This window comes from Drosophila virilis, unplaced genomic scaffold, assembly GCF_030788295.1.
Source record: "Drosophila virilis strain 15010-1051.87 unplaced genomic scaffold, Dvir_AGI_RSII-ME tig00001996, whole genome shotgun sequence".
Lineage (NCBI taxonomy): Eukaryota > Metazoa > Arthropoda > Insecta > Diptera > Drosophilidae > Drosophila > Drosophila virilis.
The window spans coordinates 1-54,541 of record NW_027212880.1 but is presented as its reverse complement, the minus strand read 5'-3'; the positions used below and the strand labels follow the sequence as shown (position 1 = coordinate 54,541).

At 45.0% G+C, this 54,541-nt stretch overlaps 3 protein-coding genes across 3 annotated transcripts; all 3 read right to left on the bottom strand.

Annotated features, from left to right (window-relative positions):
- Window positions 1-32,423: 32,423 nt before the first annotated feature.
- Window positions 32,424-37,688, bottom strand: LOC138911686 (adenylate cyclase, terminal-differentiation specific-like). The gene is made up of 3 exons (XM_070211074.1): window positions 37,233-37,688; window positions 34,753-35,869; window positions 32,424-32,575 (listed from the first exon to the last, which is right to left on the bottom strand). Exons 1-3 carry the CDS (start codon window positions 37,686-37,688, stop codon window positions 32,424-32,426), a joined length of 1,725 nt encoding a protein of 574 aa, XP_070067175.1.
- Window positions 37,689-40,557: 2,869 nt separating this feature from the next.
- Window positions 40,558-45,425, bottom strand: LOC116650137 (transcription factor SPT20 homolog). Its single transcript, XM_070211073.1, has 3 exons — window positions 44,753-45,425; window positions 40,880-41,655; window positions 40,558-40,806 (listed from the first exon to the last, which is right to left on the bottom strand). Exons 1-3 carry the CDS (start codon window positions 45,423-45,425, stop codon window positions 40,558-40,560), a joined length of 1,698 nt encoding a protein of 565 aa, XP_070067174.1.
- Window positions 45,426-52,863: 7,438 nt separating this feature from the next.
- LOC138911685 (nuclear transcription factor Y subunit beta-like) lies at window positions 52,864-53,636 on the bottom strand. The gene is made up of 2 exons (XM_070211072.1): window positions 52,964-53,636; window positions 52,864-52,868 (listed from the first exon to the last, which is right to left on the bottom strand). The coding sequence occupies exons 1-2, from the start codon at window positions 53,634-53,636 to the stop codon at window positions 52,864-52,866; spliced, it is 678 nt and encodes a 225-aa protein (XP_070067173.1).
- Between the last annotated feature and the right edge of the window lie 905 nt (window positions 53,637-54,541).

Below are 54,541 nucleotides of genomic sequence, written 5' to 3'. Positions count from 1 at the left end.
GTTGTTGATAGCTTCTTTGCCTACTAAGGCGCTCCAAAATGCTTTGCTGCAGAGCAGTTAGTGGCCGTTCAACAGATCTTCCATGTATAGGTCGGTGTGCCTCAATTTCTGCCATTCGTTGTTGAGCTTCTAGCAGCTGCTGCTCTTGCTGTCGCTGCACATGGGGCATATGTCTTTGTAGCATTCGGCTGTACCTCTCCTAGTTAGCCGCTGCGGTACATATGGGTTGATTGCTAGGTCTTTAGCCAGGCAGTTGCTGTGATTCAAAAGGCTGCACATATTTGCTACATGCCTCATGTAGAGAGACGTCATCTACACTTGCAACTTCCAGATCATTGCTTATGGTGCTATTGCGCACGTACCATGGTGCACCTGCGATCGATCTGAATTTTATTTTGCATAGTCTGTATGCGATCGATTTGTGTTTGACTTGCAAGCGGTCCCCAGACGGGCAATGTATATGCCAAATTGGCGCGATGAGTTTTGTTTATAAATTATAACTTTTGTTTTGAGGGGTAGTTGCTTGTGCTATCATCAGCCATTGCATTTTTTTTAAACCTCGTTCTCAATTTGTTAATTACAGCAGATATGTGTCTATTAAATTGCAGCTGTGTATCCAATTTTACACCGAGGTAAGTGTGCACCGTTTGGTTGGTTGAGTAGCGCTTGCCCGCCTATGTGTGCGTTTGGGCATCTGTCTGCATTTGAAGCCTGCGCAAAGTGTGCATGTGCACGTGCACCGTCTTGGTTGCGTTTATTGTTATACACCCATTTAGTGGCCCAAGCAGACAAGACTTCGAGATACTCGTTCATTCGATTAACTGCATCTGTCTGCGTTCTGCCTACAGTTAGTATGCGGTATCGTCTGCATATGTTGCAAGCAATGTTTCTTTGCGGTACATATGCCTCACATATCCGTTGTTGGACCTTATTGGTCCTGGGATGGGCATGTCAGCTTTATATAGCGTATAAAAGCACAGGGACCAAGTACACTTCCTTGCGGCACTCCAGCCGCAATTCGCTTAGTGCTAGATCGGATCCCCGGCTGCATTCTACCATGAATGTTCTCTCGGCGAGGGTAGTGGCTAACTACATTGTATGTAGCATACGGCAGAATCATCCGTAGCTTATATCGTAGCCCATCATGCCATACCTTACTCGATCAAGGCCTCTTGGATATCCATATATGTAGCAGCACAGTACTGGTTCCTTTCATATGCTTTCGAGTATAAATTGCGTGACTCGGCCAATCTGCTGGTCTGCTCCGTGTTCGCTGCGAAGCCAAATTGAGTCTTTGGATAGCATGTATAAACCATCTGATTCGTACATTCGTCTAAGCCAGCAGTGCTCGAATATTTTTGAAAGACCTGATAGCAGGACTTATTGGTCTGTATGAATTTATAGTTGCTCTTGCGGCTTGCCAGGCTTTAGGAATCATAATGACCACAGCACACTTCCATTTGCTAGGAAAGTAGCCCAAGCGCAGTATTCTATTATAAATGAGGCTAAGGTACTGGAGAGCAACTAACGGCAAGGCCTTTATAGTCCGGTTGGTCCAATTGTATCAAGCCCAGGAGACTTTTTTACGTTTAGAGCGCCTTGATTTCTGCTATTACCGTCAGCATCTGTTATTGGCCGAAAATGCATCTCTGCGTGCGTTGGAGGTAGCTGTAGTTGACTCGAGATGTGCTCTCTGTCAGCTGTTGAGGGCAGTAGAATAATAGGCTTGAAATCTCTCTTCTAAATTTTTGAGCAAACGCTTCCGCTTTTCTTGCGTAGTTTTTACACCACGCGTTGCTGTCCTTCTGCTGCTGCTGCCAGGTTGAAATGAACTTTTTAACTGGCACATTTGGCGCAGGCTGCCGTTTAATGCCGTTTGTTAGTCGCCACAGCTTTTGAAAGTTGTAGCGGTCACTAGGATCTATAGATTCAAGCAAGCTATTCAGACGTCTCTCCTTGGCTTCTTTAAAGTTCTTCTGACCTGGTTGCGAGACTGTCATGAATTCTTTTGGCTAATGGGTGTCGGTTCACAAGAAAATGACGTTTGAGCAGTCTTTTGGCCTTGATCATTAATTCCAGAGACCTGCTGAGTGGGCACTGGTTTTGCGCTCGTTGGTGTATTGAATTGCGTGAGAGTTTGTTTGCATATTGTGCTGCTGCTCGAATATTACGCTCAAAGAATATCTGTGGCATCCTCAATATCTGCAGCTGAGGTGATTTCTGTATCCAGCAGTACATGCTGTTTAGCCAGGCTTGAAAGCGAGCAACACTCGCGTTTAAGTGGTAGTAGATAGCACCTTGACTTGTTTTAAATGCCGGGGTTTCAAGAAGTTCGATTAATAGAGGGAGATGATCAGAGCCAAGGTCGTGTGTAGCGCTTATCTGTAGGAGTTCTCTCTGCAGTCCCTTATAGACAGCAAAGTCTATTGCTGACGGCGATTGTCTAGCATTGTACGGGAAGTGTTGTTGAGGACCCAGTTGCAAGAATCTCACAATTATTTTGCTGTACATATCTGAGAAGATTACCACTCGTCTGCAGGATCTAGCATTGCCCCACCAATGACTTTTCGCATTCCAATCTCCTGCAAATGATAACTTGTTTGCCGAGCTCAACGAAGAGCAGCAAACAGCTCATCTTCGAGTTCAATCAGGGGCGGGCAATATACTGCTGCGATTGTTAATAGCAGACCCATTAAGCAGAGTGATTTTTGTTGCCGCGCACTGCATTGATATAGCGCTAGTGAGCGGAAGAGCGATATGCTGTAGACTGTGCTTGACCAGTATAGCGCGCCTCCTCGTCGCGTATTAGATGTGTGATGTGCTTGATAGCTAGTAGCCGTCGATCTGATTTCGTCTGTGCCGCGCCGCAGGTGAGTTTCAACATGATCATGATGTCAATATGGTTCTGATAGATGAATGCCTCCATTTCTAACATTTTGTTTTCGCAACCCACATGCATTCCATGAGGCGATTTTGAGCCAGTTTGATCTGCGATTACTGCTATCTTGACGGACTGTGCTAGGTATATGGGTTTGTTAAACATTTGTTTTGCTAGTAACTTGCTCCTTTGCCATTAGGCAAGATGTCAAGTTGGTAAGTAAGTTCAGAAGTTTATCTAGCTTGTTTTCAGCACGTTGGGAGTTGGCTCTCAAACGATCTTCAGTCATTAAAGTGATAAGAGTGTCCAGTTTTTGACCAATGTCGCAGTTTGTGTTTAAGTTAGTAGCGCTCCGTCGCGTACTGCAGCTGCGGCTTCTATTTTTGCTGGCGTGCAGCGGTTGTTGACCATCCATTTGCCTGCGAGTCGGGAGTTGTTGTTGCTTAGGGCGTGATTGGCGAGCTGCTGTTGGCTGTCTGCCGCTTTAGCTTCTGTTGTTGCTGCTTTTGCGAATGCATATCCGGCAAGCCAGAACGCAAGGCCGACGCATAAGAATTTTGCAGCAAAGTTCCACAGTTTGTTGTTGTTGTTGTTGTTGCTGCTGATCAATATGTACCCGTTGGCGCGTCTTTGAGCGTTGGACGTTGATCTCTTGCTGCTTGTACCGATTTCGGCGGCTTGCTGCTGGTCGCTGTTGTGACCGTTTTCTTGGCGACTACGCATAAACTGGCAATGTTGGCTGTCCTAGCTGAGCAAGTTAGGGACATTGGCTTTGGACCACGCTCTCAGACCTTTTTGCGTCAGGCATCCTTGAAGGACTGACACCCTTTGTAGCTAGCCGCATGTGGGCCTTCACAATTAGCGCATTTTGGCCGATCGTTAGCCGTTATGCTGCACTCAGTAGAAGGATGTTTCCCGCTACATTTGACGCATACCGAATGCACGCCTGCAATAATTCTTCGTATGCCCAATTGTTGGCAGCGATGACATTGCACTATATCGGTAGTTCGTAGTGGTAGCTCAACTTTGACCTTTTGGCCGCCGAGCATGTTGAGCCTTAAATTTCGCTGTTATTTGCCTTGGGCTCCAATTCTATCTCAAACATGTCCATTGGCTCCCTAGTGAATCGTTTTTTAATAACACTAACGAATCGGGCTTTGTGCCCCAGGTCAGACAATTTAGTGCGAATCCAATCCGCCGGAGTAGAGCGATGTAAATGGCGCATGATAATTTTGAAGCCACGTTCGTGCTTCAGTTGGTATGTATGTGAAGCAATGGAGTTATCTTGGAAGTACTGTACTAGCTTTCGGTAAGAATCTACATCGTTGCAAAGCACTTGCAGGCCCTGACCAGCAGAAGGCTTAGTTGCATAGGTGCCCTCACCAATGACATCATTAATGCCTTCAATTAATGGCATTATTTCCGGAACAAAAGGTATGAAAAGTGGCGCTGGTTTGATTTTTTTGTACCTTTGGGTACTGGGGCCCTTACGTCAACACCAGCAGAATTTGCATGATTTACCGTAGTGTTGTTGTTTACATTTACATTAGTAATGTTTGGGCAGGCGCATCGGTTACTGGATCAACAGCGTCAATCTGCATGTCTTCATCAGGATGGTCTGTAACCCAGAGTTCATGCTGTTGGCCGTTCCCAAGGAGATTTTCTAATTCTTCACTCAGGGCGGCATCATTAGCAGCAGCCTTGCTTATATCGGCTTCTAGCATCTTGATTCGCTTGGCGCTGTTATCTGGAATTGCATGGCGTTTTAGAAACCTTACCCTTGAGTTTTTTATCACTAGCAATTTTGGTCAGCAAGTCAGCAAGAGTTGACTTCTTAGTAGTTGCGGCTGCGTCGGGGGGCAACTTTATTAGCAGCAGCTAAGCCTGCGGCACGCGAGGTGCTGGGCGCATGATTTAGCTGCTCATTGTTATTTTGATTGGCATCAATTTGCATTGCAGGGATTTTCAACGCATTATTAGCTGAGAATGGACCGCGGCCAGCTTTGATTAGCTGAATTTCAATGTCCGAGTCTTCCTCATCAATCGGTGTCGTGATTTGTTTATTGTTATGTTGACGCTGTGCCATGTAAACAGTTTGAGAGGCATACGAGAAAGTAAGAAGTCTGGTCTCACTATTATTTAATAGATCATGTGATATCGATTCTTTCTGTTATTACATGTGTTTTATATCGTCCTATCGATAAGTTTTTATTTACAGCACTAGCACAAATACGGCTGGGCCTAGTGCCCTTTTGCCCTTTGCTGCACCGAAAAATGTGCAATTTTCTATTTGATAGTTTTTCAGACAAAATGTATGTGGTTTCACAATTTTGATTTTTCACGTGCGCCGCGCACTCTCGCGGACACATTGCCACCACTTTAGTAATTTTCAATTTTTGATTTTTTTTTGACTTTTTTTTGACTTTCCGTATGCTCTTTGATTTGACTTTCCGTATGCTCGTTGACACACGCACTAGACCAACATTCAAATTGCACCAATCCGCACCTGCATAGCAGGAGGGGGGTGCAGCTAGTGTTGGTATTCTTTATTCAACATTAATATTTGACATATTTTAATTGAATTTTTTAGCGCCTACATTTTAACATTTCTGTTAACTTACAATTTAACATTATGTTATTTACAGGCACATATTAGCAAGTCCCATCACTAGGACAATTTAACATTAAAAAGGTAAACAAGTTTTCCGCTGTTAACAGGCACAGCTTTTAGCTATTGTGTCTTTCAAAGGTAAGTTAAATTTGAATTTAATTTTAATAATCTTATATTTATGCTGCATGGTCTTCTTTTCAGGTTTCCTTCGTGCTGCATTTGTTGGAGAAGGTGGACGATGTGCATATTTGCACTCTTCAGAAGGCGCTAAACGATATAGCCAATTTGATCATAACGACTGCTTCGAAGTGTGAGTAGTTGATCTTTGTTTGAATTAGTGGATTATAAACATGCAATCCTTGCATCTCAGCCGTTGTTACCGGTCAGATAAGTAGCGGCTGCTACCACCATGTCGTCTGTTGGTCAACCAGCGGAATATATTTTGCAGCCTGATTAACTGGAGTCGCCATGTTGACCAGCGCTGATCTAGGTACCACAAATTCGAGTCCAAAGTTCGCAGGAGCAGCCGTCGCCAGATTGATCGCCACTGTGCTGGATATTGGAGTCTGAATTGCTGCAAACGTGCTAGCCGCTGTCGTCTGGTAGTATGCATCAGATAATAGCTTCTTGCAGCATATCTTCTGATTCTCAATCTTTGTTGCAGTTGCCGTTCGATCAGACGCCATTGACGTGGAAGCTGCTCTGGTCGAGTTGTCTGATTTGAGCGCTGAATGCACCTAAACGTAACCATGATAACGAGATCAGTAAATCCTTCGCCATTTTGCACATCTGGTATGCCGTCAATTGTGTGCCTCACAGACAAGCTGATAGCCGACGCCGTATTGGTTGCCTGTGCTGTTGTTGTGTTTGTGTGGGTGCTCGTCGTTGGAGAAATGCCCATTGCGCTGCGGTTGGCTGCTGCAGAGTTCGCTGGAAATATAAAAATACTCGTTATCGGCACGGCTTCTTGTTGGGCCGGTGGCATAGCGAAGTACGCTTGCCTTGCCAGACGTCTTGCTTGTAGTCGCTCTTCTAGCCGCTGTAGTGCCTGCTCTCTTTGCGCATATATTTGAGCATATATTTGTATCGACTCTTGATGTTCTCGAAGCATTTCCTGTCTATGTTGCTCTTCTCTTTGTTGCCTCTCTATTCTCCGCTGTGCGCGTTCTGCTTCTCGTTGTTCGGCGCGCTGTTGTTGATAGCTTCTTTGCCTACTAAGGCGCTCCAAAATGCTTTGCTGCAGAGCAGTTAGTGGCCGTTCAACAGATCTTCCATGTATAGGTCGGTGTGCCTCAATTTCTGCCATTCGTTGTTGAGCTTCTAGCAGCTGCTGCTCTTGCTGTCGCTGCACATGGGGCATATGTCTTTGTAGCATTCGGCTGTACCTCTCCCTAGTTAGCCGCTGCGGTACATATGGGTTGATTGCTAGGTCTTTAGCCAGGCAGTTGCTGTGATTCAAAAGGCGCTGCACATATTTGCTACATGCCTCATTGTAGACGTCATCTACACTTGCAACTTCCAGATCATTGCTTATGGTGCTATTGCGCACGTACCATGGTGCACCTGCGATCGATCTGAGAATTTTATTTTGCATAGTCTGTATGCGATCGATTTGTGTTTGACTTGCAAGCGGTCCCCAGACGGGCAATGTATATTGCCAAATTGGCGCGATGAGTTGTTTATAAATTATAACTTTTGTTTTGAGGGGTAGTTTGCTTGTGCTATCAATCAGCCATTGCATTTTTTAAACCTCGTTCTCAATTTGTTAATTACAGCAGATATGTGTCTATTAAATTGCAGCTGTGTATCCAATTTTACACCGAGGTAAGTGTGCACCGTTTGGTTGAGTAGCGCTTGCCCGCCTATGTGTGCAGTTTGGGCATCTGTCTGCATTTGAAGCCTGCGCAAAGTGTGCATGACGTGCACCGTCTTGGTTGCGTTTATTGTTATACACCATTTAGTGGCCCAAGCAGACAAGACTTCGAGATACTCGTTCATTCGATTAACTGCATCTGTCTGCGTTCTGCCTACAGTTAGTATGACGGTATCGTCTGCATATGTTGCAAGCAATGTTTCTTTGCGGTACATATGCCTCACATATCCAGTTGTTGGACTTATTGGTCCTGGGATGGGCATGTCAGCTGTATATAGCGTATAAAGCACAGGACCAAGTACACTTCCTTGCGGCACTCCAGCCGCAATTCGCTTAGTGCTAGATCGGATTCCCCCGCTGCATTCTACCATGAATGTTCTCTCGGCGAGGTAGTGGCTAACTACATTGTATGTAGCATACGGCAGAATCATCCGTAGCTTATATCGTAGCCCATCATGCCATACTCGATCAAAGGCCTCTTGGATATCCATATATGTAGCAGCACAGTACTGGTTCCTTTCATATGCTTCGAGTATAAATTGCGTGACTCGGCCAATCTGCTGGTCTGCTCCGTGTTCGCTGCGAAAGCCAAATTGATGCTTTGGAATAGCATGTATAAAACCATCTGATTCGTACATTCGTCTAAGCAGCAAGTGCTCGAATATTTTTGAAAGACCTGATAGCAGACTTATTGGTCTGTATGAATTTAGTTGCTCTTGCGGCTTGCCAGGCTTAGGAATCATAATGACCACAGCACACTTCCATTTGCTAGGAAAGTAGCCCAAGCGCAGTATGCTATTATAAATGAGGCTAAGGTACTGGAGAGCAACTAACGGCAAGGCCTTTATAGTCCGGTTGTCAATTGTATCAAGCCCAGGAGACTTTTTACGTTTAAGCGCCTTGATTTCTGCTATTACCTCAGCATCTGTTATTGGCCGAAAATGCATCTCTGCGTGCGTTGGAGGTAGCTGTAGTTGACTCGAGATGTGCTCTCTGTCAGCTGTTGAGGCAGTAATAATAGGCTTGAATCTCTCTTCTAAATTTTGAGCAAACGCTTCCGCTTTTTCTTGCGTAGTTTTACACCACGCGTTGCTGTCTTCTGCGCTGCTGCCAGGTTGAATGAACTTTTTAACTGGCACATTTGGCGCAGGCTGCCGTTTAATGCCGTTTGTTAGTCGCCACAGCTTTTGAAAGTTGTAGCGGTCACTAGGATCTATAGATTCAAGCAAGCTATTCAGACGTCTCTCCTTGGCTTCTTTTAAAGTTCTTCTGACCTGGTTTGCGAGACTGTCATGAATTCTTTTGGCTAATGGGTGTCGGTTCACAAGAAAATGACGTTTGAGCAGTCTTTTGGCCTTGATCATTAATTCCAGAGACCTGCTGAGTGGGCACTGGTTTTGCGCTCGTTGGTGGTATTGAATTGCGTGAGAGTTTGTTGCATATTGTGCTGCTGCTCGAATATTACGCTCAAGAATATCTGTGGCATCCTCAATATCTGCAGCTGAGTGGATTTCTGTATCCAGCAGTACATGCTGGTTTAGCCAGGCTTGAAAGCGAGCAACACTCGCGTTAAGTGGTAGTAGATAGCACCTTGACTTGTTAAATGCCGGGGTTTCAAGAAGTTCGATTAATAGAGGGAGATGATCAGAGCCAAGGTCGTGTGTAGCGCTTATCTGTAGGAGTTCTCTCTGCAGTCCCTTATAGACAGCAAAGTCTATTGCTGACGGCGATTGTCTAGCATTGTACGGGAAGTGTGTTGAGGACCCAGTTGCAAGAATCTCACAATTATTTTGCTGTACATATCTGAGAAGATTACCACCTCGTCTGCAGGATCTAGCATTGCCCCACCAATGACTTTTCGCATTCCAATCTCCTGCAATGATGAACTTGTTGCCGAGCTCACGAAGAGCAGCAAACAGCTCATCTTCGAGTTCAATCAGGGGCGGGCAATATACTGCTGCGATGTTAATAGCAGACCCATTAAGCAGAGTGATTTTTGTTGCCGCGCACTGCATTGATATAGCGCTAGTGAGAGGAAGAGCGATATGCTGTAGACTGTGCTTGACCAGTATAGCTGCGCCTCCTCGTCGCGTATTAGATGGGTGATGTGCTTGATATGCATAGTAGCCGTCGATCTTGATTTCGTCTGTGCCGCGCAGGTGAGTTTCAACTATGATCATGATGTCAATATTGTTCTGATAGATGAATGCCTCCATTTCTAACATTTTGTTTCGCAACCCACATGCATTCCATGAGGCGATTTTGAGCCCGTTTGATCTGCGATTACTGCTATCTTGACGGACTGTGCTAGGTATATGGTTGTTAAACATTTTGTTTGCTAGTAACTTGCTCCTTTGCCATTAGGCAAGATGTCAAGTTGGTAAGTAAGTTCAGAAGTTTATCTAGCTTGTTTTCAACGTTGGAGTTGGCTCTCAAACGATCTTCAGTCATTAAAGTGATAAGAGTGTCCAGTTTTTGACCAATGTCGCAGTTTGTGTTTAAGTTAGTAGCGCTCCGTCGCGTACTGCAGCTGCGGCTTCTATTTTGCTGGCGTGCCAGCGTTTGTTGACCATCCATTTGCCTGCGAGTCGGGAGTTGTTGTTGCTTAGGGCGTGATTGGCGATGCTGCTGTTGGGCTGTCTGCCGCTTTAGCTTCTGTTGTTGCTGCTTTTGCGAATGCATATCCGGCAAGCCAGAACGCAAGGCCGACGCATAAGAATTTGCAGCAAAGTTCACAGTTTGTTGTTGTTGTTGTTGTTGCTGCTGATCAATATGTACCCGTTGGCGCGTCTTTGAGCGTTGACGTTGATCTTGCTGCTGTACCGATTTCGGCGGCTGCTGCTGTCGCTGTTGTGACCGTTTTCTTTGGCGACTACGCATAACTGGCAATGTTGGCTGTCCTAGCTGAGCAAGTAGGACATTGGCTTTGACCACGCTCTCAGACTCTTTTTGCTTGCAGGCATCCTTGAAGGACTGACACCCTTTGTAGCTAGCCGCATGTGGGCCTTCACAATTAGCGCATTTTGGCCGATCGTTAGCCGTTATGCTGCACTCAGTAGAAGGATGTTTCCCGCTACATTTGACGCATACGAATGCACGCCTGCAATAATTCTTCGTATGCCCAAATTGTTGGCAGCGATGACATTGCACTATATCGGTAGTTCGTAGTGGTAGCTCAACTTTGACCTTTTGGCCGCCGAGCATGTTGAGCCTTAAAATTTCGCTGTTATTTGCCTTGGGCTCCAATTCTATCTCAAACATGTCCATTGGCTCCCTAGTGAATCGTTTTTTAATAACACTAACGAATCGGGCTTTGTGCCCCAGGTCAGACAATTTAGTGCGAATCCAATCCGCCGGAGTAGAGCGATGTAAATGGCGCATGATAATTTTGAAGCCACGTTCGTGCTTCAGTTGGTATGTATGTGAAGCAATGGAGTTATCTTGGAAGTACTGTACTAGCTTTCGGTAAGAATCTACATCGTTGCAAAGCACTTGCAGGCCCTGACCAGCAGAAGGCTTAGTTGCATAGGTGCCCTCACCAATGACATCATTAATGCCTTCAATTAATGGCATTATTTCCGGAACAAAAGGTATGAAAAGTGGCGCTGGTTTGATTTTTTGTACCTTGGGTACTGGGGCCCTTACGTCAACACCAGCAGAATTTGCATGATTTACCGTAGTGTTGTTGTTTACATTTACATTAGTAATGTTTGGGGCAGGCGCATCGGTTACTGGATCAACAGCGTCAATCTGCATGTCTTCATCAGGATGGTCTGTAACCCAGAGTTCATGCTGTTGGCCGTTCCCAAGGAGATTTTCTAATTCTTCACTCAGGGCGGCATCATTAGCAGCAGCCTTGCTTATATCGGCTTCTAGCATCTTGATTCGCTTGGCGCTGTTATCTGGAATTGCATGGCGTTTAGAAACCTTACCCTTGAGTTTTTTATCACTAGCAATTTTGGTCAGCAAGTCAGCAAGAGTTGACTTCTTAGTAGTTGCGGCTGCGTCGGGGGCAACTTTATTAGCAGCAGCTAAGCCTGCGGCACGCGAGGTGCTGGGCGCATGATTTAGCTGCTCATTGTTATTTTGATTGGCATCAATTTGCATTGCAGGGATTTTCAACGCATTATTAGCTGAGAATGGACCGCGGCCAGCTTTGATTAGCTGAATTTCAATGTCCGAGTCTTCCTCATCAATCGGTGTCGTGATTTGTTTATTGTTATGTTGACGCTGTGCCATGTAAACAGTTTGAGAGGCATACGAGAAAGTAAGAAGTCTGGTCTCACTATTATTTAATAGATCATGTGATATCGATTCTTTCTGTTATTACATGTGTTTTATATCGTCCTATCGATAAGTTTTTATTTACAGCACTAGCACAAATACGGCTGGGCCTAGTGCCCTTTGCCCTTTGCTGCACCGAAAAATGTGCAATTTTCTATTTGATAGTTTTCAGACAAAATGTATGTGGTTTCACAATTTTTGATTTTTCACGTGCGCCGCGCACTCTCGCGGACACATTGCCACCACTTTAGTAATTTTCAATTTTTGATTTTTTTTTGACTTTTTTTTGACTTTCCGTTTTTGACTTTCCGTATGCTCGTTTTTTGACTTTCCGTATGCTCGTTGACACACGCACTAGACCAACATTCAAATTGCACCAATCCGCACCTGCATAGCAGGAGGGGGGGTGCAGCTAGTGTTGGTATTCTTTATTCAACATTAATATTTGACATATTTTAATTGAATTTTTTAGCGCCTACATTTTAACATTTCTGTTAACTTACAATTTAACATTATGTTATTTACAGGCACATATTAGCAAGTCCCATCACTAGGACAATTTAACATTAAAAAGGTAAACAAGTTTTCCGCTGTTAACAGGCACAGCTTTTAGCTATTGTGTCTTTCAAAGGTAAGTTAAATTTGAATTTAATTTTAATAATCTTATATTTATGCTGCATGGTCTTCTTTTCAGGTTTCCTTCGTGCTGCATTTGTTGGAGAAGGTGGACGATGTGCATATTTGCACTCTTCAGAAGGCGCTAAACGATATAGCCAATTTGATCATAACGACTGCTTCGAAGTGTGAGTAGTTGATCTTTGTTTGAATTAGTGGATTATAAACATGCAATCCTTGCATCTCAGCCGTTGTTACCGGTCAGATAAGTAGCGGCTGCTACCACCATGTCGTCTGTTGGTCAACCAGCGGAATATATTTTGCAGCCTGATTAACTGGAGTCGCCATGTTGACCAGCGCTGATCTAGGTACCACAAATTCGAGTCCAAAGTTCGCAGGAGCAGCCGTCGCCAGATTGATCGCCACTGTGCTGGATATTGGAGTCTGAATTGCTGCAAACGTGCTAGCCGCTGTCGTCTGGTAGTATGCATCAGATAATAGCTTCTTGCAGCATATCTTCTGATTCTCAATCTTTGTTGCAGTTGCCGTTCGATCAGACGCCATTGACGTGGAAGCTGCTCTGGTCGAGTTGTCTGATTTGAGCGCTGAATGCACCTAAACGTAACCATGATAACGAGATCAGTAAATCCTTCGCCATTTTGCACATCTGGTATGCCGTCAATTGTGTGCCTCACAGACAAGCTGATAGCCGACGCCGTATTGGTTGCCTGTGCTGTTGTTGTGTTTGTGTGGGTGCTCGTCGTTGGAGAAATGCCCATTGCGCTGCGGTTGGCTGCTGCAGAGTTCGCTGGAAATATAAAAATACTCGTTATCGGCACGGCTTCTTGTTGGGCCGGTGGCATAGCGAAGTACGCTTGCCTTGCCAGACGTCTTGCTTGTAGTCGCTCTTCTAGCCGCTGTAGTGCCTGCTCTCTTTGCGCATATATTTGAGCATATATTTGTATCGACTCTTGATGTTCTCGAAGCATTTCCTGTCTATGTTGCTCTTCTCTTTGTTGCCTCTCTATTCTCCGCTGTGCGCGTTCTGCTTCTCGTTGTTCGGCGCGCTGTTGTTGATAGCTTCTTTGCCTACTAAGGCGCTCCAAAATGCTTTGCTGCAGAGCAGTTAGTGGCCGTTCAACAGATCTTCCATGTATAGGTCGGTGTGCCTCAATTTCTGCCATTCGTTGTTGAGCTTCTAGCAGCTGCTGCTCTTGCTGTCGCTGCACATGGGGCATATGTCTTTGTAGCATTCGGCTGTACCTCTCCCTAGTTAGCCGCTGCGGTACATATGGGTTGATTGCTAGGTCTTTAGCCAGGCAGTTGCTGTGATTCAAAAGGCGCTGCACATATTTGCTACATGCCTCATTGTAGACGTCATCTACACTTGCAACTTCCAGATCATTGCTTATGGTGCTATTGCGCACGTACCATGGTGCACCTGCGATCGATCTGAGAATTTTATTTTGCATAGTCTGTATGCGATCGATTTGTGTTTGACTTGCAAGCGGTCCCCAGACGGGCAATGTATATTGCCAAATTGGCGCGATGAGTTGTTTATAAATTATAACTTTTGTTTTGAGGGGTAGTTTGCTTGTGCTATCAATCAGCCATTGCATTTTTTTAAACCTCGTTCTCAATTTGTTAATTACAGCAGATATGTGTCTATTAAATTGCAGCTGTGTATCCAATTTTACACCGAGGTAAGTGTGCACCGTTTGGTTGAGTAGCGCTTGCCCGCCTATGTGTGCAGTTTGGGCATCTGTCTGCATTTGAAGCCTGCGCAAAGTGTGCATGACGTGCACCGTCTTGGTTGCGTTTATTGTTATACACCATTTAGTGGCCCAAGCAGACAAGACTTCGAGATACTCGTTCATTCGATTAACTGCATCTGTCTGCGTTCTGCCTACAGTTAGTATGACGGTATCGTCTGCATATGTTGCAAGCAATGTTTCTTTGCGGTACATATGCCTCACATATCCAGTTGTTGGACTTATTGGTCCTGGGATGGGCATGTCAGCTGTATATAGCGTATAAAGCACAGGACCAAGTACACTTCCTTGCGGCACTCCAGCCGCAATTCGCTTAGTGCTAGATCGGATTCCCCCGCTGCATTCTACCATGAATGTTCTCTCGGCGAGGTAGTGGCTAACTACATTGTATGTAGCATACGGCAGAATCATCCGTAGCTTATATCGTAGCCCATCATGCCATACTCGATCAAAGGCCTCTTGGATATCCATATATGTAGCAGCACAGTACTGGTTCCTTTCATATGCTTCGAGTATAAATTGCGTGACTCGGCCAATCTGCTGGTCTGCTCCGTGTTCGCTGCGAAAGCCAAATTGATGCTTTGGAATAGCATGTATAAAACCATCTGATTCGTACATTCGTCTAAGCAGCAAGTGCTCGAATATTTTTGAAAGACCTGATAGCAGACTTATTGGTCTGTATGAATTTAGTTGCTCTTGCGGCTTGCCAGGCTTAGGAATCATAATGACCACAGCACACTTCCATTTGCTAGGAAAGTAGCCCAAGCGCAGTATGCTATTATAAATGAGGCTAAGGTACTGGAGAGCAACTAACGGCAAGGCCTTTATAGTCCGGTTGTCAATTGTATCAAGCCCAGGAGACTTTTTACGTTTAAGCGCCTTGATTTCTGCTATTACCTCAGCATCTGTTATTGGCCGAAAATGCATCTCTGCGTGCGTTGGAGGTAGCTGTAGTTGACTCGAGATGTGCTCTCTGTCAGCTGTTGAGGCAGTAATAATAGGCTTGAATCTCTCTTCTAAATTTTGAGCAAACGCTTCCGCTTTTTCTTGCGTAGTTTTACACCACGCGTTGCTGTCTTCTGCGCTGCTGCCAGGTTGAATGAACTTTTTAACTGGCACATTTGGCGCAGGCTGCCGTTTAATGCCGTTTGTTAGTCGCCACAGCTTTTGAAAGTTGTAGCGGTCACTAGGATCTATAGATTCAAGCAAGCTATTCAGACGTCTCTCCTTGGCTTCTTTTAAAGTTCTTCTGACCTGGTTTGCGAGACTGTCATGAATTCTTTTGGCTAATGGGTGTCGGTTCACAAGAAAATGACGTTTGAGCAGTCTTTTGGCCTTGATCATTAATTCCAGAGACCTGCTGAGTGGGCACTGGTTTTGCGCTCGTTGGTGGTATTGAATTGCGTGAGAGTTTGTTGCATATTGTGCTGCTGCTCGAATATTACGCTCAAGAATATCTGTGGCATCCTCAATATCTGCAGCTGAGTGGATTTCTGTATCCAGCAGTACATGCTGGTTTAGCCAGGCTTGAAAGCGAGCAACACTCGCGTTAAGTGGTAGTAGATAGCACCTTGACTTGTTAAATGCCGGGGTTTCAAGAAGTTCGATTAATAGAGGGAGATGATCAGAGCCAAGGTCGTGTGTAGCGCTTATCTGTAGGAGTTCTCTCTGCAGTCCCTTATAGACAGCAAAGTCTATTGCTGACGGCGATTGTCTAGCATTGTACGGGAAGTGTGTTGAGGACCCAGTTGCAAGAATCTCACAATTATTTTGCTGTACATATCTGAGAAGATTACCACCTCGTCTGCAGGATCTAGCATTGCCCCACCAATGACTTTTCGCATTCCAATCTCCTGCAATGATGAACTTGTTGCCGAGCTCACGAAGAGCAGCAAACAGCTCATCTTCGAGTTCAATCAGGGGCGGGCAATATACTGCTGCGATGTTAATAGCAGACCCATTAAGCAGAGTGATTTTTGTTGCCGCGCACTGCATTGATATAGCGCTAGTGAGAGGAAGAGCGATATGCTGTAGACTGTGCTTGACCAGTATAGCTGCGCCTCCTCGTCGCGTATTAGATGGGTGATGTGCTTGATATGCATAGTAGCCGTCGATCTTGATTTCGTCTGTGCCGCGCAGGTGAGTTTCAACTATGATCATGATGTCAATATTGTTCTGATAGATGAATGCCTCCATTTCTAACATTTTGTTTCGCAACCCACATGCATTCCATGAGGCGATTTTGAGCCCGTTTGATCTGCGATTACTGCTATCTTGACGGACTGTGCTAGGTATATGGTTGTTAAACATTTTGTTTGCTAGTAACTTGCTCCTTTGCCATTAGGCAAGATGTCAAGTTGGTAAGTAAGTTCAGAAGTTTATCTAGCTTGTTTTCAACGTTGGAGTTGGCTCTCAAACGATCTTCAGTCATTAAAGTGATAAGAGTGTCCAGTTTTTGACCAATGTCGCAGTTTGTGTTTAAGTTAGTAGCGCTCCGTCGCGTACTGCAGCTGCGGCTTCTATTTTGCTGGCGTGCCAGCGTTTGTTGACCATCCATTTGCCTGCGAGTCGGGAGTTGTTGTTGCTTAGGGCGTGATTGGCGATGCTGCTGTTGGGCTGTCTGCCGCTTTAGCTTCTTTTGACTTTCCGTATGCTCGTTGACACACGCACTAGACCAACATTCAAATTGCACCAATCCGCACCTGCATAGCAGGAGGGGGGGTGCAGCTAGTGTTGGTATTCTTTATTCAACATTAATATTTGACATATTTTAATTGAATTTTTTAGCGCCTACATTTTAACATTTCTGTTAACTTACAATTTAACATTATGTTATTTACAGGCACATATTAGCAAGTCCCATCACTAGGACAATTTAACATTAAAAAGGTAAACAAGTTTTCCGCTGTTAACAGGCACAGCTTTTAGCTATTGTGTCTTTCAAAGGTAAGTTAAATTTGAATTTAATTTTAATAATCTTATATTTATGCTGCATGGTCTTCTTTTCAGGTTTCCTTCGTGCTGCATTTGTTGGAGAAGGTGGACGATGTGCATATTTGCACTCTTCAGAAGGCGCTAAACGATATAGCCAATTTGATCATAACGACTGCTTCGAAGTGTGAGTAGTTGATCTTTGTTTGAATTAGTGGATTATAAACATGCAATCCTTGCATCTCAGCCGTTGTTACCGGTCAGATAAGTAGCGGCTGCTACCACCATGTCGTCTGTTGGTCAACCAGCGGAATATATTTTGCAGCCTGATTAACTGGAGTCGCCATGTTGACCAGCGCTGATCTAGGTACCACAAATTCGAGTCCAAAGTTCGCAGGAGCAGCCGTCGCCAGATTGATCGCCACTGTGCTGGATATTGGAGTCTGAATTGCTGCAAACGTGCTAGCCGCTGTCGTCTGGTAGTATGCATCAGATAATAGCTTCTTGCAGCATATCTTCTGATTCTCAATCTTTGTTGCAGTTGCCGTTCGATCAGACGCCATTGACGTGGAAGCTGCTCTGGTCGAGTTGTCTGATTTGAGCGCTGAATGCACCTAAACGTAACCATGATAACGAGATCAGTAAATCCTTCGCCATTTTGCACATCTGGTATGCCGTCAATTGTGTGCCTCACAGACAAGCTGATAGCCGACGCCGTATTGGTTGCCTGTGCTGTTGTTGTGTTTGTGTGGGTGCTCGTCGTTGGAGAAATGCCCATTGCGCTGCGGTTGGCTGCTGCAGAGTTCGCTGGAAATATAAAAATACTCGTTATCGGCACGGCTTCTTGTTGGGCCGGTGGCATAGCGAAGTACGCTTGCCTTGCCAGACGTCTTGCTTGTAGTCGCTCTTCTAGCCGCTGTAGTGCCTGCTCTCTTTGCGCATATATTTGAGCATATATTTGTATCGACTCTTGATGTTCTCGAAGCATTTCCTGTCTATGTTGCTCTTCTCTTTGTTGCCTCTCTATTCTCCGCTGTGCGCGTTCTGCTTCTCGTTGTTCGGCGCGCTGTTGTTGATAGCTTCTTTGCCTACTAAGGCGCTCCAAAATGCTTTGCTGCAGAGCAGTTAGTGGCCGTTCAACAGATCTTCCATGTATAGGTCGGTGTGCCTCAATTTCTGCCATTCGTTGTTGAGCTTCTAGCAGCTGCTGCTCTTGCTGTCGCTGCACATGGGGCATATGTCTTTGTAGCATTCGGCTGTACCTCTCCCTAGTTAGCCGCTGCGGTACATATGGGTTGATTGCTAGGTCTTTAGCCAGGCAGTTGCTGTGATTCAAAAGGCGCTGCACATATTTGCTACATGCCTCATTGTAGACGTCATCTACACTTGCAACTTCCAGATCATTGCTTATGGTGCTATTGCGCACGTACCATGGTGCACCTGCGATCGATCTGAGAATTTTATTTTGCATAGTCTGTATGCGATCGATTTGTGTTTGACTTGCAAGCGGTCCCCAGACGGGCAATGTATATTGCCAAATTGGCGCGATGAGTTGTTTATAAATTATAACTTTTGTTTTGAGGGGTAGTTTGCTTGTGCTATCAATCAGCCATTGCATTTTTTTAAACCTCGTTCTCAATTTGTTAATTACAGCAGATATGTGTCTATTAAATTGCAGCTGTGTATCCAATTTTACACCGAGGTAAGTGTGCACCGTTTGGTTGAGTAGCGCTTGCCCGCCTATGTGTGCAGTTTGGGCATCTGTCTGCATTTGAAGCCTGCGCAAAGTGTGCATGACGTGCACCGTCTTGGTTGCGTTTATTGTTATACACCATTTAGTGGCCCAAGCAGACAAGACTTCGAGATACTCGTTCATTCGATTAACTGCATCTGTCTGCGTTCTGCCTACAGTTAGTATGACGGTATCGTCTGCATATGTTGCAAGCAATGTTTCTTTGCGGTACATATGCCTCACATATCCAGTTGTTGGACTTATTGGTCCTGGGATGGGCATGTCAGCTGTATATAGCGTATAAAGCACAGGACCAAGTACACTTCCTTGCGGCACTCCAGCCGCAATTCGCTTAGTGCTAGATCGGATTCCCCCGCTGCATTCTACCATGAATGTTCTCTCGGCGAGGTAGTGGCTAACTACATTGTATGTAGCATACGGCAGAATCATCCGTAGCTTATATCGTAGCCCATCATGCCATACTCGATCAAAGGCCTCTTGGATATCCATATATGTAGCAGCACAGTACTGGTTCCTTTCATATGCTTCGAGTATAAATTGCGTGACTCGGCCAATCTGCTGGTCTGCTCCGTGTTCGCTGCGAAAGCCAAATTGATGCTTTGGAATAGCATGTATAAAACCATCTGATTCGTACATTCGTCTAAGCAGCAAGTGCTCGAATATTTTTGAAAGACCTGATAGCAGACTTATTGGTCTGTATGAATTTAGTTGCTCTTGCGGCTTGCCAGGCTTAGGAATCATAATGACCACAGCACACTTCCATTTGCTAGGAAAGTAGCCCAAGCGCAGTATGCTATTATAAATGAGGCTAAGGTACTGGAGAGCAACTAACGGCAAGGCCTTTATAGTCCGGTTGTCAATTGTATCAAGCCCAGGAGACTTTTTACGTTTAAGCGCCTTGATTTCTGCTATTACCTCAGCATCTGTTATTGGCCGAAAATGCATCTCTGCGTGCGTTGGAGGTAGCTGTAGTTGACTCGAGATGTGCTCTCTGTCAGCTGTTGAGGCAGTAATAATAGGCTTGAATCTCTCTTCTAAATTTTGAGCAAACGCTTCCGCTTTTTCTTGCGTAGTTTTACACCACGCGTTGCTGTCTTCTGCGCTGCTGCCAGGTTGAATGAACTTTTTAACTGGCACATTTGGCGCAGGCTGCCGTTTAATGCCGTTTGTTAGTCGCCACAGCTTTTGAAAGTTGTAGCGGTCACTAGGATCTATAGATTCAAGCAAGCTATTCAGACGTCTCTCCTTGGCTTCTTTTAAAGTTCTTCTGACCTGGTTTGCGAGACTGTCATGAATTCTTTTGGCTAATGGGTGTCGGTTCACAAGAAAATGACGTTTGAGCAGTCTTTTGGCCTTGATCATTAATTCCAGAGACCTGCTGAGTGGGCACTGGTTTTGCGCTCGTTGGTGGTATTGAATTGCGTGAGAGTTTGTTGCATATTGTGCTGCTGCTCGAATATTACGCTCAAGAATATCTGTGGCATCCTCAATATCTGCAGCTGAGTGGATTTCTGTATCCAGCAGTACATGCTGGTTTAGCCAGGCTTGAAAGCGAGCAACACTCGCGTTAAGTGGTAGTAGATAGCACCTTGACTTGTTAAATGCCGGGGTTTCAAGAAGTTCGATTAATAGAGGGAGATGATCAGAGCCAAGGTCGTGTGTAGCGCTTATCTGTAGGAGTTCTCTCTGCAGTCCCTTATAGACAGCAAAGTCTATTGCTGACGGCGATTGTCTAGCATTGTACGGGAAGTGTGTTGAGGACCCAGTTGCAAGAATCTCACAATTATTTTGCTGTACATATCTGAGAAGATTACCACCTCGTCTGCAGGATCTAGCATTGCCCCACCAATGACTTTTCGCATTCCAATCTCCTGCAATGATGAACTTGTTGCCGAGCTCACGAAGAGCAGCAAACAGCTCATCTTCGAGTTCAATCAGGGGCGGGCAATATACTGCTGCGATGTTAATAGCAGACCCATTAAGCAGAGTGATTTTTGTTGCCGCGCACTGCATTGATATAGCGCTAGTGAGAGGAAGAGCGATATGCTGTAGACTGTGCTTGACCAGTATAGCTGCGCCTCCTCGTCGCGTATTAGATGGGTGATGTGCTTGATATGCATAGTAGCCGTCGATCTTGATTTCGTCTGTGCCGCGCAGGTGAGTTTCAACTATGATCATGATGTCAATATTGTTCTGATAGATGAATGCCTCCATTTCTAACATTTTGTTTCGCAACCCACATGCATTCCATGAGGCGATTTTGAGCCCGTTTGATCTGCGATTACTGCTATCTTGACGGACTGTGCTAGGTATATGGTTGTTAAACATTTTGTTTGCTAGTAACTTGCTCCTTTGCCATTAGGCAAGATGTCAAGTTGGTAAGTAAGTTCAGAAGTTTATCTAGCTTGTTTTCAACGTTGGAGTTGGCTCTCAAACGATCTTCAGTCATTAAAGTGATAAGAGTGTCCAGTTTTTGACCAATGTCGCAGTTTGTGTTTAAGTTAGTAGCGCTCCGTCGCGTACTGCAACTGCGGCTTCTATTTTGCTGGCGTGCCAGCGTTTGTTGACCATCCATTTGCCTGCGAGTCGGGAGTTGTTGTTGCTTAGGGCGTGATTGGCGATGCTGCTGTTGGGCTGTCTGCCGCTTTAGCTTCTGTTGTTGCTGCTTTTGCGAATGCATATCCGGCAAGCCAGAACGCAAGGCCGACGCATAAGAATTTGCAGCAAAGTTCACAGTTTGTTGTTGTTGTTGTTGTTGCTGCTGATCAATATGTACCCGTTGGCGCGTCTTTGAGCGTTGACGTTGATCTTGCTGCTGTACCGATTTCGGCGGCTGCTGCTGTCGCTGTTGTGACCGTTTTCTTTGGCGACTACGCATAACTGGCAATGTTGGCTGTCCTAGCTGAGCAAGTAGGACATTGGCTTTGACCACGCTCTCAGACTCTTTTTGCTTGCAGGCATCCTTGAAGGACTGACACCCTTTGTAGCTAGCCGCATGTGGGCCTTCACAATTAGCGCATTTTGGCCGATCGTTAGCCGTTATGCTGCACTCAGTAGAAGGATGTTTCCCGCTACATTTGACGCATACGAATGCACGCCTGCAATAATTCTTCGTATGCCCAAATTGTTGGCAGCGATGACATTGCACTATATCGGTAGTTCGTAGTGGTAGCTCAACTTTGACCTTTTGGCCGCCGAGCATGTTGAGCCTTAAAATTTCGCTGTTATTTGCCTTGGGCTCCAATTCTATCTCAAACATGTCCATTGGCTCCCTAGTGAATCGTTTTTTAATAACACTAACGAATCGGGCTTTGTGCCCCAGGTCAGACAATTTAGTGCGAATCCAATCCGCCGGAGTAGAGCGATGTAAATGGCGCATGATAATTTTGAAGCCACGTTCGTGCTTCAGTTGGTATGTATGTGAAGCAATGGAGTTATCTTGGAAGTACTGTACTAGCTTTCGGTAAGAATCTACATCGTTGCAAAGCACTTGCAGGCCCTGACCAGCAGAAGGCTTAGTTGCATAGGTGCCCTCACCAATGACATCATTAATGCCTTCAATTAATGGCATTATTTCCGGAACAAAAGGTATGAAAAGTGGCGCTGGTTTGATTTTTTGTACCTTGGGTACTGGGGCCCTTACGTCAACACCAGCAGAATTTGCATGATTTACCGTAGTGTTGTTGTTTACATTTACATTAGTAATGTTTGGGGCAGGCGCATCGGTTACTGGATCAACAGCGTCAATCTGCATGTCTTCATCAGGATGGTCTGTAACCCAGAGTTCATGCTGTTGGCCGTTCCCAAGGAGATTTTCTAATTCTTCACTCAGGGCGGCATCATTAGCAGCAGCCTTGCTTATATCGGCTTCTAGCATCTTGATTCGCTTGGCGCTGTTATCTGGAATTGCATGGCGTTTAGAAACCTTACCCTTGAGTTTTTTATCACTAGCAATTTTGGTCAGCAAGTCAGCAAGAGTTGACTTCTTAGTAGTTGCGGCTGCGTCGGGGGCAACTTTATTAGCAGCAGCTAAGCCTGCGGCACGCGAGGTGCTGGGCGCATGATTTAGCTGCTCATTGTTATTTTGATTGGCATCAATTTGCATTGCAGGGATTTTCAACGCATTATTAGCTGAGAATGGACCGCGGCCAGCTTTGATTAGCTGAATTTCAATGTCCGAGTCTTCCTCATCAATCGGTGTCGTGATTTGTTTATTGTTATGTTGACGCTGTGCCATGTAAACAGTTTGAGAGGCATACGAGAAAGTAAGAAGTCTGGTCTCACTATTATTTAATAGATCATGTGATATCGATTCTTTCTGTTATTACATGTGTTTTATATCGTCCTATCGATAAGTTTTTATTTACAGCACTAGCACAAATACGGCTGGGCCTAGTGCCCTTTGCCCTTTGCTGCACCGAAAAATGTGCAATTTTCTATTTGATAGTTTTCAGACAAAATGTATGTGGTTTCACAATTTTTGATTTTTCACGTGCGCCGCGCACTCTCGCGGACACATTGCCACCACTTTAGTAATTTTCAATTTTTGATTTTTTTTTTTGACTTTTTTTTGACTTTCCGTTTTGATTGACTTTCCGTATGCTCTTTTGACTTTCCGTATGCTCGTTGACACACGCACTAGACCAACATTCAAATTGCACCAATCCGCACCTGCATAGCAGGAGGGGGGGTGCAGCTAGTGTTGGTATTCTTTATTCAACATTAATATTTGACATATTTTAATTGAATTTTTTAGCGCCTACATTTTAACATTTCTGTTAACTTACAATTTAACATTATGTTATTTACAGGCACATATTAGCAAGTCCCATCACTAGGACAATTTAACATTAAAAAGGTAAACAAGTTTTCCGCTGTTAACAGGCACAGCTTTTAGCTATTGTGTCTTTCAAAGGTAAGTTAAATTTGAATTTAATTTTAATAATCTTATATTTATGCTGCATGGTCTTCTTTTCAGGTTTCCTTCGTGCTGCATTTGTTGGAGAAGGTGGACGATGTGCATATTTGCACTCTTCAGAAGGCGCTAAACGATATAGCCAATTTGATCATAACGACTGCTTCGAAGTGTGAGTAGTTGATCTTTGTTTGAATTAGTGGATTATAAACATGCAATCCTTGCATCTCAGCCGTTGTTACCGGTCAGATAAGTAGCGGCTGCTACCACCATGTCGTCTGTTGGTCAACCAGCGGAATATATTTTGCAGCCTGATTAACTGGAGTCGCCATGTTGACCAGCGCTGATCTAGGTACCACAAATTCGAGTCCAAAGTTCGCAGGAGCAGCCGTCGCCAGATTGATCGCCACTGTGCTGGATATTGGAGTCTGAATTGCTGCAAACGTGCTAGCCGCTGTCGTCTGGTAGTATGCATCAGATAATAGCTTCTTGCAGCATATCTTCTGATTCTCAATCTTTGTTGCAGTTGCCGTTCGATCAGACGCCATTGACGTGGAAGCTGCTCTGGTCGAGTTGTCTGATTTGAGCGCTGAATGCACCTAAACGTAACCATGATAACGAGATCAGTAAATCCTTCGCCATTTTGCACATCTGGTATGCCGTCAATTGTGTGCCTCACAGACAAGCTGATAGCCGACGCCGTATTGGTTGCCTGTGCTGTTGTTGTGTTTGTGTGGGTGCTCGTCGTTGGAGAAATGCCCATTGCGCTGCGGTTGGCTGCTGCAGAGTTCGCTGGAAATATAAAAATACTCGTTATCGGCACGGCTTCTTGTTGGGCCGGTGGCATAGCGAAGTACGCTTGCCTTGCCAGACGTCTTGCTTGTAGTCGCTCTTCTAGCCGCTGTAGTGCCTGCTCTCTTTGCGCATATATTTGAGCATATATTTGTATCGACTCTTGATGTTCTCGAAGCATTTCCTGTCTATGTTGCTCTTCTCTTTGTTGCCTCTCTATTCTCCGCTGTGCGCGTTCTGCTTCTCGTTGTTCGGCGCGCTGTTGTTGATAGCTTCTTTGCCTACTAAGGCGCTCCAAAATGCTTTGCTGCAGAGCAGTTAGTGGCCGTTCAACAGATCTTCCATGTATAGGTCGGTGTGCCTCAATTTCTGCCATTCGTTGTTGAGCTTCTAGCAGCTGCTGCTCTTGCTGTCGCTGCACATGGGGCATATGTCTTTGTAGCATTCGGCTGTACCTCTCCCTAGTTAGCCGCTGCGGTACATATGGGTTGATTGCTAGGTCTTTAGCCAGGCAGTTGCTGTGATTCAAAAGGCGCTGCACATATTTGCTACATGCCTCATTGTAGACGTCATCTACACTTGTAACTTCCAGATCATTGCTTATGGTGCTATTGCGCACGTACCATGGTGCACCTGCGATCGATCTGAGAATTTTATTTTGCATAGTCTGTATGCGATCGATTTGTGTTTGACTTGCAAGCGGTCCCCAGACGGGCAATGTATATTGCCAAATTGGCGCGATGAGTTGTTTATAAATTATAACTTTTGTTTTGAGGGGTAGTTTGCTTGTGCTATCAATCAGCCATTGCATTTTTTTAAACCTCGTTCTCAATTTGTTAATTACAGCAGATATGTGTCTATTAAATTGCAGCTGTGTATCCAATTTTACACCGAGGTAAGTGTGCACCGTTTGGTTGAGTAGCGCTTGCCCGCCTATGTGTGCAGTTTGGGCATCTGTCTGCATTTGAAGCCTGCGCAAAGTGTGCATGACGTGCACCGTCTTGGTTGCGTTTATTGTTATACACCATTTAGTGGCCCAAGCAGACAAGACTTCGAGATACTCGTTCATTCGATTAACTGCATCTGTCTGCGTTCTGCCTACAGTTAGTATGACGGTATCGTCTGCATATGTTGCAAGCAATGTTTCTTTGCGGTACATATGCCTCACATATCCAGTTGTTGGACTTATTGGTCCTGGGATGGGCATGTCAGCTGTATATAGCGTATAAAGCACAGGACCAAGTACACTTCCTTGCGGCACTCCAGCCGCAATTCGCTTAGTGCTAGATCGGATTCCCCCGCTGCATTCTACCATGAATGTTCTCTCGGCGAGGTAGTGGCTAACTACATTGTATGTAGCATACGGCAGAATCATCCGTAGCTTATATCGTAGCCCATCATGCCATACTCGATCAAAGGCCTCTTGGATATCCATATATGTAGCAGCACAGTACTGGTTCCTTTCATATGCTTCGAGTATAAATTGCGTGACTCGGCCAATCTGCTGGTCTGCTCCGTGTTCGCTGCGAAAGCCAAATTGATGCTTTGGAATAGCATGTATAAAACCATCTGATTCGTACATTCGTCTAAGCAGCAAGTGCTCGAATATTTTTGAAAGACCTGATAGCAGACTTATTGGTCTGTATGAATTTAGTTGCTCTTGCGGCTTGCCAGGCTTAGGAATCATAATGACCACAGCACACTTCCATTTGCTAGGAAAGTAGCCCAAGCGCAGTATGCTATTATAAATGAGGCTAAGGTACTGGAGAGCAACTAACGGCAAGGCCTTTATAGTCCGGTTGTCAATTGTATCAAGCCCAGGAGACTTTTTACGTTTAAGCGCCTTGATTTCTGCTATTACCTCAGCATCTGTTATTGGCCGAAAATGCATCTCTGCGTGCGTTGGAGGTAGCTGTAGTTGACTCGAGATGTGCTCTCTGTCAGCTGTTGAGGCAGTAATAATAGGCTTGAATCTCTCTTCTAAATTTTGAGCAAACGCTTCCGCTTTTTCTTGCGTAGTTTTACACCACGCGTTGCTGTCTTCTGCGCTGCTGCCAGGTTGAATGAACTTTTTAACTGGCACATTTGGCGCAGGCTGCCGTTTAATGCCGTTTGTTAGTCGCCACAGCTTTTGAAAGTTGTAGCGGTCACTAGGATCTATAGATTCAAGCAAGCTATTCAGACGTCTCTCCTTGGCTTCTTTTAAAGTTCTTCTGACCTGGTTTGCGAGACTGTCATGAATTCTTTTGGCTAATGGGTGTCGGTTCACAAGAAAATGACGTTTGAGCAGTCTTTTGGCCTTGATCATTAATTCCAGAGACCTGCTGAGTGGGCACTGGTTTTGCGCTCGTTGGTGGTATTGAATTGCGTGAGAGTTTGTTGCATATTGTGCTGCTGCTCGAATATTACGCTCAAGAATATCTGTGGCATCCTCAATATCTGCAGCTGAGTGGATTTCTGTATCCAGCAGTACATGCTGGTTTAGCCAGGCTTGAAAGCGAGCAACACTCGCGTTAAGTGGTAGTAGATAGCACCTTGACTTGTTAAATGCCGGGGTTTCAAGAAGTTCGATTAATAGAGGGAGATGATCAGAGCCAAGGTCGTGTGTAGCGCTTATCTGTAGGAGTTCTCTCTGCAGTCCCTTATAGACAGCAAAGTCTATTGCTGACGGCGATTGTCTAGCATTGTACGGGAAGTGTGTTGAGGACCCAGTTGCAAGAATCTCACAATTATTTTGCTGTACATATCTGAGAAGATTACCACCTCGTCTGCAGGATCTAGCATTGCCCCACCAATGACTTTTCGCATTCCAATCTCCTGCAATGATGAACTTGTTGCCGAGCTCACGAAGAGCAGCAAACAGCTCATCTTCGAGTTCAATCAGGGGCGGGCAATATACTGCTGCGATGTTAATAGCAGACCCATTAAGCAGAGTGATTTTTGTTGCCGCGCACTGCATTGATATAGCGCTAGTGAGAGGAAGAGCGATATGCTGTAGACTGTGCTTGACCAGTATAGCTGCGCCTCCTCGTCGCGTATTAGATGGGTGATGTGCTTGATATGCATAGTAGCCGTCGATCTTGATTTCGTCTGTGCCGCGCAGGTGAGTTTCAACTATGATCATGATGTCAATATTGTTCTGATAGATGAATGCCTCCATTTCTAACATTTTGTTTCGCAACCCACATGCATTCCATGAGGCGATTTTGAGCCCGTTTGATCTGCGATTACTGCTATCTTGACGGACTGTGCTAGGTATATGGTTGTTAAACATTTTGTTTGCTAGTAACTTGCTCCTTTGCCATTAGGCAAGATGTCAAGTTGGTAAGTAAGTTCAGAAGTTTATCTAGCTTGTTTTCAACGTTGGAGTTGGCTCTCAAACGATCTTCAGTCATTAAAGTGATAAGAGTGTCCAGTTTTTGACCAATGTCGCAGTTTGTGTTTAAGTTAGTAGCGCTCCGTCGCGTACTGCAGCTGCGGCTTCTATTTTGCTGGCGTGCCAGCGTTTGTTGACCATCCATTTGCCTGCGAGTCGGGAGTTGTTGTTGCTTAGGGCGTGATTGGCGATGCTGCTGTTGGGCTGTCTGCCGCTTTAGCTTCTGTTGTTGCTGCTTTTGCGAATGCATATCCGGCAAGCCAGAACGCAAGGCCGACGCATAAGAATTTGCAGCAAAGTTCACAGTTTGTTGTTGTTGTTGTTGTTGCTGCTGATCAATATGTACCCGTTGGCGCGTCTTTGAGCGTTGACGTTGATCTTGCTGCTGTACCGATTTCGGCGGCTGCTGCTGTCGCTGTTGTGACCGTTTTCTTTGGCGACTACGCATAACTGGCAATGTTGGCTGTCCTAGCTGAGCAAGTAGGACATTGGCTTTGACCACGCTCTCAGACTCTTTTTGCTTGCAGGCATCCTTGAAGGACTGACACCCTTTGTAGCTAGCCGCATGTGGGCCTTCACAATTAGCGCATTTTGGCCGATCGTTAGCCGTTATGCTGCACTCAGTAGAAGGATGTTTCCCGCTACATTTGACGCATACGAATGCACGCCTGCAATAATTCTTCGTATGCCCAAATTGTTGGCAGCGATGACATTGCACTATATCGGTAGTTCGTAGTGGTAGCTCAACTTTGACCTTTTGGCCGCCGAGCATGTTGAGCCTTAAAATTTCGCTGTTATTTGCCTTGGGCTCCAATTCTATCTCAAACATGTCCATTGGCTCCCTAGTGAATCGTTTTTTAATAACACTAACGAATCGGGCTTTGTGCCCCAGGTCAGACAATTTAGTGCGAATCCAATCCGCCGGAGTAGAGCGATGTAAATGGCGCATGATAATTTTGAAGCCACGTTCGTGCTTCAGTTGGTATGTATGTGAAGCAATGGAGTTATCTTGGAAGTACTGTACTAGCTTTCGGTAAGAATCTACATCGTTGCAAAGCACTTGCAGGCCCTGACCAGCAGAAGGCTTAGTTGCATAGGTGCCCTCACCAATGACATCATTAATGCCTTCAATTAATGGCATTATTTCCGGAACAAAAGGTATGAAAAGTGGCGCTGGTTTGATTTTTTGTACCTTGGGTACTGGGGCCCTTACGTCAACACCAGCAGAATTTGCATGATTTACCGTAGTGTTGTTGTTTACATTTACATTAGTAATGTTTGGGGCAGGCGCATCGGTTACTGGATCAACAGCGTCAATCTGCATGTCTTCATCAGGATGGTCTGTAACCCAGAGTTCATGCTGTTGGCCGTTCCCAAGGAGATTTTCTAATTCTTCACTCAGGGCGGCATCATTAGCAGCAGCCTTGCTTATATCGGCTTCTAGCATCTTGATTCGCTTGGCGCTGTTATCTGGAATTGCATGGCGTTTAGAAACCTTACCCTTGAGTTTTTTATCACTAGCAATTTTGGTCAGCAAGTCAGCAAGAGTTGACTTCTTAGTAGTTGCGGCTGCGTCGGGGGCAACTTTATTAGCAGCAGCTAAGCCTGCGGCACGCGAGGTGCTGGGCGCATGATTTAGCTGCTCATTGTTATTTTGATTGGCATCAATTTGCATTGCAGGGATTTTCAACGCATTATTAGCTGAGAATGGACCGCGGCCAGCTTTGATTAGCTGAATTTCAATGTCCGAGTCTTCCTCATCAATCGGTGTCGTGATTTGTTTATTGTTATGTTGACGCTGTGCCGTGTAAACAGTTTGAGAGGCATACGAGAAAGTAAGAAGTCTGGTCTCACTATTATTTAATAGATCATGTGATATCGATTCTTTCTGTTATTACATGTGTTTTATATCGTCCTATCGATAAGTTTTTATTTACAGCACTAGCACAAATACGGCTGGGCCTAGTGCCCTTTGCCCTTTGCTGCACCGAAAAATGTGCAATTTTCTATTTGATAGTTTTCAGACAAAATGTATGTGGTTTCACAATTTTTGATTTTTCACGTGCGCCGCGCACTCTCGCGGACACATTGCCACCACTTTAGTAATTTTCAATTTTTGATTTTTTTTTGACTTTTTTTTTTGACTTTCCGTATGCTCTTTGATTTTTTTGTTGACACACGCACTAGACCAACATTCAAATTGCACCAATCCGCACCTGCATAGCAGGAGGGGGGGTGCAGCTAGTGTTGGTATTCTTTATTCAACATTAATATTTGACATATTTTAATTGAATTTTTTAGCGCCTACATTTTAACATTTCTGTTAACTTACAATTTAACATTATGTTATTTACAGGCACATATTAGCAAGTCCCATCACTAGGACAATTTAACATTAAAAAGGTAAACAAGTTTTCCGCTGTTAACAGGCACAGCTTTTAGCTATTGTGTCTTTCAAAGGTAAGTTAAATTTGAATTTAATTTTAATAATCTTATATTTATGCTGCATGGTCTTCTTTTCAGGTTTCCTTCGTGCTGCATTTGTTGGAGAAGGTGGACGATGTGCATATTTGCACTCTTCAGAAGGCGCTAAACGATATAGCCAATTTGATCATAACGACTGCTTCGAAGTGTGAGTAGTTGATCTTTGTTTGAATTAGTGGATTATAAACATGCAATCCTTGCATCTCAGCCGTTGTTACCGGTCAGATAAGTAGCGGCTGCTACCACCATGTCGTCTGTTGGTCAACCAGCGGAATATATTTTGCAGCCTGATTAACTGGAGTCGCCATGTTGACCAGCGCTGATCTAGGTACCACAAATTCGAGTCCAAAGTTCGCAGGAGCAGCCGTCGCCAGATTGATCGCCACTGTGCTGGATATTGGAGTCTGAATTGCTGCAAACGTGCTAGCCGCTGTCGTCTGGTAGTATGCATCAGATAATAGCTTCTTGCAGCATATCTTCTGATTCTCAATCTTTGTTGCAGTTGCCGTTCGATCAGACGCCATTGACGTGGAAGCTGCTCTGGTCGAGTTGTCTGATTTGAGCGCTGAATGCACCTAAACGTAACCATGATAACGAGATCAGTAAATCCTTCGCCATTTTGCACATCTGGTATGCCGTCAATTGTGTGCCTCACAGACAAGCTGATAGCCGACGCCGTATTGGTTGCCTGTGCTGTTGTTGTGTTTGTGTGGGTGCTCGTCGTTGGAGAAATGCCCATTGCGCTGCGGTTGGCTGCTGCAGAGTTCGCTGGAAATATAAAAATACTCGTTATCGGCACGGCTTCTTGTTGGGCCGGTGGCATAGCGAAGTACGCTTGCCTTGCCAGACGTCTTGCTTGTAGTCGCTCTTCTAGCCGCTGTAGTGCCTGCTCTCTTTGCGCATATATTTGAGCATATATTTGTATCGACTCTTGATGTTCTCGAAGCATTTCCTGTCTATGTTGCTCTTCTCTTTGTTGCCTCTCTATTCTCCGCTGTGCGCGTTCTGCTTCTCGTTGTTCGGCGCGCTGTTGTTGATAGCTTCTTTGCCTACTAAGGCGCTCCAAAATGCTTTGCTGCAGAGCAGTTAGTGGCCGTTCAACAGATCTTCCATGTATAGGTCGGTGTGCCTCAATTTCTGCCATTCGTTGTTGAGCTTCTAGCAGCTGCTGCTCTTGCTGTCGCTGCACATGGGGCATATGTCTTTGTAGCATTCGGCTGTACCTCTCCCTAGTTAGCCGCTGCGGTACATATGGGTTGATTGCTAGGTCTTTAGCCAGGCAGTTGCTGTGATTCAAAAGGCGCTGCACATATTTGCTACATGCCTCATTGTAGACGTCATCTACACTTGCAACTTCCAGATCATTGCTTATGGTGCTATTGCGCACGTACCATGGTGCACCTGCGATCGATCTGAGAATTTTATTTTGCATAGTCTGTATGCGATCGATTTGTGTTTGACTTGCAAGCGGTCCCCAGACGGGCAATGTATATTGCCAAATTGGCGCGATGAGTTGTTTATAAATTATAACTTTTGTTTTGAGGGGTAGTTTGCTTGTGCTATCAATCAGCCATTGCATTTTTTTAAACCTCGTTCTCAATTTGTTAATTACAGCAGATATGTGTCTATTAAATTGCAGCTGTGTATCCAATTTTACACCGAGGTAAGTGTGCACCGTTTGGTTGAGTAGCGCTTGCCCGCCTATGTGTGCAGTTTGGGCATCTGTCTGCATTTGAAGCCTGCGCAAAGTGTGCATGACGTGCACCGTCTTGGTTGCGTTTATTGTTATACACCATTTAGTGGCCCAAGCAGACAAGACTTCGAGATACTCGTTCATTCGATTAACTGCATCTGTCTGCGTTCTGCCTACAGTTAGTATGACGGTATCGTCTGCATATGTTGCAAGCAATGTTTCTTTGCGGTACATATGCCTCACATATCCAGTTGTTGGACTTATTGGTCCTGGGATGGGCATGTCAGCTGTATATAGCGTATAAAGCACAGGACCAAGTACACTTCCTTGCGGCACTCCAGCCGCAATTCGCTTAGTGCTAGATCGGATTCCCCCGCTGCATTCTACCATGAATGTTCTCTCGGCGAGGTAGTGGCTAACTACATTGTATGTAGCATACGGCAGAATCATCCGTAGCTTATATCGTAGCCCATCATGCCATACTCGATCAAAGGCCTCTTGGATATCCATATATGTAGCAGCACAGTACTGGTTCCTTTCATATGCTTCGAGTATAAATTGCGTGACTCGGCCAATCTGCTGGTCTGCTCCGTGTTCGCTGCGAAAGCCAAATTGATGCTTTGGAATAGCATGTTTTTTGACTTTCCGTATGCTCGTTGACACACGCACTAGACCAACATTCAAATTGCACCAATCCGCACCTGCATAGCAGGAGGGGGGGTGCAGCTAGTGTTGGTATTCTTTATTCAACATTAATATTTGACATATTTTAATTGAATTTTTTAGCGCCTACATTTTAACATTTCTGTTAACTTACAATTTAACATTATGTTATTTACAGGCACATATTAGCAAGTCCCATCACTAGGACAATTTAACATTAAAAAGGTAAACAAGTTTTCCGCTGTTAACAGGCACAGCTTTTAGCTATTGTGTCTTTCAAAGGTAAGTTAAATTTGAATTTAATTTTAATAATCTTATATTTATGCTGCATGGTCTTCTTTTCAGGTTTCCTTCGTGCTGCATTTGTTGGAGAAGGTGGACGATGTGCATATTTGCACTCTTCAGAAGGCGCTAAACGATATAGCCAATTTGATCATAACGACTGCTTCGAAGTGTGAGTAGTTGATCTTTGTTTGAATTAGTGGATTATAAACATGCAATCCTTGCATCTCAGCCGTTGTTACCGGTCAGATAAGTAGCGGCTGCTACCACCATGTCGTCTGTTGGTCAACCAGCGGAATATATTTTGCAGCCTGATTAACTGGAGTCGCCATGTTGACCAGCGCTGATCTAGGTACCACAAATTCGAGTCCAAAGTTCGCAGGAGCAGCCGTCGCCAGATTGATCGCCACTGTGCTGGATATTGGAGTCTGAATTGCTGCAAACGTGCTAGCCGCTGTCGTCTGGTAGTATGCATCAGATAATAGCTTCTTGCAGCATATCTTCTGATTCTCAATCTTTGTTGCAGTTGCCGTTCGATCAGACGCCATTGACGTGGAAGCTGCTCTGGTCGAGTTGTCTGATTTGAGCGCTGAATGCACCTAAACGTAACCATGATAACGAGATCAGTAAATCCTTCGCCATTTTGCACATCTGGTATGCCGTCAATTGTGTGCCTCACAGACAAGCTGATAGCCGACGCCGTATTGGTTGCCTGTGCTGTTGTTGTGTTTGTGTGGGTGCTCGTCGTTGGAGAAATGCCCATTGCGCTGCGGTTGGCTGCTGCAGAGTTCGCTGGAAATATAAAAATACTCGTTATCGGCACGGCTTCTTGTTGGGCCGGTGGCATAGCTTTTAGTTGTTCGTCTGGTTGGCCGACCGGGCGCTGTCCGCAAACACGTCCGCTCGCCACGACCGCCACAGAGAGATTTTTATTGTTGCTCATTTCTACATATAGTTTTGCAAACAGAAATTTTAGAACATTTATGGGAGCACTTAAAACTATGCAACGATCTCCAGTTTGCAAGGTGGAGAGGGACATGACGGGGGAGATACATTTAACATTTAATCTCGACTGACCTACATTTAAACATAACATAACATAACAGACTCTGTTCGATTAACATTATTGTCGTAGGTCAGTTCGCTGGGGGAAATTTATGCACGATCAGTTGGCAATGCTGTCGTGTGAATGGCAAGAATAACATAAGTATCAATTGGGCACGCTAAGTACATGTGAGTGGACAAAAATTTAAATTTTAACAATTTTATGGCTAAATAATCTAATTAATTAATTTATTTTATATCGCACCGCCTTACGATGCGCTGGCCGTCTGCCTCTGGCCTTGCGGTGGACAATTGGCCTCCACCTGGTACCTGGCCGGCTTATTGTCGCATAAATTTGCAATTTGCATTGCGTGATGGCTGCCGCTACCTCTGTTGGAAGTTGCATCGCTTTGGAAGGGCATAACTTCAGCTGCTGGAGCGGATGACTGGCAATGAGCAACACCATCCACACACCCAGGATGCATGGATAGCGGATCGCCGTGTTATCGCGCCTGTTTTTGCCCGAGGGCGGAGTGATATGCAGCCTGCGCTGCATCATTTTTGCACGTACGGGTGGCGCTGTGTCTGGCCACTCGGCGTCGAGTGGATGACGTTTCGCCGGCTTCCGTGTGTGCTGAGCAGGCCGCTGACGCATTCGCTGGTCCATTTGTGCAGGTAAGTGGATGCATGGCATTTTTTGGAATTTGCATTTTTTAACTTTTCTGTTTTTATTGCAGGTACGGCGTCTGCTGGGCTGGATAGATGGCGTCTGGGTAGTCATCCTACGCCTGCATCTTCGTCGCCGCTCCAATTTGGCAGTTTGTGCCATTTTCAGCTGGATTTGGTGGCATTTATTTGCCGTAGTGACCACCGTCGTGCGGTGCGTGTTGTGCAGATGCATGCCCGGCTGGGCATTCTGCTCAATTTGGAGTCGCTGCGTCTGGCCAAGGGAGGCCGTTTTGACCACAATGTCCCATTGCTGGAGAAGCTGCTGCCCCTTAAGGACTGGATGATCAATAAGGGGCTGCTTTTTAGTGCCAAGGGAGTCCAGTGAAGACGCCGTCGACTGATGCTGTTGTGTCTGCCTGTACTCAGGTACAGATTGTGCATTTTGAGCCTCGTGCTTGAGCCCGAAGGTGGGCGTGGCGGCTGCCGTCGGCTGCTGTTGCACGTTCGGCTGCAGATTTGGCGGGCGTTGCTGGTGACCATAGGAGGCATTGGAGGCTCCTATTGACCATCGCTGCTGTGCTTGCTGCCCCCATAGACGAGGCTGCAGATTTTGCGGCTGCTGCTGGTGCCCAAATGAGGGCGTGGTGGATGCCGTCGGCTGTTGCTGCGTGCTCAGCTGTCCCCATAGGACGGACCGAGGATTTTGCGGCTGCTCCTGGTGTCCATAGGCGGCACTGGAGGCTCGTATTGACCTTTGCTGCTGGTTCTGCTGCCCCCATAGACGAGGCTGCGGATTATGCAGCTGCTGCTGGTGACCATAGGCGGCACTGGAGGCTCCTATTGACCAGCGCTGCTGGTTCTGCTGCCCCCATAGGAGAGGCTGCGGATTTAGCGGCTGCTGCTGGTGCCCAAATGAGGGCGTGGTGGATGCCGTCGGCTGTTGCTGCATGCTCGGCTGTCCCCATAGCACGGACTGAGGATTTTGCGGCTGCTGCTGGTATCCATAGGAGGCATTGGAGGCTCCTATAGACCACCGCTGCTGTGCTTGCTGCCCCCATAGACGAGGCTGCAGATTTTGCGGCTGCTGCTGGTGCCCAGAGGAGGGCGTGGTGGATGCCGTCGGCTGTTGCTGCATGCTCGGCTGTCCCCATAGCACGGACTGAGGATTTTGCGGCTGCTGCTGGTGACCATAGGCGGCACTGGAGGCTCCAATTGACCATCGCTGCTGTTCTTGCTGCTCCCATAGGAGAGGCTGCGGATTTTGCGGCTGCTGCTGGTGACCATAGGCGGCACTGGAGGCTCCAATTGACCATCGCTGCTGTTCTTGCTGCTCCCATAGGAGAGGCTGCGGATTTTGCGGCTGCTGCTGGTGACCATAGGCGGCACTGGAGGCTCCTATTGACCTTCGCTGCTGGTTCTGCTGCTCCCATAGGAGAGGCTGCGGATTTTGCGGCTGCTGCTGGTGCCCAAATAAGGGCGTGGTGGATGCCGTCGGCTGCTGCTTCGCCGAATGGAGTTGCTGGTGCTGTGGATGCCCTTCAGGCCGCTGGATAGGCCAATATTGGGTAAGTGAAGTCTGGAATGTATTCAGATTTGAATTAGAGTTTATGTCCGTGGTCGAGTCCGAATTTGTCAGTTTGTATTGTTCTGTCCGACAGTGCTCGCTGTCAGTTAGTGGTTGCTTGGCTTCGTAATTATTACCTAGTTGCATCATACCCTGCAACAGGTTCTCAAGCATAAGTTTTTCGTGCGGGTCCGTATTATCTACGTCCCGTACAAGTTTTTTCTCCAAGACGTTGAAGATATGTTCGACTAGTGGGTCAGCTGGCTGCAGATTGTCAATTTCTAGGTCATCAGTCAGTTGATTTTGTTGCACATTGTGCATGAGTGTCTGTTGAGTAGTTGGTAGTTGAACTTTGTTGTCTTTTGGTGTCCATTCTAAGTTGGACACCTGAGTAGACTGCCAATTAGTTTTGGGCACGCTATATTTATTTTTACTACGCGCTATAGGTGCGCGTAGCAGCGTGTGCCCTCTATATTGTTTGACATATGATTTGCCTTTTTGGCTACGGCTGCGTGGGGGAGTATCATGTTGATTATGAGTAAATAATTCATTTAAAAATTCGATTGCATCCTCAGAGTTGAAATTAAATTCAAACTCCAAGGCAGCTTGCATATCATTATATATATGATTGTTTATTTCGTCGATAGATTCTGTATATTCTTGATAGCGTTTTTTAATATTCGCCTTATTAGTGGGCTGGCCGATAGCCAGTTGTTGATCATTGGCATAATTGCCGATGTTTGCAAAGTTAAACGCAGGTAGCCGATTACCTTGTTTTAAGGGATAGGTTGCGGCTCTGCCTGTTTCTAAATTAGTGACTGTTTGTTTGTTCCGAGAGTTTTTTGTGTACTCCCTCACTCGCTGGCCGTTTATCATAGTGTCTCTTGTATTACTCATTTCGAGTATCATTGGCGTCTGAGGAGCTACTAGCCGTTAGACTAGCTAGCATCCTAGTGGCTGTTCCGTGCAATTTGGTTGCAGGATATGCATTAATATTATTTTTGGCCACTATTTTCAAAAGTAGTGCAACTACTTGGTCCAATTTCGTGGTCATTTGCATAATAGCAGCCATGTTGCTATTTAAAGCATCAATGGCTGCATTATTGACCGGCTCTTGGCTTTCTTTTTGTTGCCGTTGCTTGTTTTTCTGTTGCTTTTGCTGCTGCTGCTGCTGATGATGACTAGCGCCTGTTGTGTTTGAAGCATTCGCTGCTCCTGATTGATTTTTCTGGCGCTCTTCCTCTTGTTCCATCTGAAGCTTCTTCTGAAACTTGAGTAGGTGTTGCATGGCCGGATTATGCATCCGACCTGTATTGACTCGCCCGCTGGTCACCTGACTATAAGTCATCGTCGAGTTGGCAACGTTTCTTTGCATCTTCTGGTTCTTCTGCTGCTGATGTTGTTGTCGGTCCTGATTGGACACCACGTTTTGCGTTCCATGTTGACGCTTATTGACTGATGGCTGCTTGTGCTCGTGCTGGATGGGCATGACTCGTGCCCGGTTTGCTGATAGCCTAGCTCGCTCATCTTTAAAAGCTTTGCAGCCTTTATAATTGGCTACATGCTGGCCCTGACAATTGGCGCACTTTGAAGGCTCGCCTCTTGTCTTGGAGCATGTCGTGGTCGGGTGTCCTTGCCCGCATTTAAGGCATACAAATGGTCGTCGGCAATAGTTTTTACTATGCCCGTATGCCTGGCAACGGTGGCACTGAACAGGATCAGTGCGCTTCCGCTGCCTCTCCACTTTGATTTCCTGGCTGCCAAGTTGTTTCAATTCCAGTATCTTAGTGTTGTTCTCATTTTTCACTAGCTCAATTTCGAACGTATTGATCGGTTTGGCAGTGAAGCGTTGTTTTATCACGCCCACATACCTAACCTCATGCCCCAATCTTCGCAACTCCATGCGTACCCAGTCGCATGGAGTTGTGTGGTGTAAATGGCGAATAATGATTCTAAATCCGCGCTCATTGCGCATTTGATGGGTGTGCCGGTGAACATTAGAGGCATTTTTTTTTTTTTTTTTTTTCCGAGCACAATATATGTCAGCAGTGGAATGAAATTCCTCCGTGACTTGTTTTATTCTTTTCCATTACTTTCACTTTAGCAACATATAAGAACATTATTTGGCAACATTGTATCCTAACTCTATAAACATGTTGTTAGACACATAGAATGTGTCTGTATTGAACTTACGTACTAAATACAATAAATACTTATACTAAAATACTAAAAGACTAAAAGTACTAATTCCCTAATAATACTAAATTGCTTTAACAACTTAAAACTGTCAGTGTGGCAACACTGCATAGGTGGCAACGCTACGCAATATACAGTTAGATTTGACTACATGTGCTCTGCATATACATTTTTTTCCCCGTCGCAACGTGGAAATCGAAAACTTTTTAACAGAGGTAAGTCGCATTTTTGCAAAAATTAATTTCTTAACATATAACTAATTATAAATATTTCTTTTTACAGATTTATGTCGAAATTGCTATCAGATTTGATAATTGCGCTCAGAGGTCGCGCTTTTCTATGCGCCAGGCGCCGCCAGCCATGTACAGGCCGCCACACAGGCGCCGACGCATTCATTTGCTGATGCGCAATAAGCCTCGCATGGGCATTTGACCGCATCCGACGACGCCTCCGCTGGCTTATTGGATTGTGCTGCCGCTTCTTATGGACACCACTATGCAGACAGGAGTCGCTGCATATAAAAGTGTCGTGCACATGGTGTGCATTTTGGATTCCATATGGGCCACGCTCAGTCGGCCAGTTTGGACTTCTTCGAGGCCGGAGCATGGCCATTGACCATTGCAGCTCCGTCTGCAGGGGCGCCCGCACGAGTTCCGCGTGTGCTGGGAGGCAGGTACGTGCTTTTTTCCTACATTGCGGAGTCCGTCTAAATTGCCTTTTTCGTTTTTCAGGTATGGCTGCTGTGAAAAACATCGGATATGGCCCAGCCACAGCCAGTGCCTCCTGGCCGATACGCTGCTGCTGCCACTGCCGCTTGTCAGGCAGCAGCTCATCTTGGAGCGGCCCTTGCAGTCGCCTCCGAATTGACGCCATTTGGTAAGTGCATCTACGTTTTGCAGGCAGCATTAAATTCTCAACCTTTCGCTTTTTAAGTTGAGTGCATCCGAGCACAATATATGTCAGCAGTGGAATGAAATTCCTCCGTGACTTGTTTTATTCTTTTCCATTACTTTCACTTTAGCAACATATAAGAACATTATTTGGCAACATTGTATCCTAACTCTATAAACATGTTGTTAGACACATAGAATGTGTCTGTATTGAACTTACGTACTAAATACAATAAATACTTATACTAAAATACTAAAAGACTAAAAGTACTAATTCCCTAATAATACTAAATTGCTTTAACAACTTAAAACTGTCAGTGTGGCAACACTGCATAGGTGGCAACGCTACGCAATATACAGTTAGATTTGACTACATGTGCTCTGCATATACATTTTTTTCCCCGTCGCAACGTGGAAATCGAAAACTTTTTAACAGAGGTAAGTCGCATTTTTGCAAAAATTAATTTCTTAACATATAACTAATTATAAATATTTCTTTTTACAGATTTATGTCGAAATTGCTATCAGATTTGATAATTGCGCTCAGAGGTCGCGCTTTTCTATGCGCCAGGCGCCGCCAGCCATGTACAGGCCGCCACACAGGCGCCGACGCATTCATTTGCTGATGCGCAATAAGCCTCGCATGGGCATTTGACCGCATCCGACGACGCCTCCGCTGGCTTATTGGATTGTGCTGCCGCTTCTTATGGACACCACTATGCAGACAGGAGTCGCTGCATATAAAAGTGTCGTGCACATGGTGTGCATTTTGGATTCCATATGGGCCACGCTCAGTCGGCCAGTTTGGACTTCTTCGAGGCCGGAGCATGGCCATTGACCATTGCAGCTCCGTCTGCAGGGGCGCCCGCACGAGTTCCGCGTGTGCTGGGAGGCAGGTACGTGCTTTTTTCCTACATTGCGGAGTCCGTCTAAATTGCCTTTTTCGTTTTTCAGGTATGGCTGCTGTGAAAAACATCGGATATGGCCCAGCCACAGCCAGTGCCTCCTGGCCGATACGCTGCTGCTGCCACTGCCGCTTGTCAGGCAGCAGCTCATCTTGGAGCGGCCCTTGCAGTCGCCTCCGAATTGACGCCATTTGGTAAGTGCATCTACGTTTTGCAGGCAGCATTAAATTCTCAACCTTTCGCTTTACAGGCGTCGATTGTCGTTGCTGCAAATCATGCTCGGTCATCGATGGCGGCCGTGATGGCCCAGGCTGCCCCCGCACAGGCACCAGCTGCATTTCCAGCTTCTCAGGGGGGCCAGGCTCCATCAGCTGCTGCGTCGTTGGACATCTGTCAACCAGGCGCTCCACAATGAGCCCAGGCAAATCCAGTGGCAACTGCACGGAATTTGTATTGTTTTGCCGCCGCTCAGGAAGCGAATCAGGCTGCAGTTGCTGCTGCATCGTTGGATGGACATAGTTATGCCACCGCGGAGAAAGCGGGCCGGGCTCAGTCTCAGGCTGCAACGAGGGATGTAGATCGTTTTGCCGCCGCAGGGAGAGCGGGCCAGGCTGTACTATATAGACCAGCGAGGGATATAAGTTATTTTGCCGCCGCATGGAGAGCGGGCCAGGCTGTACTGAGTGTACCAACGAGGGATTCAATTCAGCCTTCTTCTGCAGGTAAGTTGACAAGAACAATTCAAATTCATCATTATCAAAATCACTATCATTATCATTGTTTACATTGTTAGTATTAGTAGCATTTGTATTGTTAGTGCTGCTGCCGCATAGCCGTTGGCCATGCTGCATTTGCAGCTCATTTGTATTCAGCTGCACTGACTCATTGTCTGCGAGCCGCTGCTGCATTTCAATATGAATATTATTTCCTGCAATAATGAGCGCTTCATCCATCTCCTGTCCCAGTGCCTGCTCCAACATATCAAGGCTGCGCTCTAGTTGCAATTCATCGGTATCTATAGCCGATTGTATTATGGCCCCTGGGGCCGGCTCTGCCGTCCGTATTAGTTCCTGATGCTGCCGCTGCAGGTGTTCGTGCTGCAGCTCAGGTAGAATTAGCCATTGTATCTGTGGTGGCTGGTTGTCGATTAGCAGCATTAAGTTTTCGCGAGTTATTGTGCCCGCTTTAAGTTTGCGACGAAGCATGTTTATTGTGCATTCATCAAAGCGTTTTGGTGGCCCCATAGCTCGCCTCTGTTCCCACTCGGCAAGCATAGCGGCCCTCCTTTCAGCCTCTTGCTCATCTTCTTCTAGCTGCAGCAGCGTTGGCAACCTCTCCTCAGCTACCTCTCTCTGCTGTGTTAACTGCTGCTGCCGTAGTGGCGCCATGCATCTATCCAATTGCTCCGTGTACCTGGGCCTTAGTAGCCGCACTGGTATAAATGGCTCTAGTATCAGTTTCCGAGCTTCAATGTTCGGATGACAGCTTAGTGACTTCGCAAATCTATCGCTAGCCAACTGATATACTTCATCTACGCTTTTTATCCCATACGTATCCCTCAACGTCTGATTCCTTGTATACCAACTGGCATTCATGCATGCCCGCAAGATTTTATTCTGCATTGTTTCTATCCTTTTTATTTGCGAATTTGATACCAGTGCTCCCCATACAGGAAGCGCATATTGCCATATAGGTGCGATCAGCTGCTTATATACCACAGCCTTGCAATTTCTAGCTAGCCTACTATTTTTTCCCAGCAACCAGTCCAGCTTTTTGTGTACTCCACGCAGCCTTATGCAAAGCTGAGTTATGTGTATATTCAGTGTCAGTTTTCTATCCAATACTAAGCCCAAGTATCGGTGCCGCCCGTTATTTTCGATCGTTTGTCCATTTATCATTGGACACAGCCTTACTAGTGTTGCATCCAGCCTCCGCGTGCTAAACATTACATGCGCTGTTTTGCTACTATTTATCTTTATGCACCATTTCTCTGCCCAACGCATCAAATGTATTAAGTATTTTTCATTTAGATTCACTGCCTCCAATATATTTTGGGATGCACACATAACTATTGTGTCATCAGCATATGTTGATAGCTGCATCTTATTGGGTTCGAACGATGCATATTCTTTCATTACAAGTCTAGGTAGTGGCATGTCTGAAGAAAATATTGTATATAGTATAGGCCCGAGCACACTGCCCTGGGGTACGCCTGCACACACTTTTCCAGGCCTTGACTTTATGCCGTCGTTGCATTTTACAATAAATATTCGCTCAGCCAAGTAGCTTTCCAGCACGTTGTACAGTGCAAGTGGTAGCAATTTTATTAATTTTACTAATAGCCCAGCGTGCCATACACGGTCAAACGCTTCGCTGATATCAATAAATACAGCCGAGCAATATTGTCGCTTCTCGTAAGCATTCAATATATATTGAGTCACACGGGCCAGCTGCTGCTCGGTACCATGGTCTTTTCTGAACCCAAATTGGTGGCTTGGTATAGCATTTGCAAACTCTTTGCATTCGAATAGCCTATTCAGCAGCAGTTTCTCAAACAATTTTGAGAAACCTGCTAGTAGACTAATTGGTCTATATGACGATATCTCTCCTGTACTTTTACCAGGCTTTAATATCATACTGATCTCTGCACATTTCCATTGCCTAGGAAAAAACCCATACCTCAATATACAATTGAATATAAGTACTAAGTATATAACCGCCTTCTCAGGCAACGATTTAATAACCCTATTGTCAATATTGTCCATGCCAGGAGACTTATTTAACTCTAGCATATCTATCTCTAGCATAGTCTCGCTAACACTTATCGGACGAAATGGCAGAACGGACATATTATCTGTATTCTCTTCGAATTGCTCCAGCTTTTTTCGCTTTAGCTCTAATAGCTCATCTGCAATCAGGTTACGCACAACCTGTGTATTTGTCAGATTTGGTGTGAAGCGTTTCTCCAAATGACATGCAAACGCTTCAGCCTTCTCCTCATTACTTCGTGTCCACGTTATATTGCCGTTTCTCCTACAACTACTGCCACTAGCTATCTCTAACTTTAGCGGCCAATTTGGTTGCGGCTGCCTTTTCAAATTATTTGTTAGCCTCCATAATTTTTGCATTTTATAGCGATCCTGAACATCAATCTGCTTCAATAACTCATTCATAGTATTCACTTTTGACAGACATAGCTCTTTCTTTAGCCGATTTTGTACTTGTCTATACATTTTTCTTGCATTCGGACAACGCAAAAGCATTAATTGCCTTTTATATACCTGCTTCATCTTTATCAGTCCTCGTAAGTGCCCATTAAGCCTATATTGTCCGCTATTCGTTCGTCGGTACAGTTTATCCTGCCCATGCCGTTGTTCTCGTATTGAGTCTGCTGCTGCCTCATATATATTCTTATTTAGGATGTCAACAGCGTCCTCTATATCGGCGCCTGATCTTATCTCAATGTTTAGCAATATGCGTCGATTTAAGTACTCTTGGAACTTTTTTATGTTCGCATTCACTGGCAGCAATATTTTACGATTTCCTTTCATCATATTAGCAACATTTAGCCCTTCTATGCCCATTTCAATATGAACAGGCAAGTGGTCCGAATCTAAGTCTGTCGTCGTATACGTTCTTAGTCGCGCATTTTGTAGTCCGCCATATACGGCAAAGTCAATTGCCGACGGCATTTTCCGCCTGTCATATGGATAGTGAGTGGCACCGCCGGTAGCTAGGATATTATAGCGCCTATTCTTGTGTACGCTATCCATTAGCGCCTTCCCGCGTTTGCATCCTCGTATATTGCCCCACCAGGTATGCTTAGCGTTCCAATCCCCACATAGCATAAAGCCAGATGAGCCATTGCATCCATCGTCTATGTGTTTGAATAGCCTGCTAAATTGCTCTGAAGACCATTTAGGCTGTGGTGGGCAGTATATAGCTGCAATTATTATTCTATTTTTATTCCTCTCGCTACTCATCAAGGCAATTGGAGCACACTGCATAAAATTTTCCGATATTGGCTGCAAAGCGATATGCTTAATATCATTTTTAACTAAGATTGCTACACCTCCACTTTTGTAGTTATCTGGATGGGTAGCAAAGTATGTGAGGTACCCATTAATCTTCAAAACATTCGAGCTAATAATTGTATTTGCGCTAGTATTAATACGAGTCTCTATTATCATCATTATATCAATTTTGTGGCGTTGGATAAACAGTTCTAATTCTAGTAACTTATTCCCCACCCCTGCAGCATTCCAGTAGGCAATCCTAAAGGGGCTGCCTACCTGATTGCCGCTATATGCATCTAAGTTGCTATTAGTGGTAGAAGTTGTATTCAAATTATTAGGGCTACTATTCAGATTATTCATTATTATTCGTGTCATTGGCTTCATACATAGTGTGGCTGCCTGCCATTTGACAATCGCTATCAATAGGTCTATTTTCTACAATGGTACTATTCTGTATAGGCATGGGCATATGTAATGGTTGGGCATTTTTAAACGTATTGGCGACAAATTTAAATAATACATTTAGTAAATTATCAATCTTTTTACCCATCTCCTCGACGATATTGGCGTTCCGCTCCAACGCTCTCATAAGCGGACAATCAATCTGCGGAGTTTGGTGTTGCTGCTGTTGTTGTGATTGCTCGTTGTGTGTTGGCACCTGTACAATTCGCGTGGGCTGTTGTTGTTGTTGTTGGGTTTGTTGACTTGGGAAGCGCTGCTGTTGGTTTTGGATACGCTGCTGCTGGTTTTGGTTGCGCTGCTGCTGCTGAGGATGGCGCTGCTCTTGATGGCGCTGCTGGATTTGGCGATAGTGTTCCTGTTGCTGCCACGGATGTTGTTGTTGCTGCCGTTTTTGCTGCTGCTCCGTACGAAGCTGCTCCTGTAGCTTTTCAAGATGCCTTGATGCAGGATTACGGATTTTAACACCACCAACACCACGGGCTACTTGGCTGTATGTCCTACTTTTTGTGTTTGGATTTGTATTCGGGTTTGATATCTGCTGAGACGCCTGCTGCCGTATTGGAGACTCCGGCTGACGTTGCTGCTGCTTTGGAGGCTTTTGTTGCACCGTACCGTTGACTTGCATATTGTTCGGCAGCCGTTGCTGTTGTACGTTTCGTTGTCGCTGTATGTTATCATCGTTGCATTGCTGTTGTTGCTGATTTACTACTTGTTGCCGTTGTTGTTGTTGCTGTTGCTGCTGTTGCTGTACGAGCATATTGACTGTATTTCGTTGCTGCTGCTGTTGCTGCTTTTTTTGTTGCCGGCCACGAATACGATTTATGTTTATTAAACTTTGCGCATGTTTGAATACAGCGCATCCTTTGTAACTGGCAATGTGCCCCTCTCCACAGTTGGCGCATTTAGCAATTGTGTCCCTATCCTTGGCACACATTGTTGTTGGGTGCTCACCGGCACATTTAAGGCAGACAAATGGCCGACGGCAATAGTTTTTGCTGTGACCAAATGCCTGACACCTATGACACTGTACTGGGTCAGCACTTTTATGTTGTCTTTCCACAGCGACATGCTGATTACCTAATTCGTTTAATTTACATATTTTTGTATGACCACCATCCACTCTTGGCTCAATCTCTATTTCAAATATGTTCAATGGCTTGCCACTAAATCGATGCTTCATGACGTTAACGTATCTGACAACATAACCCAATTCTCCCAATTGGGTACGCAACCAGTCGCATGGAGTCGAACTGTGCAAATGTTTTAATATAACCCTGTAGCCACGCTCACTTCTCGGCTGGTGTGTGTGCATAGGTATATTTTCTGTATTTAATAAGCCCAATATGGCGTTATATGTGCTGAAATCTTTACATTGTACTCTAATCCCATCACCCTGGGTACATTTTGTTGTAAATTTATTGACGCCCTGTGCGTTATTTAATTTCTCCATTAGTGGCTGAATTTCTTTACATTGGGCACAAAAAGTGTTGGAATTTTAATACTTTGACCTAACTGCGGTTGCGCTTCCTGAACTTCACTAGCTACCTGCTTGCCGCCTATTTGCTGCTCTGTTGCTTCATCATCCGAAATAATTACCTCCGAATATCCATCACTACTGGTGTTGGCATCAATGTCCATGTTCATGTTGCCTTCCTCCCCACCGGGCATGGCATTTTTGGCTAAATTATTTTTTGGTCTTGCAATATTGTATAATCTAACAATAGGCTGCAAGTTAGATTGCATTGCATTTTGCAAATTATTAGGGCCAAGAGAGCTAGCAGCGCGCATTACTTTACGCTGCTGCTTCATTGGCATAGTCACTCTACGCTTAGCGCCATTTATTTTTGCCGCCATTGTCACCTTAGCAGCATCACGCAAGCGACCACTTGTTGTTCCTGTTGCACATTCACTTAGCGTTGGCGCCAATTTTTGCGCGTCACCTGTGTTGGTATTGGTTGCTATTGTCAGCGTAGGCGTTGACATTTGCAAAGATGGCGGAACATTGCCTTCTAGGTTAGCTATGACATTTGCGCTAGTGGTTGTTCTTGTACTTGTTGTAGTTGCTGCCCCTGTTGACTCAGGCAGAAATGGCGGATCATTTAGCGGCACTTCTGCCGCGAGAATTGGCGTCTGTTGCTGTTGTTGCACTTGCTGGCAAGTAGATCCTGTAGTTGTTGTTGCTGCTCCCACCGCTCTTCTCTCAATTCCAACTATAGCATTTGTCCAGTTAGTGTCCTCATCGCTATCACAGAACATATGAGAAAGCGCCGTCTCAGAGAATGCTGAGGTAGCACTTTCGCAAGTTAAGATAGTCTCATCAGAAATATCACCCTGTATTTCACTTCTCTCTGTTGTGCGCTTCACATTTTCACCTGCACTTGTATTAGTGACGCCAGCGGCTGCCATATTTGCCGGCACATAACCAAGACGTTTGGCCTCATTATGCACACGATTTATATCCTCAGATTGCACCTGCACAATCCCAGGATCTCTATTTAGCCACTCCTCAGAGGGCTTTCCACTTTTATTTGCATTGTGTTCCATATTTACTAGTTGATTCGATAGCGCATTTCCATTTTATATGCGCACAATATATATTTTATATGCCGAGTATGTGTGTTTGTGTGCCACATAAATTGCACTTGCACTGTACGAGCGCAATGTCTTTATTTGATTTTAATTTCTTTTTGGTTTGGTTTTGGTTTAATTGACTTTTTATTTATTTATTTTATTTTATTTTATTTATTTTTTTTTTTTGTTTTAAATAGATGAGTGCGTCCGAGCGCAATCAAGCCTTTCGGTTTTTTTTTTATTTATTTAAGTTAATTTAAGTTTTTTTTTTTTTTTTTTTTTTTCCGAGCACTTTTTTTTTTTCCGAGCACAATATATGTCAGCAGTGGAATGAAATTCCTCCGTGACTTGTTTTATTCTTTTCCATTACTTTCACTTTAGCAACATATAAGAACATTATTTGGCAACATTGTATCCTAACTCTATAAACATGTTGTTAGACACATAGAATGTGTCTGTATTGAACTTACGTACTAAATACAATAAATACTTATACTAAAATACTAAAAGACTAAAAGTACTAATTCCCTAATAATACTAAATTGCTTTAAACAACTTAAAACTGTCAGTGTGGCAACACTGCATAGGTGGCAACGCTACGCAATATACAGTTAGATTTGACTACATGTGCTCTGCATATACATTTTTTTCCCCGTCGCAACGTGGAAATCGAAAACTTTTTAACAGAGGTAAGTCGCATTTTTGCAAAAATTAATTTCTTAACATATAACTAATTATAAATATTTCTTTTTACAGATTTATGTCGAAATTGCTATCAGATTTGATAATTGCGCTCAGAGGTCGCGCTTTTCTATGCGCCAGGCGCCGCCAGCCATGTACAGGCCGCCACACAGGCGCCGACGCATTCATTTGCTGATGCGCAATAAGCCTCGCATGGGCATTTGACCGCATCCGACGACGCCTCCGCTGGCTTATTGGATTGTGCTGCCGCTTCTTATGGACACCACTATGCAGACAGGAGTCGCTGCATATAAAAGTGTCGTGCACATGGTGTGCATTTTGGATTCCATATGGGCCACGCTCAGTCGGCCAGTTTGGACTTCTTCGAGGCCGGAGCATGGCCATTGACCATTGCAGCTCCGTCTGCAGGGGCGCCCGCACGAGTTCCGCGTGTGCTGGGAGGCAGGTACGTGCTTTTTTCCTACATTGCGGAGTCCGTCTAAATTGCCTTTTTTCGTTTTTCAGGTATGGCTGCTGTGAAAAACATCGGATATGGCCCAGCCACAGCCAGTGCCTCCTGGCCGATACGCTGCTGCTGCCACTGCCGCTTGTCAGGCAGCAGCTCATCTTGGAGCGGCCCTTGCAGTCGCCTCCGAATTGACGCCATTTGGTAAGTGCATCTACGTTTTGCAGGCAGCATTAAATTCTCAACCTTTCGCTTTACAGGCGTCGATTGTCGTTGCTGCAAATCATGCTCGGTCATCGATGGCGGCCGTGATGGCCCAGGCTGCCCCGCACAGGCACCAGCTGCATTTCCAGCTTCTCAGGGGGGCCAGGCTCCATCAGCTGCTGCGTCGTTGGACATCTGTCAACCAGGCGCTCCACAATGAGCCCAGGCAAATCCAGTGGCAACTGCACGGAATTTGTATTGTTTTGCCGCCGCTCAGGAAGCGAATCAGGCTGCAGTTGCTGCTGCATCGTTGGATGGACATAGTTATGCCACCGCGGAGAAAGCGGGCCGGGCTCAGTCTCAGGCTGCAACGAGGGATGTAGATCGTTTTGCCGCCGCAGGGAGAGCGGGCCAGGCTGTACTATATAGACCAGCGAGGGATATAAGTTATTTTGCCGCCGCATGGAGAGCGGGCCAGGCTGTACTGAGTGTACCAACGAGGGATTCAATTCAGCCTTCTTCTGCAGGTAAAGTTGACAAGAACAATTCAAATTCATCATTATCAAAATCACTATCATTATCATTGTTTACATTGTTAGTATTAGTAGCATTTGTATTGTTAGTGCTGCTGCCGCATAGGCCGTTGGCCATGCTGCATTTGCAGCTCATTTGTATTCAGCTGCACTGACTCATTGTCTGCGAGCCGCTGCTGCATTTCAATATGAATATTATTTCCTGCAATAATGAGCGCTTCATCCATCTCCTGTCCCAGTGCCTGCTCCAACATATAAAGGCTGCGCTATAGTTGCAATTCATCGGTATCTATAGCCGATTGTATTATGGCCCCTGGGCCGGCTCTGCCGTCCGTATTAGTTCCTGATGCTGCCGCTGCAGGTGTTCGTGCTGCAGCTCAGGTAGAATTAGCCATTGTATCTGTGGTGGCTGGTTGTCGATTAGCAGCATTAAGTTTTCGCGAGTTATTGTGCCCGCTTTAAGTTTGCGACGAAGCATGTTTATTGTGCATTCATCAAAGCGTTTTGGTGGCCCCATAGCTCGCCTCTGTTCCCACTCGGCAAGCATAGCGGCCCTCCTTTCAGCCTCTTGCTCATCTTATTCTAGCTGCAGCAGCGTTGGCAACCTCTCCTCAGCTACCTCTCTCTGCTGTGTTAACTGCTGCTGCCGTAGTGGCGCCATGCATCTATCCAATTGCTCCGTGTACCTGGGCCTTAGTAGCCGCACTGGTATAATGGCTCTAGTATCAGTTTCCGAGCTTCAATGTTCGGATGACAGCTTAGTGACTTCGCAAATCTATCGCTAGCCAACTGATATACTTCATCTACGCTTTTATCCCATACGTATCCCTCAACGTCTGATTCCTTGTTATACCAACTGGCATTCATGCATGCCCGCAAGATTTTATTCTGCATTGTTTCTATCCTTTTTATTTGCGAATTTGATACCAGTGCTCCCCATACAGGAAGCGCATATTGCCATATAGGTGCGATCAGCTGCTTATATACCACAGCCTTGCAATTTCTAGCTAGCCTACTATTTTTCCCAGCAACCAGTCCAGCTTTTTGTGTACTCCACGCAGCCTTATGCAAAGCTGAGTTATGTGTATATTCAGTGTCAGTTTCTATCCAATACTAAGCCCAAGTATCGGTGCCGCCCGTTATTTTTCGATCGTTTGTCCATTTATCATTGGACCAGCCTTACTAGTGTTGCATCCAGCCTCGCGTGCTAAACATTACATGCGCTGTTTTGCTACTATTTATCTTTATGCACCATTTCTCTGCCCAACGCATCAAATGTATTAAGTATTTTTCATTTAGATTCACTGCCTCCAATATATTTGGGATGCACACATAACTATTGTGTCATCAGCATATGTTGATAGCTGCATCTTATTGGGTTCGAACGATGCATATTCTTTCATTACAAGTCTAGGTAGTGGCATGTCTGAAGAAATATTGTATATAGTATAGGCCCGAGCACACTGCCCTGGGGTACGCCTGCACACACTTTTCCAGGCCTTGACTTTATGCCGTCGTTGCATTTTACAATAAATATTCGCTCAGCCAAGTAGCTTTCCAGCACGTTGTACAGTGCAAGTGGTAGCAATTTTATTAATTTTACTAATAGCCCAGCGTGCCATACACGGTCAAACGCTTCGCTGATATCAATAAATACAGCCGAGCAATATTGTCGCTTCTCGTAAGCATTCAATATATATTGAGTCACACGGGCCAGCTGCTGCTCGGTACCATGGTCTTTTCTGAACCCAAATTGGTGGCTTGGTATAGCATTTGCAAACTCTTTGCATTCGAATAGCCTATTCAGCAGCAGTTTCTCAAACAATTTTGAGAAACCTGCTAGTAGACTAATTGGTCTATATGACGATATCTCTCCTGTACTTTTACCAGGCTTTAATATCATACTGATCTCTGCACATTTCCATTGCCTAGGAAAAAACCCATACCTCAATATACAATTGAATATAAGTACTAAGTATATAACCGCCTTCTCAGGCAACGATTTTAATAACCCTATTGTCAATATTGTCCATGCCAGGAGACTTATTTAACTCTAGCATATCTATCTCTAGCAAGTCTCGCTAACCACTTATCGGACGAAATGCAGAACGGGACATATTATCTGTATTCTCTTCGAATTGCTCCAGCTTTTTTCGCTTTAGCTCTAATAGCTCATCTGCAATCAGGTTACGCACAACCTGTGTATTTGTCAGATTTGGTGTGAAGCGTTTCTCCAAATGACATGCAAACGCTTCAGCCTTCTCCTCATTACTTCGTGTCCACGTTATATTGCCGTTTCTCCTACAACTACTGCCACTAGCTATCTCTAACTTTAGCGGCCAATTTGGTTGCGGCTGCCTTTTCAAATTATTTGTTAGCCTCCATAATTTTTGCATTTTATAGCGATCCCTGAACATCAATCTGCTTCAATAACTCATTCATAGTATTCACTTTTGACAGACATAGCTCTTTCTTTAGCCGATTTTTGTACTTGTCTATACATTTTTTCTTGCATTCGGACAAAGCAAAAAGCATTAATTGCCTTTTATTATACCTGCTTCATCTTTATCAGCCCTCGTAAGTGCCCCATTAAGCCTATATTGTCCGGCTATTCGTCGTCGGTACAGTTTATCCTGCCCATGCCGTTGTTCTCGTATTGAGTCTGCTGCTGCCTCATATATATTCTTATTTAAGATGTCAACAGCGTCCTCTATATCGGCGCCTGATCTTATCTCAATGTTTAGCAATATGCGTCGATTTAAGTACTCTTGGAACTTTTTTATGTTCGCATTCACTGGCAGCAATATTTTACGATTTCCTTTCATCATATTAGCAACATTTAGCCCTTCTATGCCCATTTCAATATGAACAGGCAAGTGGTCCGAATCTAAGTCTGTCGTCGTATACGTTCTTAGTCGCGCATTTTGTAGTCCGCCATATACGGCAAAGTCAATTGCCGACGGCATTTTCCGCCTGTCATATGGATAGTGAGTGGCACCGCCGGTAGCTAGGATATTATAGCGCCTATTCTTGTGTACGCTATCCATTAGCGCCTTCCCGCGTTTGCATCCTCGTATATTGCCCCACCAGGTATGCTTAGCGTTCCAATCCCCACATAGCATAAAGCCAGATGAGCCATTGCATCCATCGTCTATGTGTTTGAATAGCCTGCTAAATTGCTCTGAAGACCATTTAGGCTGTGGTGGGCAGTATATAGCTGCAATTATTATTCCTATTTTTATTCCTCTCGCTACTCATCCAAGGCAATTGGAGCACACTGCATAAAAATTTTCCGATATTGGCTGCAAAGCGATATGCTTAATATCATTTTTTAACTAAGATTGCTACACCTCCACTTTTGGTAGTTATCTGGATGGGTAGCAAAGTATGTGAGGTACCCATTAATCTTCAAAGCATTCGAGCTAATTAATTGTATTTGCGCTAGTATTAATACGAGTCTCTATTATTCATTATATCAATTTTGTGGCGTTGGATAAACAGTTCTAATTCTAGTAACTTATTCCCCACCCCTGCAGCATTCCAGTAGGCAATCCTAAAGGGTCTGCCTACCTGATTGCCGCTATATGCATCTAAGTTGCTATTAGTGGTAGAAGTTGTATTCAAATTATTAGGGCTACTATTCAGATTATTCATTATTATTCGTGTCATTGGCTTCATACATAGTGTGGCTGCCTGCCATTTGACAATCGCTATCAATAGGTCTATTTTCTACAATGGTACTATTCTGTATAGGCATGGGCATATGTAATGGTTGGGCATTTTTAAACGTATTGGCGACAAATTTAAATAATACATTTAGTAAATTATCAATCTTTTTACCCATCTCCTCGACGATATTGGCGTTCCGCTCCAACGCTCTCATAAGCGGACAATCAATCTGCGGAGTTTGGTGTTGCTGCTGTTGTTGTGATTGCTCGTTGTGTGTTGGCACCTGTACAATTCGCGTGGGCTGTTGTTGTTGTTGTTGGGTTTGTTGACTTGGGAAGCGCTGCTGTTGGTTTTGGATACGCTGCTGCTGGTTTTGGTTGCGCTGCTGCTGCTGAGGATGGCGCTGCTCTTGATGGCGCTGCTGGATTTGGCGATAGTGTTCCTGTTGCTGCCACGGATGTTGTTGTTGCTGCCGTTTTTGCTGCTGCTCCATACGAAGCTGCTCCTGTAGCTTTTCAAGATGCCTTGATGCAGGATTACGGATTTTAACACCACCAACACCACGGGCTACTTGGCTGTATGTCATACTTTTTGTGTTTGGATTTGTATTCGGGTTTGATCTCTGCTGAGACGCCTGCTGCCGTATTGGAGACTCCGGCTGACGTTGCTGCTGCTTTGGAGGCTTTTGTTGCACCGTACCGTTGACTTGCATATTGTTCGGCAGCCGTTGCTGTTGTACGTTTCGTTGTCGCTGTGTGTTATCATCGTTGCATTGCTGTTGTTGCTGATTTACTACTTGTTGCCGTTGTTGTTGTTGCTGTTGCTGCTGCTGCTGTACGAGCATATTGACTGTATTTCGTTGCTGCTGCTGTTGCTGCTTTTTTTGTTGCCGGCCACGAATACGATTTATGTTTATTAAACTTTGCGCATGTTTGAATACAGCGCATCCTTTGTAACTGGCAATGTGCCCCTCTCCACAGTTGGCGCATTTAGCAATTGTGTCCCTATCCTTGGCACACATTGTTGTTGGGTGCTCACCGGCACATTTAAGGCAGACAAATGGCCGACGGCAATAGTTTTTGCTGTGACCAAATGCCTGACACCTATGACACTGTACTGGGTCAGCACTTTTATGTTGTCTTTCCACAGCGACATGCTGATTACCTAATTCGTTTAATTTACATATTTTTGTATGACCACCATCCACTCTTGGCTCAATCTCTATTTCAAATATGTTCAATGGCTTGCCACTAAATCGATGCTTCATGACGTTAACGTATCTGACAACATAACCCAATTCTCCCAATTGGGTACGCAACCAGTCGCATGGAGTCGAACTGTGCAAATGTTTTAATATAACCCTGTAGCCACGCTCACTTCTCGGCTGGTGTGTGCATAGGTATATTTTCTGTATTTAATAAGCCCAATATGGCGTTATATGTGCTGACATCTTTACATTGTACTCTAATCCCGTCACCCTGGGTACATTTTGTTGTAAATTTATTGACGCCCTGTGCGTTATTTAATTTCTCCATTAGTGGCTGGATTTCTTTTACATTGGGCACAAAAAGTGTTGGAATTTTAATACTTTGACCTAACTGCGGTTGCGCTTCCTGAACTTCACTAGCTACCTGCTTGCCGCCTATTTGCTGCTCTGTTGCTTCATCATCCGAAATAATTACCTCCGAATATCCATCACTACTGGTGTTGGCATCAATGTCCATGTTCATGTTGCCTTCCTCCCCACGG

Bases quoted from the DNA above. Each gene is read 5' to 3' on its own strand.
- LOC138911686 (XM_070211074.1), bottom strand. From the start codon at position 37,688: ATGCCCATCCAGCACGAGCACAAGCAGCCATCAGTCAATAAGCGTCAA. The intron at 35,870-37,232 runs GTAGTTGCACTA...CTATGGGAGCAG, and splicing joins TGACCACGAAATTGGACCAA to CAAGAACAGCAGCGATGGTC. The intron at 32,576-34,752 runs GTAGGATGACTA...TGGCTTTCGCAG, and splicing joins GCGGCGACGAAGATGCAGGC to CGAACACGGAGCAGACCAGC.
- LOC116650137 (XM_070211073.1), bottom strand. From the start codon at position 45,425: ATGCTCGTACAGCAACAGCAGCAACAGCAACAACAACAACGGCAACAA. The intron at 41,656-44,752 runs GTAAAAAGATTG...CGAACATTGAAG, and splicing joins CAATATCGTCGAGGAGATGG to CTCGGAAACTGATACTAGAG. The intron at 40,807-40,879 runs GTACACTCAGTA...TGGTCTATATAG, and splicing joins CTGAATTGAATCCCTCGTTG to TACAGCCTGGCCCGCTCTCC.
- LOC138911685 (XM_070211072.1), bottom strand. From the start codon at position 53,636: ATGCTCGTACAGCAGCAGCAGCAACAGCAACAACAACAACGGCAACAA.